We start from the raw sequence: 72,089 nt of genomic DNA, 5'->3' as shown, positions 1-72,089 counted from the left end.
ACCACATTTAAATATCATGTTAATTATATCTAATGGCCAGTTGCAGTGTCAGCACTAAATGAGTTAATATTGTCCTACTACTGTATACTGTGAAAGATTATTCAGTGTAATGCACTTCATAAAAAACGAATATCGAAGCCAGTTGACAGATGTAAACTTGGAAGCAGCCATTCGGCTCGCATTGGAAAAAAGGAATATAAGGAATAAGACCAGATAGTTAGAAATGTGTTTTATGATGGATTATGATTAAAAAACAAATTTAGTGCTAACAACGGGACTGGCGCGTTTTCAGTAGTTGGCCATTAGATATAATTAACATGATATTTAAATGTAATAATTAAAAAATAATTACCTAGTCATTAACATTTTACTTGCCATTATAATTTCATTGGATTTCGCAGCATTTTGATCAAGTAAATCCAATTGCATACTCTCCAAAACAAGGTTGAGAATCTTTTTTTCACGATTCTTAGTCCAATTTCGAACTTAATCACCTTTGAATCTTAAAATATCGTTAAAAATGTAAGGTGATATGAAATAAGTGAATGATTAATTTGAGGTTATCTCACTATTACCAGTTACATGCGGTATTACGTTTGTGTAAAAATTCTAGAATAATAAACAAAAAAACAGTAAGCCAGCGTTTTTAAGCAAAAAAACACAGCAAATCGATAGATGTGCTGTGTTTTTGCTTATGAATCATTGTTTACTGTTTTGTTGCTTCGAAAAGCCTAACATTTTTGCAAAAGTAACAAACACATTATGATGATTTGTATATTAAAATAAATGATTTTCTGTTTATTTTGTTATGTCATTATGTTCATAATTTTATCTAGTATATCACCTCATACTTACTTTAATTTTTCATTTTTTCCCATTAGCTGTGTTTTTGCTTATGGGGGCAGTATACCTAGCCCTGCAAATTTTCATGAAAAGAACCGCGCTTGAAAAACGCTAATAAATTATTCAAATTTACTCAGAAAAGCTGTTGTCGATTTACGCAACTTATAACTGCATTTTATCGCAAAATTGCGAAAAGCGATTTGACCAAGGCCTGAACAAAAACGATGCATGAGTGCGAGTGAGAAAGTATTCGGCACCCTTATAATCTCTGCGACACGCGCTAGAGTAAGATAAAATGTCTACCTATTTTTTAGTTAGTTTCTGCGATAATCTGCGAGTTCATGTTGCTAAATTTGCTATTTTTTGTGTTAAACATAAAGTCAGTGGTAAATATGTTTAGTTAATGAAATAGGAAAGGTGGTTCTGCGTGTTGTATTAAAATATGGTAGCCGTACTGATAAGCAAGAAGATGGTATTACGTTTCATAGGTAAGTTGATACATGTTCGTGAGAATTTATTTGTATATTATTATTTATTTTAATATTTTGACCGCTTAAAAATACTATATAACGTAAAAAAATAGAAAATTATATTTTAATTCTGAGCGTCTAGTGCGAGCACTTTGGAAGAGCACTAGCGAAATGGTCTATGGTCTCGAACATTTGTAGGCGAATGCGTTCGCTCGCCCACAAACCAAACGCACGGCACGTAGCTTCATTTAGCAATGCAACGGATGGCGTGTAGATGTATCTATAGTCTATGGATTCGACTCATTTTTGCTTAACGGGTTTGTTAATAAAGAAGATTGCCCACACGGAAAAAAGACCAATCCAGAAGACTCCCTAGAATTCATTACATCCACAAAATGCATCGTTTGGTGCGGTTTACACGCTGGTAGCATCGTCGCACATTTATTCAAAAAATGGGGCCGAAGCTCACGTTAAAGTGAATGCATATCCCTGTCGAACCATGATCAATAATTTATTTTAAATATGGAACCATTCAGAAAACGGTGATTTCAACAGGATGTACTATCCAGTGACCGCAACCATCGCTTATTTAAATCAAGATTTGGCGATAAATTGATTTTGAGAAATGGACTTTTTATTTGGCATACAAGGTTGTGCGATTTGACATCTCTGGATTATTTCCTGTGAGGTTTCGTGAAGTCACTGGTATATGCTGATAAACCAGCAACATTTATTGTATTGGAAGCAAACATTTTCCGTGATAAACAGCCAGCAGTGCTCGAATAAAAGTAGTCAAAATTGGGAGCCTAAAATTTGCTTCATTGAGAATAGCTGTGATGGCCACATGCCCGAAATCATTTACAAATGTTAATGCCATGAAGGTATCGATATTTTGAAAAAAAAAAAATTAAATTTAACTTTTACAATTATGTGAAGTTCCATTGGACTTTAAAAAAAAACATTTGTAATTAAACATACCTGGTTTGATGGCGTGTATTTTAGATTAGAGCAGCCAGGTTGAGTTAATTCAGCATTATCTTGGTAGATTGCATTCTCAACAAATTCTCCCTCATCATTATTCTCATACTTAATATTCATCAGACCGTTTTCACGCTTCTGAAAATAACATTATACATATTAAGTAACAGTATCATCATTAAGATAAGCCAGAAAGGGTCTCCCAGAGCTCTTTCTTCAATCAGCAATGTATGACTTAATTTTGCAGGTGAAAGTATAATCACCGAACGACATTCCAATATCATGGGACATCCGACAAAATAGTGCACACTCTTTCTGTCATACTAATTTGTCTTCGTTGAATTAAGAATATATCACAGATGGCTGGGTAAGTTTTTCAAAATGAATTAAGCCTTGCCTGTACCAAACCGTAATTAATAAAAAATATTAATAAAAATATAAATACAACTTGTTCATAAGAGAAAATACCCGCTCTACCGGTGCTTTTCTATCGATTTTTTTTATTTTTCGCGCCATGTTTTGAAATTTTTACCGTGGGTTGCTCTCTTTCTGAAAACGGGACATTTTGGCGTCCCAAAGCTGTGTTTGTGGACAACGGAATAGGCTACCTACCTAAAAACGGGACGGTCTCGTTCACAAGGGGACGTATGGTCACTTTATGAATACCCAGTGATTAATCTTAAAGAATTCTTATTAAACCATGATCTCCTTATTAAGCTTGTCTACGATTATTATAGGTATACGAACGCGACCTAATAATAAAGCGCATTATTAATTAATTATTAATGGTTGTGTGTTTATGAACAAATTTTCCTGTTAATATTACCTAGGATTAAGGGGGGACATTCTCGTCGAAGGTCAAAATTGAATTTTTATTGTATTTTCAAACCATGATCCTGGACACTCCTTAAACGTTGTAGATAATCTATTTATATAATTGTGAAGCGTTATTATCCTTTATGAGATTTTAAACATTTGCTTAAATAATAAAGTATTTTTGTTACATAAAATAGTATTCTTTTAAACCTCTCGCTCTAATGTTTTAGAATATAGTCATATTTCAGTACATAACTGTGCAGTGGTGTTAAGATTTTTTACATTTATTAATTTTTAAACGCATTTATAAAACCATTAGTATAATTTATTACGAGATAATTTTTGTAAAATATTCACGATAAAAAATTATATTGATAATCTCTGTGATCCCAAATTTGACAAGAATTAGGCATTTTATTATTCAAAAAATCGGCAAGATTAACACATTTGAAGATGATTCTAAAGATACTTATTATAAGCTATGTCTTAGACCATTCAAGTCTGATAAACATCTTCTGAATAATGATTGCTTTATAATAATTATTGACCTAAGAATAAGGTAGTGTTTTTTTGAAATACGCCATTTCTTTTGGCATTCCCCAGTGGTTAAGCTACAACATACGGCCGTAGCCATAAATTGACAAACTATAATTAAAGTAGGGAGTAAAATTATGTTAACGCGCGTGTTTGAACATTTACCTAACCGATTTTTTTTATTTTTTTTTTAAACGGTACATGTTCAAACACGCGCGTCAATATCATTTTACTCCCTACTTCAATTATAGTTTGTCAATTTATGGCTACGGCCGTATGTTGTAGCTTAACTACTGGGGAATGACAAAAGAAATGGCGTATTTCAAAAAAACACTACCTTATTCTTAGGTCAATAATTATTATAAAGCAATCATTATTCATAAGATGTTTATCACACTTGAATGGTCAAAAACATAGCTTATAATAAGTATCTTTAGAATCATCTTAAAATGTGTTAATCTTGCCGATTTTTTGAATAATAAAATGCCTAATTCTTGTCAAATGTGGGATCACAGAGATTATCAATATAATTTTTTATCGTGAATATTTTACAAAAAATATCTCGTAATAAATTATACTAATGGTTTTATAAATGCGTTTAAAAATTAATACATATAAAAAATCTTAACACCACTGCACAGTTATGTACCGAAATATGACTATATTCTAAAACATTAGAGCGAGCGGTTTAAAAGAATACTATTTTATGTAACAAAAATACTTTATGCAGTCATCAAATGTTTAAAATAACTATAAAGGATAATAAGGCTTCAAAATTATATAAATAGATTATCTACAACGTTTAAGGAGTGTCCAGGATCATGGTTTGAAAATACGATAAAAACTCAATTTTGACCTACGACGAGCACGTGGGCCGTTAAGAGTAGTAATATTGTCGCTATAATTTATATTTTTGGGTTATACCTTCTTCATGATATCGTGCCATATTGTTAATATTCCGTTTTTCTTTTTTCGCATTATTTGAATATCCCGCTTTGGTCTGCGAACCACTGTCATCTATCGGAAACCTCCCCGATGCTTCACTATCGCGTCCACCCGAGACGCATTTCTGTATATTATCGGGAATAAGATCGATTAATTATTCATTTTTAGATTTCTTTTCTGTTTATGTTTATTTCTCCATGCGATCCCTATAATTTAGTTGTAATAAATACGATAACTAATGATGTATAGCCCTGGGAGGGACTGCGTCTCTTCTACCGCCCGCACTGTGATAAGTTAATTGCTTAGATTATTGATAAGCTCTCCTGTATACGATAGCGTTTAAATATAGAAATATACTGGTCTCAGCTTGGCCCAGGTTGGTTTAGTAACCAATACAACCCTACACACCCTTTAGACGGCTTTCCGATCCTCGGTTTTCATTAATATAAATCTATTCGTAGATACTACTGCCATCTGTTGCTTACTTGGGCAACATAGCGCTTTCCTATGCCAAAAAGTTATCACAGAATACCAGAAAGCTTCACTTTCTCTGGTAAAGGATATACTCGAGGGTTGGCAAGTAGTCAAGACTCCAAAGGTCCAACCAGTGGTTGTCATACTGGTCATCTTTGGCCCCGTAGCCCCTAGCAGAGCTCTGTATAACCCGTGTCGATAGAATTAAATTATGTTATCAATTTTGTTAGACTAAGAGTTAGAAAATATATATTCAACATGCCTATGCCCTAATATAACTAACTTGTATTAATTTAATTTATATTATACCTTTTTTACTAATTAATTTTATACCTAATTTTTACCCTGTATTTCCGTCACCTTATTGTATAATAAACGCCCATCGCGGCAAGCAAACCGAGCGTTTGACCCTTCTACTCAATTTTCGCCCAGTACATGAGGCCAACAAAGTCAATACGACTTCAGAAACCACGACCCTGAAAGACACGCTAATCGTGTATGAAAACAAGGCGACAGAAATACCTGAGGGCAAGAGAACCTCAGTGACGCCTACGTAATAACCCTTTTACCCAGTTATAATTACAGATCCACAAGCAGAGATGACCAAGGACACAGAAACGACCAGAGGGTCACCCCCAAACGGCAGCTCAATGTTGCGTTTGCGATGTTTGAGCATTTTTATAGTATTTTATTATTATCGTACATAGTACACAGACGAAAATTATAATTATATGACGGTTGGCAGCACTGGTATGGGACCAAATTTATAGTACGCACAAAACGAAAGTCGTAACATGTACGTCAAGTTGGACTGCCCACTTTTGAAATTCAAAATTTTGAAATAGCCAGTCGTTAGTGCTGCGTTAGTGCTGGTTAGTGCTGCAATATCATCGTTAGTGCTGTTGTATTAAAAAAGTTATAGGCAATTCAATGTGGGCAGTCCAACTTGACGTCAAGTTGGACTGCCCACTTTGTAAAAACAAATAAAATTCAAAATTCAAAATAGCCAATCGTTAGTGCTACATTAGTAATGGTTAGTGCTGCAAAAATTATCGTTATTGCCATTAAATTGCAAAAGTTATGGGCAAATCAAATTATAAAAAACGTCAAGTTGGACTGCCCACTTTTTAAAAACGAATAAAATTCCAAATCCAAAATAGCCAATCGTTAGTGCTACGTTAGTGTTGATTAGTGCTGTAAAAATTATCGTAATTTCCATTAAATTAAAAAAGTTATGGGCAAATCAAATTATGACAAGCGTCTAGTTGGAGTACCCACTTTTGAAAAACAAAAAAAATTCAAAATCCAAAATAACCAATCGTTAGTGCTACATTAGTATTGTTAGTGCTGCAAAAATTACCGTTATTTCCATTAAATTACAAAAGTTATGAGCAAATCATTTAGGTACTAATTGTGCAGTTGAAGTTTTTATGTACTTACAGGTAAGTACCTAGCGCAATTGTTAGAGTGAAAGAAAAAAGAGATTAGAATGGATAGGTACACATTTTTTGCCTGATTTCCCAAGGTAAACTCAATGATTTTAGTTCATAATTGAAGCCTGAAAATAATACAAGATAATGTTTGATAAGTTTTATGAGCGAATACAAGTAGGTGTGCACGGGCAACAGTGGATTGTATGAGGCGAAGGGATGGTGTTTTGTTTGAAGCCAGCGAAGGCAGGTAGCAAAGTATTGTGTCCATGGCAGTGTTGCCAACCGTACTATAATTATAGTATTTGTACTATAATTTTGGCCCGCGTACTATGTACGATATAAAACAGGTATAGTACGTCCAAAATACTATAATTTTTAATATCGAAAAAAATATGTAAAAAGTACTAAAATTTCGATATTTTCATTCGATAAATTGGTGCAAAGTACTATAATTTCGCAATATAAGAAGATTTTGAGTACTTGGAAAAAAATTGCTCGAAAAACGTAAAAAAACCCTTGACTGGCTTAAAATGAAATTTCTTGAATTCTTCGGTAAGCATTTTTGGTCGTAAGCGGTACCTAAATAAAAAGGGGTCTCGGAGTTTCTCAAATTCTCCGTTATATTTTTCTGGGAAACTAAAAACCTATACATATTCAACACTATGACAACGCGTACTATATTAGTTCTCTGAACTATAATTCCACTTTGAAAAGATGGTAACACTGGACTAGGTATAAAATTTAACCCGGCCAAAGCTGAACTTCGTCATACAAAATTGAAACTATGCGGTGTTATTTTTCGGCATATTTTTTTGCCGTATATGAATGAATAGGCTAGGTAGTTAAAATATAAACTCTGTATTTATTGGAGGCCAAACTTATAAAGATTCCGTGAAAACATTAAAATATGCAGTTATATATCAAGTGCTGTCATAATATCCTAAGTGACAGTATTTAACCGCTTGTAGGTAGTTAAGTTAAGTTAAGTAAAAGTATCTATGTTATAATATTATGATTCGTTTTATTTAGGCACAAGTTTGCATACCTACCTACAACAGTTGTAGGTAGGTATATGAAGTACCATGTAATATGTTTGGTTAATGCAACGGGCGCTAAAAAATCTTAAACTCCTGTGAAAACATTATTTCAAATTACCTATTTTAGCATGTCATTACGGAGAAACTTGATTGTACCATTTAAACACACGAAAGTAGGTAAGTACACAAAATATAAATACTTACACTATTACCATTTAGTGCTGCCGATTATTAATTGTATAATCGGCAATATATTCTGTATCTGAACATGTCTATCTTTGGCAACAGTGTCTGCAGTCTGCAATAACGGAAAAGGCCATGGACCAGTGTTGCCATCTTTTCAAAGTGGAATTATAGTACAGAGCCTCCAAAATAATAGTATTTGGGGAAAAAATATAGTACGCATCTGTTGGAAATGTATAGGTTTTTTGTTTCTCAGAAAAAAAAATAACAGAGATATTGAGAAACTCGGAGACCCCTTTTTATTTTGGTACCTCTTCCGACCAAAAATGCTTGCCGAACTATTCAAGAAATTTCATTTTAAACCAAAGTTAAGGGATTTTTTTACGTTTTTCGAGCATTTTTTTTCCATGTGCTGCAAATCTGCTTATATTGCGAAATTATAGTACTTTGCACCAATTTATCCAACGAAAATATAGAAATTTTAGTACTTTTTATATATTTTTTCCGATATTCAAAAGTATAGTATTTTGGGCGTACTATACATGTTTTATATCGTACATAGTACGCGGGCCAAAATTATAGTACAAATACTATAATTATAGTACGGTTGGCAACACTGCCATGGACACAATACTTTGCTACCTGCCTTCGCAGGCTTCAAACAAAACACCATCCATTCGCCTCATACAATCCACTGTTGCCCGTGCACACCTACTTGTATTCGCTCATAAAACTTATCAAACATTATCTTGTATTATTTTCAGGCTTCAATTATGAACTAAAATCATTGAGTTTACCTTGGGAAATCAGGCAAAAAATGTGTACCTATCCATTCTAATCTCTTTTTTCTTTCACTATAACAATTGCGCTAGGTACTTACCTGTAAGTACATAAAAACTTCAACTGCACAATTAGTAAGTACCTAAATGATTTGCTCATAACTTTTGTAATTTAATGGAAATAACGGTAATTTAATGGAAATAACGGTAATTTTGCAGCACTAACCAATACTAATGTAGCACTAACGATTGGCTATTTTGGATTTTGATTTTTTTTGTTTTTCAAAAGTGGGCAGTCCAACTTGACTTTTTTTATAATTTGATTTGCCCATAACTTTTGTAATTTAATAGAAATAACAATAATTTTTGCAGCACTAACAATACTAATGTAGCACTAACGATTGGCTATTTTGGATTTTGATTTTTTTTTGTTTTTCAAAAGTGGGCACTCCAACTAGATGCTTGTCATAATTTGATTTGCCCATAACTTTTTTAATTTAATGGAAATAACGGTAATTTTTACAGCACTAACCAATACTAATGTAGCACTAACGATTGGCTATTTTGGATTTGGAATTTTATGCGTTTTTAAAAAGTGGGCAGTCCAACTTGACGTTTTTTAAAATTTGATTTGCCCATAACTTTTGCAATTTAATGGCAATAACGATAATTTTTGCAGCACTAACCAATACTAATGTAGCACTAACGATTGGTTATTTTGGATTTTGAATTTTATTTGTTTTTCAAAAGTGGGTACTCCAACTAGACGCTTGTCATAATTTGATTTGCCCATAACTTTTTTAATTTAATGCAAATTACGATAATTTTTACAGCACTAACCAACACTAACGTAGCACTAACGATTGGCTATTTTGGATTTGGAATTTTATTCGTTTTTAAAAAGTGGGCAGTCCAACTTGACGTTTTTTAAAATTTGATTTGCCCATAACTTTTGCAATTTAATGGCAATAACGATAATTTTTGCAGCACTAACCAATACTAATGTAGCACTAACGATTGGCTATTTTGGATTTTGAATTTTATTTGTTTTTCAAAAGTGGGTACTCCAACTAGACGCTTGTCATAATTTGATTTGCCCATAACTTTTTTAATTTAATGCAAATTACGATAATTTTTACAGCACTAATCAACACTAGCGTAGCACTAACGATTGGCTATTTTGGATTTGGAATTTTATTTGTTTTTAAAAAGTGGGCAGTCCAACTTGACGTTTTTTATAATTTGATTTGCCCATAACTTTTGCAATTTAATGGCAATAACGATAATTTTTGCAGCACTAACCATTACTAATGTAGCACTAACGATTGGCTATTTTGAATTTTGAATTTTATTTGTTTTTACAAAGTGGGCAGTCCAACTTGACGTCAAGTTGGACTGCCCACATTGAATTGCCTATAACTTTTTTAATACAACAGCACTAACGATGATATTGCAGCACTAACCAGCACTAACGCAGCACTAACGACTGGCTATTTCAAAATTTTGAATTTCAAAAGTGGGCAGTCCAACTTGACGTACATAGTCGTAACTCGCAAAGATTGTCGCCAATAAAATCTCTATTCACCACTTAATAAAAATAAAAGATACCTACAGACAGCGTTTGAAAAATCAGTCATTTGTCTTTGATTAAAAAAAATACCTAGTCCATGTTTATATATTATTTTTACAATACTTACTGATTTCGTAAAAGTTCAAGGAAAAACCATCGTATTTACCAGGGTTGGCGAATCTTTTCACGTACGCGTGCCAAAATTTCCCAAATATTTTTTACGGCTGTCGGAGGTACCGAGCAGTCTTTTGTGGAGGAAAAAATAGTGTTTCAAAATTCTATTAAAAATTATGATGTTGTACAAATCACTAACAGGACATAGCACACATATAGATTTTTTTTTATTACGTCATAGATTTCGGTCCACCAATTTTACCAGAATTGCTACTACAAGATGCACCAAGCTTTTGTTTCTTATTTTGAATAGTCATTTTTTGAGTAGAAATGAATTGTTGACAAAAGCAGCTTTTCTCTGCGATTAAAATAAGTAATTAAAATATTAATTTATCATAGTTCTGTACCTAAAATATTCAGATATAATAGTAAATAGTAGGTAGATATGTACCTTTATAAAACTGTGAACAAACGCATAAGCAATCAAAAAGAAATAATCAATTTGACGAAAGTCTTATTCTTATTATTTATTTATTTAATGATATATCTTTATAAATTCTTATATACCCAGATATATTACTTAAATGGTATTTTGTATGTCTTCAAAAATACATTCTATCCATATTCTGTTATATTCTATTTTATTGATATGTGGCTATTAAAACGACAATTTCTACAGTATACAATATAATATCTTTATTTGACAGATCTAAAATATCGTGTCGCTTTGTGAATTTCGTCGCTTAAGAAACAACACCGCGGACGTCAATTAATTAAAATTTTCAGGGGAAACAAAAAACGTCTCAAAAAATTGAAAATTGATACCTTTTAACTTATTTTTTTTGTGAAAAAAAATGTTTTTTTTAACTAAACACAAAAAAAAATAAATTAAAAGGTATCAATTTTCAATTTTTTGAGACGTTTTTTGTTTCCCCTTAAAATTTTAATTAATTGACTTCCACGGTGTTGTTTCTTAAGCGACGATTTGCTCCTTTTTAATGTGACGAGTTGTCAAAATTAAGTTCACTTATATTTTTAAAATGTGATAAGTACCTACTTACGTCACTTTTGCTTTGTATTATTTAGTTGATGTGAAAACTATGTACCTATAACAATTATGACTAACACGATGTGCGAATTCCCACCCTGATAAAACAATATCGTCCTACAAGAGAATACTGGCAATCATGGCTCCCACATCCTGAACCGGGCCCCCAGGCTAGGATCTTTGGCGGGCCTCCCTACCTATCGTTAAGGATAAAAGCAGTGAGACGCTCCACAGTAGCTTATGTTCACTGTAAAATTAATGTGTATATTTTTAGTGTTTTTTTTTTAATATTTTAATACATCCATTTGAAATATGGAATAGTCGAGTATACATAAATAAAAATTGTATCGTACAAACACATAATTTTAAATAATAACAGGATCGAAGGAAAATAGTACCGGTAGGCGACTTTTTTTACTATTAGAGAGGATTTGTGATGTGTATTTATATGAATTTATCTGGCCCTTCCTGAGTCCGGGCCCCCAGGCTAGAGCCTTGTCGCCCCCCCTTTGTGGGGCCATGCTGGCAATTGTTGTTAACCTTGAAGAATAGTCGTGCTTACTTTTAGAAATTGATTGTGCATTAAATTTGTTAACAAAATTATGGATACCCTCGCCTAAACAAATTAGAAATCTACTTACCTCTTTTAAGGGGACACTTTTGCTGTCGACATCGATATTTTCCTGTTTGACTGACACGTCAAATCGACCTTTGATCTTGAAGTGATTTGGGTCAATCCATTGGTATGCACCGTCGCTGATTACTTCCGCTGTTTCGTCAGATATTTCATCGATTGTTTCAGTTTTCACTTCCATTGTATACGGCATTTGATATCAAAATCCGTCAATAGATTCACGACCACGTGTGCGCTGGGTTGTAGGTTAATTAAGAATGTCATAGACTAAAATGACTACTACCAATCTACCATAGACATCATTACAGTGTTGCCACCTTTTTGTCTTCGAATTATTAAAGCACGCGGTCCAAGAAATTATAATACTTACCTAGTTCGCGGTATTTTGGAGGTCCATTTACCTGGATCACCCAATGTTAAAACTCCAACTTTTTTGTGTGCATTTGTTTGTGCATCGTTAGTTCACGTTTGTGCATGATTTTTTTTCGTTTGTGCACCATAATAACCAAAAAATTCCAATTTCAAATTGGGTGTTCCAGCTAAACGTTGGGTCACCCAATGTTGAAATTTCAACTTTTTTTGAGTGCATTCGTTTGTGCATGCGTTTTTTCGTTTATGCACGCATATTAAGGGGGTTATTCGCATTTCAATTTGGGTGACCCAGCTGAATGCTGGATGTTTGTGTCACTAAACTTGGATTTTCTTCAAAATTTAAATTGTAAAAACTAGTGCGTTGGTAGTGAACGTTAGTGCACGATTCTTTTTTGTCTTTTCACCTGTATTCAGCGCGCTATTTAATTTTAAAGTTTGTATGCAAAACCTGACTGGGTGGGTTTAAAAAAATATTTTGTAGTTAAATCTCTTGTTGCATAGCTAGTGCGCAATTCTTGATACTTTTTTATTTTTTTTCTCATATAGTGCGCGAGTTATTCTATATGAAATATTTAATTAACGTTAAGTAGAACCACCCAACAAACTTTTTTAACTTTTTATTAAGTCATCAATTTTTCTATTATTGGCTTACGTTTGTGCACGTGCTTTTTTTGTTTTATCGATTATATCGTGAGATATTATTTTTTAAAATTTAGTGACTTGATACTTGAACCATTAAATTTGCCTTAAAATTTTTTTGTTTAGGGCATCCGATTAAATTAATTTATGTAAACTTTTAGCAGGATTTTTAAAATTTTTATCTCTTATATTAAGCTAGTAATTAGATTTGAGTGGCCGTCAAGTTTTAAGACCAAACATTTTTTCCGACATTTTTTAAATGCACACCTTTGAGTAATTTAATTATATGATTTTTCATATATTTTTTATTGTTTTTTCATGTAAATTACGCAAAAAATTCGCATTTTTCCATTTTCACTAAGTACCCCGAACAAAAACAACCGCATCCGCGTGGATGGTCTGGTCAAAAGAGTTTCGCATAACAGCCAATACGGCCCCTATCTACCTGTTTTCCATTTATACTAATCCATGATAATCAACATCTTTGTGCTTCAATTTGAAAAGCACCTGTAGGTATATATTTTTATTGGTGCGTCGTCAAAATATACTTTGCAAAGCCATTCGCAACAGTCAAAGCTGTCACCTTTTACTACTCACCACTCCAATGTCACAATATAATAATATTATACCATTTATTGTTAATTTTATCTTACAAATTATTGACGGCATTCACTGTATCCTTAGACCTCGTGCGTTCATAAATGTTTCGTAATGCATTAATTTATGACGAGCAAGCCTTATATCCAACGCTAGTTACTTTAAAAATCCCAATTTTAAGTACGTTTAATAATAAGACAACCAATAAACAAAATTATAAGTAGTGTAGCGCGGGACCTCTCGCTTGCACCGAATACTTTCTCCCTCGCACCGCGGCGCCTCCCATCGAGGCGTTCCCTATCTGCGCGCGCCGGCGTCTCGGCTGGACGGCGAGGAGAGGGTCGCCCGGTTGGGAATATAAGGCGCCACACGGCCTTGAACAAATCAGTGAACCTTGGGCCAGCTTGGCCCTGACTTAGCATACTAGTCTTGCTTGGTTCTGAAAAAGATATACACGGCTTTCCGTAAACTCTATCAGACCACAGTGAGCTATACTTGCTGAACCCTGCTCAACGCAATAGTCTTGTTTACACTGAAAATGGTATAAGCGGCTTCCCGTAACCCTATCAGTGTACAGTGAGCTATTGTGGTGAGGTAGGTACGAGTTCAGGTTTTGCCATAGTTATACTTTCAAAGAATACAACGAACCCTTATAATATTTATTAAGGAAGTACCTACTTTTACCCTTATAAATTGGCGCCCAACGTGGGGCTGAAAGTGAAAATGGCGTCCGTAAATCTGACAAGCGATCAGTTTAAGGATTTGATAAAAGAGCTGACAAAAGACGCAAAACATGGAAGTTTTGCGCAGTGTACAGCAAGATACGATGGAACCAATAATAGCAGCCAAGTGGAAGCATTCATCGCAACTGCGACTGTGTTCAGGACGATCGAACACATCAACGAGTATAATTCACTGATTGGATTACAGCTTCTATTGGAGAAACATGCTGCTACATGGTGGATGGGAGTGAAAGATACCATCACTTCCTGGGAGGATGCAATGGCGGGGCTTAGGCACGCTTTTGCACCCAAAAGGCACGCGTACAAGGTATACACAGAGTTATGCACGATCAGTCAGAAAGCAAACGAACTGACTGATATATTCATCAACCAGAAAAGAGCTCTGTTAGCAGAACTCCCAGCCCCGGCACACGCGGAATCAGTGCAGATTGACATGATATTTGGTCAATTGCACATAAAGATTCGCGATGGAATGCCGCGAAACACTATCAAAAGTTTCGACGATCTCATCAAAAGGGCTCGAGAGATCGAGGACAAGCTGAGAGAAAAATCACACAAGATGCAACCAGATGAGAATCACCACACGCCAGCTCCATTCTGTTCGTTGTGCTACAGGAAGGGACATCAAGCTGATACATGCCGGACAAAGGTACAGCATAACAGTAACCCAACCGAACAGAACATTGAGACACGCATAGCCGACAAGTTTGCATATTACGGATGCGGCAAACCTGGCGTAATGAGATCCAACTGCCCGAGTTGCCAAAAACAGCAACCATCATCACCGACAAAGCTAAGTTTCTATGCAGTTAATGCACAAGGGCTATGTGACACCGAGGCCCGTTACCGACCAACAACTGCAGACACTCAGATGGCGATGGCCGACTTCTCAACAGAGAAACCAATACCGAGTGAAGAGTTTGGAGTATACGGACCGGACATTCTCCTGAGCCCGATAACCAGTACTCCACAACGCCAAGTGAACGAGACAACCTCATATCTGCTCAAAACTGATGCAAACAGTAATACATCAGGGGCTGTTTCACTCCAGGGGGAGGGTAAGGAAGAGCAACCGGTAGAATATGCTGGTTGTCCACTCACACACACAGAGAGAAACTACTCGATAACGGAGTCAGAGAATGTTATACCCGAGATAGCGTCGAATCTACTTCAACTCACCGACCTCTCAGCAGAGAAACCAATACCGAGTGAAGAGTTTGGAGTATACGGACCGGACATTCTCCTGAGCCCGATAACCGGTACTCCACAACGCCAAGTGAACGAGACAACCTCATATCTGCTCAAAACTGATGCAAACAGTAATACATCAGGGGCTGTTTCACTCCAGGGGGAGGGTAAGGAAGAGCAACCGGTAGAATATGCTGGTTGTCCACTCACACACACAGAGAGAAACTACTCGATAACGGAGTCAGAGAATGTTATACCCGAGATAATGCCGAATCTACTCCAACTCATCGGAAGTCTCAGACGCACTAGGGTAGTACATGACAATAAGCATGATAACAGGAAGCATTATGCCGACCACAAACGTAGGCCAGACCCTGACCCAGACCCGGGAGACACCGTACTGAATGCGTCACATGCACCCAGCAACGCATCGGAAGGCTTCAATTCCAAGCTTTCCCCTAGACGCAGACGTGGAAAACCGAAGAAAAGATCAACTAAGAACCAACATCAAGAGACAGATTCTGGATCTTCAGCGGGGCGCTTATCAGATCCAGAGGGGGAGATTGTAGCGCGGGACCTCTCGCTTGCACCGAATACTTTCTCCCTCGCACCGCGGCGCCTCCCATCGAGGCGTTCCCTATCTGCGCGCGCCGGCGTCTCGGCTGGACGGCGAGGAGAGGGTCGCCCGGTTGGGAATATAAGGCGCCACACGGCCTTGAACAAATCAGTGAACCTTGGGCCAGCTTGGCCCTGACTTAGCATACTAGTCTTGCTTGGTTCTGAAAAAGATATACACGGCTTTCCGTAAACTCTATCAGACCACAGTGAGCTATACTTGCTGAACCCTGCTCAACGCAATAGTCTTGTTTACACTGAAAATGGTATAAGCGGCTTCCCGTAACCCTATCAGTGTACAGTGAGCTATTGTGGTGAGGTAGGTACGAGTTCAGGTTTTGCCATAGTTATACTTTCAAAGAATACAACGAACCCTTATAATATTTATTAAGGAGTACCTACACCTACCCTTATAGTAGTTATTATCCTTATCGTCTCGAATGACAGCGTATGAATCATGTATAAATAATAATTATTTTATAATAATAATAATAAATAGTATTTTGTCATATTTTGTCTATGAATATAGGTATATTAAGTTTGTTGTCGTTGCCTATCATACGTCATAATCATCTGTCACATGCGGTGCGCCTTTCATTTTCATGTTTAGGGTACTGGAAATACTATTTAATACAAATTTATCCGTTTATTTACCACATCCCTGCTTAAGCAATTATAGTGGATAATTATTGTTCTCCCTAGAATTTTCCCAGCACCTAGTAACTACATTGAAGTATTCTATGGTAACAATGTCACGATAACGTCGATATTTTTTTCATTTCTTAATACCTATCATTTTCACACCCAGTGCCGTGGTCAATATTGATGGATGAGCCATAATGCACCAGCACCTATGTCACATACGCTCCACGAAAATAACTAGGATGCCATCGGAACTGAGAGAATCATACTCTGTTTAACACTGTCATGAGAGTTGTAGCTCTATAGCACACCGGTCCGCCGCTAGACGTTGGTAGGTGTGTCGCAGTGCATTGCTTGCAAAAAAAAACAAATAATTTTGTATATTATACGATAATTACTTAATAACCAAATTTGCGTACATATATAATTATATGTACGTTAATATATTTTAGCACCTGCATGAACTTAATAAAACAATGCAGTCAGAATGAAAATAATATATTGACGTGCTCTGATAAACTAGAAGGAGTTAAGACAAGGATCTCTACAAATGTATCAAAGGACCTACCAGACCACCATTAAAAACAAGCAATTAATTTTGGATCCATCTCAAAAACAATTAACTTTGCTGCAAAAGAAATTTCATCATTACATTCATACAATCAATCCGACTGGATTCGAAACCCTTTCGCAACCGATGCCGAAAATTCTATAGAAGCGCTTTCTCTATAAATTTGAGAGGAATTAGTTGAATTGAGAAACGATGGGACATAATCTAAGGATGGGACTCTAAAAACTGAGACTAGACTAAACTAGACTCTACTGTACTTACCTTTTTCAAGTTTCAAGGTGACAATTTATATTACTGCGTTAAACATGACTGACAGCTAAGCTTAATTTTTGGGATTGCCTTCTTGCTGTGCTCGGTCGATAAACTTGGATTACAGGAATTAAATTAAAGCTGACAGTAATGTATGTGCTCTAATAACTTCCAGGTAGACCTCAGTCTCTTCAACTGTTTAGGCATTTACGTTTTAATTTATCAACTTGAACGTGTCTGCTTTTACTGCCTTACCTGTTGGTATTGCATTTTAGCAAATAACAATATTTAATCAATATATATTATTTAAAGTGTGTTTTAGGTGCACGGATGGTAGTACCTAATATATAATAAAATATCTTGAAAAATTATAATAGATTTCCTGAAAAGTAAACACAAAACCTAGAAATAAAAATAGTAAGATGAAAAAAAAGTGGTTTAAAATACTTAAAGATTAACAAAAAGACGAGGAAACAGTAAAAACACTATTGAAACACAATTGAAATTAATAATAAAATACAAAGCAATGTAGGTACGATTAATTCCCACCCAAAGATTAATCATTGTTCTAATGTTTTTGAAAAACTTGTGTTAAAATGATATAGTATACAATATAATAGTCTCAATAGAGAACTACATGATATGGTACTATAATAAAAGCGCCGTAATTTTGGATTTAAATATGATAAAACAAAATTACTTAGGTCGCTTGTAATAAGTTATTTGGTTATTAACTCAAACGGATAGAATTATTTGGTTGACCACAACTGTATTTTTAAGAAACCTATCAATATATATGTATTTAATTAGAAAGTCAATTTATAATAATATTACCCTTGATTAAATATAATTTATTATTTTTATAATCAAATAAATTCCATCTACAAATCACTAGCCGGTGCAAAAATATTTGAAATTGAATGGTCGGTAGGTTCAGTTTCGCAGCTGTCAGTTTCGTTTTCAATATAGTGCACTATTGAATGAGGTTGATATTCAATCTGAATATCAACCTCATTCGACAGTGTACTATCCGTTACGCACGGTGATGGTAAGGATGAAGAGGAATACATTCCTGCTCGTATCATTTCCTCTTCCTCTTCAGTTACCTCTAACATCGCCAGCGTTATTTTTCTTTTCATCTTTTTTCTTAAATATTCAGATTTCGTCGTTCTAATTTGTGATGCAGTAAAATGCCGAAAATGGCATTGTCATCATCATCCTGAGAGAGTATGTGTGTGGATTTTTGCATTAATAAGGCATCACGATCGTCCAGTGTCCTCTTTCCTGGTTTTTTGTTGGCCTTTCTTGTATTATCCGCCCTTTCATATTCTGGTTTCGTAACTGAGGACGATCCTTCAGCTTGTTCTCCAGTTGTTATGTATAATGTATCGTTTAATTCGTTTCTATTTGTGGAAGCATCGTCCTAAAAATAGAAATTATAATAAATAGGTTGTAGCAGTAATTGAACCGTTACAAATAATTATTTTGATGTTTTTGTAGGCACCATCAACACCAGAAGCATGTAAGGCTGTCAGCAAAAATTTTCAATTAAAATGGAACTTTCCCCATTGCTTGGGTGCTATTGACAGCAAACATGTTGTTATTCAAGCCCTCAAGAAAAGTGGAAGTGATTATTTCAATTATAAAGGACAGCATAGTGTTGTTTTAATGGCGATTGTTGATGTACACTATAAATTTATCATAGCTTCCGTTGGTGGAAATGGCAGAATTTCTGATGGTGGAGTTTTTTGAGCTAGTCGAATTTCAAGTTACATTCAAGAGCAAGCAAACAGTTTACAAGAAACACCTCTTGTTGGTAGAAATATTAAAGTTCCTTATGTCTTTGTCGCTGATGATGCGTTTCCTCTTCAACCACATATAATGAAACCATAATATGCACATAAATGTCAAGGTTCAATGAGAATTTTCAACTACAGGCTTTCTAGAGAAAGAAATGTTGTCGAAAATGCTTTTGGTGTAGGTCTTAGACTATAGATACATCTAGACACCACCCGTTGCATTGCTAAATGAAGCCGCGTGGCTTGCGTTTGGTTTATGAGCGAGCAAACGCATTCGTCTACAAATGTTCGAGACCATAGACCATTTTGCTAGTGCTCGCCCAAAGTGCTCGCACTAGACGAATTAAAATATAATTTTTAATTTTTTTACGTTATATAGTATTTTTAAGCGGTCAAAATGCAACCATTAGATAAAGATATCCATAATTTAAGTTATTTTAAAGAAACACTAGGTCACTGATATTAAAATATATAATAAAATACAAATAAATTATCACGAACATGTATCAACTTACTTATGAAACGTAATACCATCTTCTTGCTTATCAGTACGGCTACCACATTTTAAGACAACACACAGAACCATATTTTCTACTTAATTAACCAAAAATATTTACCACAAGTTATCGACGCTATGTGAAGCGTTTCGCCCCGATTTGATGGCGATACCTTACTCTAGCGCGTGTCGCAGAGATTGTAAGGGTGCCGAATACTTTCTCACTCGCACTCATGCATCGTTTGTGTTCAGGCCTTGGTGTAGGTACTTTTTCGTGAAAAACTAGCTCAACGTCAGTTAGGTTAATTTAGTTCGAAAATATTTTTAAGATTGAATTTAGGCTTGGAATGATCTAAGCTGATAATTTTTTTTATATTGATAATTCAGATAAGCCTGTTCTGACTCCAAATAGAGAATCAAAAAATGGAATTTTTCAGTCAAATAAAAAAAAATCACAAATAATCAGTTAGGCTAGTTCTGCAATAAGGGGACGAAATATCTATAGTTGTGTATGATTATTGCATAAATTAAAATTTAAAAAAAATATTTTTAGATATTTTATAGATAGACAAGTATTTTTTTACTATTATTTATTATGGCTTGGTTTCGCAGGGTTTAATTAAATTTTAAAAATTAACCTACACTATCTGTAAATTAGTATAGTCTTATTTCAATGAAAACAAATACGTATGACTGGCAATGTTTAATATGCACTATTTATGGCGGATCTTAAGAGCCTACCTCCACCCTTTGCCACTGCTGCTTAGTTTCTTAACCGTTGACGTCACCAGGTTCTAGTATTGGTCGCCATAATGACGTTGGATGCCACAATGACGTTTCCAGATTGGCGGCTTAGCTCGCTTATGGAAGCCAGAAGTATGTAAGTAGGTGGAGCGTAGTAGTACCGCCACTAATAGTTCTGAATGAAAACTCCAATTTGTATTTTCTAACTTTATTAGCTTCGTCAAAAGTTCACATAATATGTTCACAATTTTATTACCATAATTTATTATATTATTATAGTTATATAAACTTAGGGAAACTATAAATGGTTTTTCCGCTAAACGTCACATACTATAACGTATTGTTAGTATAGCCAATAATAACTACATCCAGTTTAATAAAAGTTTATTTTATAGGACCATGAGGTCATAGAAAATAGCTTGAAAGGGATAGAAAATCTATCTGTGTTTCATGCTTTATGAAAAGTTAAAGAATCGCGTAGTATTACCATATGGAGCAATTTTCTTTGCACGATTTCCCAATGAACATTGGCGTACTGGGGTTTTTTTCTTATAGGTCCCAATACATAGACTAACAAATTCTTTAACAACTAATTTCCGTACGGGTGAAATTTTAGAAGCGGACAGGTGTGGACTAAACGCAAGCTGATTATAGCTTTAAAATGGCGTACAATGGTAACAATAATTCGGCTTACGGGAAGTAGGAAAATTTATGAGTTTAATATCCCGATACCATCCCTTTGCAGGCCTCTAGCTGTCACAACTTCCCCTACCCTGAATTATGAAAATGGTCCAATCAAATTTAACCACGTTTTTGAGGAAGAAATTATAAACTAATTTTTACTATCTGACGAAGCTATCTAACGTACGGCTTTCCAATCCGAGATTTAGTTAAATGGTTTAAGTCAGGGATTGGCAGTTTGTCAAGTGAGAAGAGCCAAATTTTCAAGGAGAGCCATATATATTGATACCAGATGAAGGTCTCCCACAGGAGACCACCTCAAAGGGCGGACCGAACCATCAACTTTTGCAAAACACCATAGCCTACGTCCACTCTTCACAGCTCTCGCACCCCTCAAGAAGCGGAACCTACCTCCACTGAAATTTTTGAATTTCAAATTCGTCCGCGCTCCCGCCAAAAAACAGAGACGCGGTCTGTCTAAAACGGCCGCTAAAGACAGCGCCACCGTTAGAGGGAGAGCCAGACAGATCAACAAAGAAGTCCGTCTATCGCAGCCCGACGACGAACAGCACCTGCGCCCGCCGGCAAATTCTTCTGGCCTCTGACGTCCTACATTGAAGTTAAAGTCCCTCCACCAAACCCGCCCCGTACCACCCTTGGTCTTAATCGAGAGTATCACGGGACCCATCAATTGGTGGTGTGAAGCATCTAAGAATTGGCCTGGGAGTGTCCTGGGAGAAGATGCCCAAGACTTAGATTGCTACGCTCAAAGGAAGCTCTGACTGAGTTTACTGAGTTTACTCTAAAGCAAAGTGCCAGGGAGAGAAAAAGCACATGGAAATTACTAAAAAGAAAATGAACCTACTTGTTTTTTAAATTAAAGAACGAAGCTAATCATACAGGCAGCAAAATTTATGTGAAGAGATCTTCACGCCCGTAGTAAGACGCCGCAAATTTTTTGAAAGCAAGATAATTGGCCTTAGTAGCAACCAGGTCGGATGGGCCGATGGGTCCAACAGCTGGTTGGACCGACCTGAGCATTTCCTCCCGTTCGGAGCACATACTCAGACACTCCCATAAGATGTGGTTGGCATCTTGTATTTCCCCTCCGCATGGACATGTCGGACGGCTTGCAAGTCCAAGCTCGAAGAGCTTGCCAGCGAATCCACCATGACCAGTCACAAATTGACTGGTGTAATGGTCTGGAGTCAGATATTTGGTTATCTCCATTCACCACTGTATGTCTGGAAAAAACGTATATGTGTGCCGGCCCTTGGTCGATTCGTCCCACTTTCGCTGCCAGGTCTTAATGGCCGCATTGAGCGACATGAGTCTAATTCTGCGCCTCAATAATGCTACTCCTTCGCCAGCTAGCCGAGGGGGGGGGACGAGGTGAAAATCACCAACGTCGGCCTCCTCGCCCCTGAGGAGCAATATTGAAGCGCCGCTGACCTGAATATGCAGGTCAACAATGTTGTCACTGTGCAACACTGTTACCACAGCACAACACCGCGACCGCCATTTTTTGACTATTCGCGCATCACCCTCGAGCCAGCGGCGTACCTACGATCCAGCCAAGCCGTACACCTACTGCTGTGGCCATCAACATCATTGACTTCCGTTCTTGACATATCATTAATTGCTTGACTTACAACATATCTTCTGTGAATAATAAACCAGGATCAACAGCATACACCGTTCTTTTCTGTCTCCCACACCCGTCTTTCGCCATGACATTATCACGGTCTGCCATCTTCGTTTAAGCGCGAAGTAGGCCGGTGATAATATGTAATATACATACTTATATATAATTTAAATTATTGTTTAGAATAAAAAACCCTGTGACGATAAAATGCTCTAGTCTTTACATTGTTTTACAAGTTTACAGTACACGAAATGGAACATTTTACAAGCCGGAGCGCTCGTTAATTTGCAGAAACTATTAACAATATAGTTAGGTAGGTACATAATATTCAATTATTTGTGTAAAGAGAATTATTATTTCCGGACTCTAAATTAAATTAAATATATAGATAGGTACGTCTTTCTACCGATAACATAAACAATATTTAACTTATAATTCATATTAAAATACCTTAATTAACAGTCACCTGTAACGCCCGTCTACATCCCTCGCTTTAATATTTATCAAATCCATTATATTACGTTACAATAATTTTAACCCTGTTTATTACTAATCTATACCTGCTAAACATTTTTACATATTAAAGTAGAACTTTAAATTAAGTATTTATTTATTATTATTGTAGTTTTTACCTAGATTGTTTTGTCACCTATATGTGCATGGTCTGTGACCGACTTATTCCTTCTACAGCTCACCTTGAGGGGTCGTTAGATCCGTCAAGCTGAGCTGTTGGACTTTTGTACATATTTAATTATGTTTAGCTTTGTCAAGGGTCATCGTCTTTTACCTAGTGACAGATTTGACTATGAGGGTCAGATCAAAATGGTTGCGTCGCCAACTACTCCACCTGGGGGTTACCCACGGAGGGCTGACAATTTATGTTCGTATCATTAGGTATAGTGGGAAGAGCTTACTCGGTATAACGTTACTTGCTCGTATCGATAGTCTCACTAGTATAATACTTCACTCTTTCATTTCGTTACATTAAACCATAAAGTTTGTAACAATAATAGTATAATAACTTATTCATTTTTCGACAAACATGGCACCAAAATGAGGAAAGAGCGACTTTAATCAAGAAATAATATGTTATCCTCTATCCCATATCCACTTTTCCAATATCCAGGCGCACCAGCCTTCCTTCATAATTCCCATCCTATCCATATCATAAATCCTACCCACCTTCACATCCTATTCTATAATGTCATGTTATTTACATGGCCACTTTTTTATGCTGGCAACTCGACGCAAAAAGACTACATAAGGACGCATGCGCGCGTCGAAAAGTTTGTACAAAGTTCGTTGAACTATTTCTGGCGCCAAGCGGGAACGCTTTTTAACGTGAGGCAGGAGCAACAATCGGTCTCACAGTTTCTGGCGTCCGAACGTCAACATCTCTCTCGGTATCTGGCCTCCGGCCGAAGGACGTCCCTCTCAGGCAAGGAATCCGATGGAAGAACATGGCTCTAAAACCCTGAAAATAATAATTTAAAAAAAAATGTTAATGAATGCATCCTAAAACGTGGATATATTTTATAAAAAAAAGTAGTTGGAGTGTGAGTAGGATTGTATGAAAGAAGGATAGGATGGGAATTATGAACGAAGGCAGGTGCGCCTGGGTATGTGGAAAGTAGATATGGGATAGAGGATGGGATGGGATAGGAATGCGGTAGAGCAATGAGATGCCGGATAGGGTCGTGGGGGTTGACATGCCTCCAAAGCCTCAGTTACCTGTCGGCTGCTTTTGTCATTCGGTTAATACTGTAATAGTATAATAATTAAAATACAATAAGAATATATTAGTTTGAGCGCCACTCTATGAATTGCATAGAGACAATAAAAAGGTTATTAAATAAAAACGCGGGTATTAAATTTTAACAAAGGTATAATTGAGGTAAATAAATATAACAAGCAGGCGAAAATGAAAGTATAAAAGTGTATGATTAATTAATTGTTAACGAGCGCCTGCCATAAAATAATTTAGTTAATTTATATCACAGATAAATAATGTGCTAGTTCGGTGGACCGTTACGTAAATGATTAAAATAAATACCAAGTTAAAATAACCTCAGTTCCTTTCGTCCTCGATTCCTTCCAAAGCGGATTCGAAGGGAGATCCTCCATCGCGTGTCGTCAGGGTTATAGGGCCATGTTCTTCCGTCGGATGCCATAGACCGAGAGAGACGTCCTTCGGCCGGAGGCCAGATACCGAGAGAGATGTTGATCGTTCGTACGCCAGAAACTGAGAGCGATGTTGATCGTTCGTACGCCAGAAACTGAGAGACCGATTGTTGCTCCTGCTTCACGTTAAAAAGCGTGCCCGCTTGGCGCCGGAAATAGTTCAACGAACTTTGTTCAAACTTTTCGACGCGCGCATGCCTTTCAAAATCACCTTTTATTCTTAATCGTTATGATCTTAAATATTTTTTTTTGCCTCAAAATATCAATCTTTCTGATGGGAGCCCGTTGTGTCTAAAAAGTAGAATTTCAAAAAAATATTGTCACAATTATAATATAAGTACATAATTTTAAAAATACTACTACTTGGGCCTCCACAGAATACTACTATAGGCCTCTACAGAATAGAGGTCGTATTAACAGATTTTGTTTTTACGAGAAATGGATTTTAGCTACTTGCTCAACCTATTAAGTCCATACTACAAACACAAATTGACAAACGATATGTGTACTTTGTAACGTGATAAACTCGTTACCAAAAGTCTAACTTGTGACTTTTGACTAGCAACACTCATTCATGTCACTGGCTGGAAGGAATCAACGGCCGCACCGGATGAAGGTGGGAGGGGCGCGGGGAATGGCAAGCTGCCGGACAAAGGACAGACATCTTTCTCTTTCTGCTGGCAACCGTTCTCCTGGGCGCATCGCCCGCACGGCGCTCCGCCGTGTGGCGTATTCACGTTTTGGTTACAAGATGTCGGACCGCCATGGACAACAACATAGGAGACGTTATAATCCCGTACCCTACAGTGTTAAGTGCGTGTGTGTAGCAAATTACCCATGGACAGATGAAGGGAACACCAAAGAGGAGGACTCTATCATATCCGACATGCATCCGCATGTCGCTTTCATGTAAATATGTATCCATAATCATCATCATTATCATTTGTCGTGTAGGCTAATATTATCTGCTGGTGACGGGGATGTTCGTGTGAGGGTCTCCGTCCACGTAATTTCTTTATATTCTTTTGTACCTTATCGCTGGACCAATTTCACCTATTAAATGTTGCCGCGTCACAGCGATATAACTTAATCATTCTTTTCATTTTCAACCTAATGTCCCACCAACCACATGGTCTTTTGCAGCTGTTTCCCTTCCAAAGAAAAGCTTGCTGGCGTCCACCCTGGTGGACGGAGGTACCTTTTAGATTAGATGAAACACATAAACCTTACTCCAGACTCTGTATGAGTCTGGGAATCCACGCCATGGGAGATGCTTCCCGGCGTGGGTTTAGCTGCTCTGGATAGTGGCCGTATCCATGCCCTTTGAGTGAAAGAATCTCATGTTCTACACCGAAAGGTGGCAAAGGCAGGTGGAGGTGAGAACGAGGTCGGCACGAGCAGCATCATAAAGTTATAAGTCCGATATAGGTATAGTCATTATCCTCATTTAAGTACATTTATTACATATGAGAACCACTCTTGTATGTAGGTAAGTATTTATAATAACAATTGAAGAACTTGCAGTTTCTTAAACGTTACAACTTGCTAGACCCAGGATTCAAACCTGGGACTCACGACATCATAGGCCGACGCTTAAGCCGCTCAGCCATCGTGGGTGACAAAAACAAGAACAATGATAGAAAAAAAAATAGTATTTCATAACCACTTACCCAATTGAATAAATAGGTCACAGAAGCTTGAAATAAATGCAGGTTAATAATCGAAAAAAGACAATAGTTGGACAAATTAAGTCATCCAGTGATATCCAAAACGTCCGCAAGGTAGACCGAGAGGCCGCTGAATCGATGAAATGATAAAGATCTGCAGAAGTACGTGGCAACGCAACACACAGGACCAAGATAGGTGGAACCAGCTTGGAGAGGCCTTCATACAGCAGTGGCTAGATTCAGGCTGATAATTATGAATTAAGTCATAATTTTATATGTACGTAACATTAATTTTATTTTTTTTCTGACCATATTTGACCCTAATAGGATCATATGGGCCTCCACAGAGTAGAGGTTTGTATTAACAGATTTGGTTTTTTATGAGAAATGGATGTCAGCCACTTGCTCAACCTATTAGGTTCATACCCTGACTCACACACAAATTGAGAAACAATATGTGTACTTGCCAGACCCAGGATTCGAACCTGGGACCCATGGCGTGATATTCCAACGCTAAAGCCGCGCAATTAATTAATTTGTTTTTCGACCATGTCCGATCCTGATAGGATCATATGGGCCTCCACAGAGTGGAGGTTTGTATTGACAGATTTTTTTTTTTACGAAAATCGGATGTCAGCCACTTGCTCAACCTATTAGGTCCATACCCTGAGACACACAAATTGAAAAACAATATGTGTACTTGCCAGACCCAGGATTCGAACCTGGGACCCACGGCTTTATAGTCCAACGCTTATGCCTCGTGGCCACCGTGGGTTAGTGTAATATTAATTATTAATAAACTAGCAGTGCCAGTTTTAGCGCTAGGTCTTGCAGACAGCGTGGCGTCCTAAAGACAATAATGTATTTGAGGTGTTGGATTTTAATAAAACGATGGTAAAGTAAATAAATAAAAAATAATTATATCCATTATCGGCGGTGAAGTTTTCTATTAACAATAATTATTGTTTTTATTAGAAATACAAAATTATATCACTACGCAATTAATTATGAATAGCAAATAAAAGACATAAGAAATTTTCGAAAAACTATTTATTGAAACTACTTTCTTTTGAAGTTAACATAATACCTATCACGTACGTAGACATCACGCAAGATTCTATTTAAATGTACAAAACTTTTATTCGATAATTTAAGATTACATTGTGACTACTTCCCGATCGTACCTTCTTCGCGGCAGCACCGTTAGTCAAACACGTTCGAACATCAAAGCAAACAGAAACGAGAGAAAATTAATTCATTTCCGACACGTCAACAAGGAATATGAGTAAGTTATAATTATAGTTTCCAGAGCGCGTGTTGCATGCTATAAAAATTTGCAAATACAAGAAACTATTTTTTAGTAGAAACGTACTCAGGTACTCAGATGTAACCTGTTTCAAGCAATTGCAGCCACCGTTTTGCAATAAGACGGTCCCCAAGGTCCAAATATCTCGAAACCCAGAGGACAAACGACATCATTCTCTTAGCTCATCATCGCTCTTAAAACCAAACATATTTTAAATAAAATCATTATATTGTTTTCACATAGGCACGTATTAAAAATTTAAAATTAAAACTGTTAATAACTAAAATAATTGTACATCAAAAGACTGAGAAGTTTAAAATAAATTTTAATTTTGACACTACAATGTATATAATGGAAATATGTCAAAAGAATGATTCTTTTTGTGTCTTTTCATGTGACCAGACTGTCAATGTGTTATCACATCGGTCACAGTTAAATGGCTTTTCACAAGAATGGATCATTTGGTTATATTAGTATGTATTATACAAGAGTAATCACATTGTAAACACTTTAATGGGGTTTCCCCACTGTGCGTCATTTTGTGTAATTTCATAGTATGTTATAGATGGTTACATGTCGTGTAGTAAAATTTGATCCCATTTTAATAGATTTCAACAGAGTGTGCCATTTTGCGTATTTTCATCGCACTAGATTGTATACATGCGTAATTACATTGGACACACTAAATGCCTTTCACCACAATAAATAATTGTTGTGAAATTATTGTGTGTTTTCAAATTATTGGATGCTATGGTTGAGTAATTGCATTGGTCACATTTAAATGATTTTTTACAAGAATGAGTCATTTTGTGTTTTTTCATTGCACTTGATGTTATACACATGTACACACATTGGCCAAATTTAAATGGCTTCTCACCAGAATGTATCATGTTGTGTCTACTTGTCCCGCTAGACACTATACACGAGTAATCGCATAGATCACATTTAAATGGCTTTACCAGAATGCATCATTGTGTTTTTTCATTCCGCTAGATGTTGTACACGAGAAATCGCATCGACCACACACACAATCAATTTGTGTTTTCATGTTGCTGGATGTTATACACGAGTACTTACACTGACCACATTTAAATGGCTTTCTACTTGAATGTATCATTTTGTGTATTTTTATTCCGCTAGATGTTGTACACGAGAAATCGCATTGACCACATTTAAATGGCTTTTCACCAGAATGAGTCATTTTGTGTGTTGTCATGTTGGTGGATGTTATAGACGAGCACTTACACTGCCCACATTTAAATGGCTTTTCAGCCCGAATGTATCTGATTTTCCATGTTGTTGGATGTTATACACGAGAAAACGCATTGACCACATTTAAATGGCTTTTCACCAGAATAAGTCATTTTGTGTGTTTTCATGTTGGTGGATGTTATACACGAGTACGTAAACTGACCTCATTTACATGGCTTTTTACCACAATGAGTCATTTTGTGTGTTTTCATGTTGCTCTATGTTAATACTTACACTGGCCACATTTAAATGGCTTTCACCAGAATGGTCACATTTAAATGGTTTTTCACCAGAATGAGTCATTTTGTGATTACTCATAGCACTAGATTGTATACAAGAGTAATCACATTGGTAACATTTAAATGGCTTTTCACCAGAATGAGTCATTTTGTGATTTTTCATGTTTCCAGATGTTTTACTACAGTAATTACATTGGTCACATTTAAATGGCTTTTCACCAGAATGAGTCATATTGTGTTTTTTCATAGCACCAGATTGTATACAAGAGTAATCACATTGGTCACATTTAAATGGCTTTTCACCAGAATGAGTCATTTTGTGATTTTTCATGTTTTCAGATGTTTTACTACAGTAATTACATTGGTCACATTTAAATGGCTTTTCACCAGAATGAGTCATATTGTGTTTTTTCATAGCACCAGATTGTATACAAGAGTAATCACATTGGTCACATTTAAATGGCTTTTCACCAGAATGAGTCATTTTGTGATTTTTCATGTTTTCAGATGTTTTACTACAGTAATTACATTGGTCACATTTAAATGGCTTTTCACCAGAATGAGTCATATTGTGTTTTTTCATAGCACCAGATTGTATACAAGAGTAATCACAATGGTCACATTTAAATGGTTTTTCACCAGAATGAGACATTTTGTGTGATTTCATATTATTAGATTGTATACATGAGTAATTACACTGGTCACATTGAAATGGCCTTTCACCAGAATGAGTCATTTTGTGTATTTTCATCGCACTAGCTTGTATACAAGAGTAATCACATTGGTTACATTTAAATGGTTTTTCACCAGAATGAGTCATTTTGTGATTACTCATAGCACTAGATTGTAAACAAGAGTAATCACATTGGTCACATTTAAATGGCTTTTCACCAGAATGAGTAATTTTGTGATTTTTCATGTTTTCAGATGTTTTACTACAATAATTACATTGGTCACATTTAAATGGCTTTTCACCAGAATGAGTCATATTGTGTTTTTTCATAGCACCAGATTGTATACAAGAGTAATCACAATGGTCACATGTAAATGGTTTTTTACCAGAATGTGTCATTTTGTGAATTTTCATATCATAAGATCGAATACAAGAGTAACCACATTGGGCACATGTAAATGGTTTTTCAGCAGAATGTGTCATTTTGTGTACTTTCATGTGACTAGATCGTTTACATGAGTAGACACATTGATCGCATTTAAAAGGCTTTTCTTCAGAATGATTTATTATATTTAGATTCTTGACATCATATCGAATGCTTTCAAAATTTTTCATTTTATCCGCTATTGATTTTTTATGACACGTTTTGTGAAGTTCCAATAGAGATAACGATGCAAAAAAATCAAAACAAAAACTGCACGCAAAATTTTCGTTATTGAACGATTTTTTTTCTAACTTTATTACGGCTACTAATAATTTGGGGTCTGTGACTTTAGATTGTGTGTGCTTACGTTTAGCAGTGCGACTGCCTATATTCGTGATAGTTTCATATACTCCCAATTCTTTTTTAATGTCTTGATAGTCAATCTGTATTTCATCGTATGGCTCCTGTTCTTCTAAGATCCTCTCTGGCAATCCGAGACTAGCGGAACATATCATGGCAGTGGTTGCAGGAATCAACTAAAAGAACATGGAGTATTTGAAAATAAAGAAAAAATTAAAGTATATCAGAGTTAAAAAAGGAGATTTTATGCTATTTTTTAAGCATGATCCTGAATATTCCGTAAACGTTGTAGATAAACTATATATATATAATTTTGAAGCTTTATTATCATTTATATTTATTTTAAATATTTGATGACTGCATAAAGTATTTTTATTACATGAAATAGTATTCTTTTAAACCTCTCGCTCTAATGTTTTAGAATATAGTCATATTTCGGAACATTTATGTCCAGTGGTGTTAATAATTTTTAGATTTATTAATTTTTAAACGCATACTGATTATAAGCTATGTCTTTGAACATTCAAATATGATAAACAAACTGCGCATGTGGGCCGTTAAAGATATGTAAGATTTTCAAAATACAGAGAAGGTAGAATTTAGAGGAAGAATGGGTGTGTTGAAAAGTTATATCAGTATATTTATTTGAAGTATATACGCATGGATCCTAAATATATAATTTCAGACGATTGCTTATGTCTTTAACACTACATATATTATTATCCGATGCCCATTTCTAAGGTATGCGTAAGAATTAAAGATATCACTTATACGTAATCTGGCTACATGTATTCACTTGACCTTATAGGGATTCATAATAAAACACCAGTCTCCCATCTATTTGTATCAAATAATAGTAATCGGGGCCCAGTGGCGAATGGTAGAGGTAGGCTATTAACATACGACATAAAAATAGTTCATTAAACTTTGTCAGTCATAATTATGTTCATGAAATAAGACTACAGTTTACAGTTGGTGAAATAATTACATACATTTTAACGTTTGCGGAAGTTACCATAACGTACTTCGTGCGAAAAGGATAAAAAATATCTTGTATATACATTCACCGACTCCGTAGTTCAGCCAATTAATAAAACAGTAGATACCTAATAATAACAAAGTGCACGTGACATATTGACAATTATTACTTCAACTTTCACTTTGTGGAAGAACCCATATCATCTACAAATTTCCGAATATCTCTTGTGAAAAAAAAGGCTTTTATTACATTGCCCCGATGTGTGCTTTCAAAGTCGCAACAAACCCTCTGACATAAACTCCTCCATATAGTACGTACATACACTGTTCAAATTTCTAAGAATATTGTGTACCTACCTGACTTACTGGTGTGCATTCCGAATAAGAGTAACCGGGTTTTGGAACCTCATGAATGCTTTGGATTATTGTGTCTTCAACATACTCCTCTTTAAAATCAACTCCCTGAAAATTAATATCAGATTGTTTAGTGACCTTCTGAAACTATAATAATTTATTTCAAATACATTTTAAAATAAAACAAATCGGTATTGTGATAAGGTTGCAGCCTACTATCGGTATTGGGAAATCTGGTAGGAGATTGTTCTATAACAGACATCACGTGCGGGTTTTTATTCCGCCTGCAGCCACCGCATGAAGAAGCATGAGTAAGGTGTAAGTACAGCATGTTGTAAGGAAAGAGTGACAACTGAGGGGTAAGTACGTCGTGTACATGGGATTCGGAATGGCCAAAACGATGGCAGATAAAAACCATAGCAAACAAAATGTTTGTAGGACTGAGACATTGAACGGTGATCAAGCAGTTCGTTTTATTATTATTAATAAAACATTCCTTTACATTTATTCACGTTGTAAAATCAAGACAGATGGTAAATCAATGGGATATACGACGGTTAGACTTGAGCAGTTATAGTTTGTTATCTGATCACTTAAGCAAGTGGTGATGAATTGTCTTTCTCCGCGTTATCACTCCTCCACTGCAATCCGACTACTTTACGCAGTGTGCTTAGAAGTACACCTAATAAATATTGATCTAGTAGTTTTTAAATTGTTGCAGAACACGAGAAAACTATAAAAACCATTAAGTATATAAAAAGCAAAAATTTATATCGAAATCATGAAAACTTAATTATTGTATTAGGTATTAGTATTGGGCCCACGATGGCCAAGCGGCTTAAGCAGCGGCCTATAATATCGTGGGTCCAGGTACAGTGGCGCACCCAAGGGGCCCTGGCACCCCCCAAAAATGAAAATTATCAGAATGATATTAAACATTGAAATTGAAAGCCAATAAACTATACCTTTGGGCTTAGACAAATAAAAACACGGCAAAAAAAATATTTGTAATAATTCTTTAGCACCCTTTTTAGAAAAATTTATTAGATTTTAATTTCTAACACAAAAATTTCGAAACACTAATGTCAGGTTTTTTTAGAAACCCAATCCCTAATCGAACTGTCAAAAAATTCTCGGTGTCCACCCGAATTCCGGAGTGGTGTAGGTCATGGCTGGGGAGGGCTGACAGGGCTCTAGTCTGGAGGCCTGGGCTGTGGGGGGCCCGGCGCGTCGGGTTGACCAGATAAGTGAGATAAACCCTCATCATAAATTAGCTTTAATAGTAACAAAGTTGCCTGCGGCGCTATTATAATTTATGGTCATAAACATTTTCAATAACTTATATAATCGTGCAATATACTTTTTGATTATTATGTGTCAATGCTCGACAGCTTTATTCTTAAAGTAGATGTATTAAAAATCACCAATAATTCACTGTATAAGTACCCTTAATTTGAACTAAAACACAATTTAAAAAACGTTAATGTAGTGTTTCACACTGCCTTTAATCTTAGCGGTAGGTAGATCCCAAATATCCTAGCCTGAGGGCGCGCTTCAGGATGTGGGGACCATGATGTAGGTACACCGAATGCAATAGACAAAAGACCGATATATGAGAAATTAGGCTGTGAAGAAAATAAAGAGCCTATAGGACTAATTGAGTCGCTTAGAATCATAACTCACATATTCCAAAAATCAAGTTTTGAGATAATCGCTAAAAACCAACAGAGCACTATTTTTTGTAATTAGAAGAACAGTATTGAACTCCCTAGAATATTAATGAGTGAGAGAGTCGAATAACTTTTTTTTTTAAATATATATACCTAATACTCCTTACGTTGCAGACATACAGCATACTATGAGAAATAGAGCTCCCCGATTGGTTAGGAAGACGTTGGTGACAAAACTCTATTCTTTGAAATATACGACATATTACACCAACAATGAACTTTGTCAACGATTTTCACATGGTTTAAATTGACTTTTAATACTCAACTATTTTTCTGTATATAGATTAATTCATTTAGAATCACTTGGCATATTTAACTAAAAAACGACAAAATTGGAATATGTGAGTTATGATTCTAAGCGACTCAATTGGACGGTGTTATGCAGTAACCAGTTATCCACCAAAATGAAGTTTTGAGTTATAAGCATTTGAAGTTAAAACGTACACCATTTAGTCAAGATAATGAATAGAGCTATATTTTTTTTTTGTAAATTATTACTTGAAAACAAACCTTGTGATTGTATAAAGACTTTTTTAATAATATGATCTGTTGTTTATAATATATAAGGTAAATGGTTATTCAAAATTGTAATCGTTCCAAAAAAAAAAAATGGTTTTGCAGTAACCCACTAAGAGAATCAAGTTCGAAACGCTGAGCGAGTAGGACGTACATTGTGTTGTACCGCGCCTCGTTAGTGAACCATTATCATTACCAATTAATAGTGCCAATATAACTGTTAACAACTAATGACAATTGAATAAATTTAAAGCTAAAATTTATATCGCAGTGCAAACATCAAGCAAAACTACTTACGTGATAGTGTAATTAAGTAATCAGTGTTAATCTGCAATTAAGTGCTAGTGCTGTTGTGAATGTTGGTTCATTAAATGTCAATAATTTAATACTTAATGAGCAGTAGCAGTCGAACAACAGGGGTTATCAACTTCACTGAGAAAGGTCTCACACTCGAATACGCATAAAAACCGAACTGAAGAAGCGGCGTTCTCCACGACGCCGACTCATAAATAGCGACACCCAGGATGACTCTTCTTCATCGAGGGAAGACTCACCATTCACCCCCAGTACGCTTCTTAAGAGAACACCAACTTATTCAGAACCAAACAGTACCAAGATATGCTCAAAAATAAATTCCACTGAACTGCTGAATCAAGCAAATGGGCTGTTTATTTCCATCAAGGAAGCACTGGCTGCTCTGTCGGCTAAAAACCTAAAGGAACAAAAAAACAATAATCCTAGACAAGATGGATACACTGATGCATTTGTTCGCCGCAACAGTTGCCGAATCAGCAGAAAATTCAGCATCTGCTAGAATTCTAGCACAACAAATTTCCACGAATGAAGGAACTGTTCGACAAGCAATGGAACTCATAAAAATGAAAGCCTTTAAAAGTTCCACTTCATCATATGCAGGTGCTGTAAAACAAACATTTCCACCACCTATATCCCGTCTAGGCGCTGCAGTACGTCCGACCAAGCCTGCAGTACTGGTTTTCCCGACAAATGACAAAATAAAAGATTCCGCATCAACAAAGGCCATCATACAAGAAGCGATAAATCCCAAAGAGTTAGGAGTGAAAATTACCGGCGTACGATTGGTAAAGAATCGTGGGGTCGTAATAAATACTGCCACAGAGTCCGACTCAGAACGCCTAGCAGCCGCACCAGGCTTCAAATCAAACAAACTGGAAGCAAAAATCCCACCCAAAAGACTGCCACGTATAATCATTTATGACGTACCACGGGAAGTTGAGGACGAAGACTTCCTACAAGGCATTCATCAATCAATCCGCGAAATACAATTACCTGCCGAAGTGTTCACAAAAACAACCATCCGCAGTCATCTTGCAGGACCTCGAGAAGGCCCTACATGTCACCGAGTATTTTATGTCCAACCAGCAGTAAGGCACCTATTAATAGAACAAGGTCGGTGCTATTTTGAATGGTCGTCACACAGAGTGCGTGACTTTACTGGTATAACATTGTGCACACAATGTTGCATGTATGGACATCCGAGCAAATTTTGTAAAGAGCCTCAAGTCTGTTCCCACTGTGCATCACAGGGTCACATATCTACCGAGTGTCCACAGTCTAATAAAACACCAATATGTGCAACTTTTACACGCTACGGGAAGCCCGCTAGTCACAAAACAGGGGAAAAACTATGCCCTGCACAAGAAGCATATTTAAAAAAGTCTCTCAACTCAATTGATTATGGCTGCTAAAATAAAATTAGTACACGCCAATATCGGTCATAGCCAGATAGCAAGAGTCGACCAATGGACATCAGACCAAAAGAAAAATCAAACTTCTAGGAATAAGGCAGTCAAAAATATTATTTTTCTTCAACAAAATCTTCAGCGATGCCGCTCAGCAATGGATCACATAATAGCTCAGGCCAAATACTATGATATACTACTTCTTTAAGAGCCTTACGTCGGAAATACGGGCAGAGTAACATCTCCCCATAATCTAACAATATATCAGGCCGACGGAACATCGGAAAACCCCTGCAAAGCCGTAATAATCGTCTCCAATCCTAACCTCCGCCTTCTTTGGAGAAGCGACATATCTGACCAGTGCAATGCATTTGCAACCTTGAAATCTGGAACCTTGCAGCTAACGATTGGATCAATTTATATACCACCACCATCCTCAACATTGGTAACACTCCAAAAAATTGAAAAATTAGGAAAAGATAAAGGCGAATATATAATAGGAGGAGATTTCAATGCAAAAAGCAGCTGGTGGGGGAGCCCGAAAAATGACAAAAGAGGCGATGAGGTCATCAGTTGCCTAGCCAGCATTGGGTGGCACGTATGTAATGAAGGATCAGTTCCAACTTACAGCACCTGGCGGAACGGGAAACATTTAAAATCTCATATCGATATCACTATCTCTTCACCAAACACAACACACAAAATTGCTAACTGGACAGTAGAAGACCAACACAACCCCATCTCAGACCACAACCCAATCACCTTTACTTGGAACAATACAATTAGCGTACTCTCACCCATGACCGACTCAACACGCATTTTTATAACAAATGAAAAAACCGACTGGAGAAAAATAAATGAATTGACAAGGGAAAACATGGCCGAGCTTAACATAGATAAACAGTTCCTTGAAAACATACATACAACTCCTGCACTCGACACTGCAGTGGAAACGGTCACCTCGGCAATCTCTATCGCATGCCATAAAATACTCCCACAAAAAACGCAACATGATATCAGGAAAAATCCAATCTGGTGGAACGCTGAATTAACAAAAATGAAAAGAATAACTCTCAGATCAAAACGGAAATTACAGAACTCAAGTGACATCATGCGACCACAAAAGCTCACTGACTATATCGACAAAAGAGAAGCATACAAAACAGCCATTGAGGAAGCAAAAATTAAAAGCGCTAAATTATTTTATGAATCTCAGACGCCAAAGACAGCATGGTCTTCGCTATACAAAATAACAAAAAAAACTAATGCCAGCAATATTCAATCGACACTTACTACAGAGGGAGTAAAGCACTCATCCGCAAAAGACTCTGCAAAAGCCCTAATGGAAAAATTTTTTCCATACGATGATCCAACAACAGATACACCGATTCAACACTACATCAGACACACATCAGACAACCATATTCCGGACGGAGAGGATGATATCCAATTCACACTTACTGAGATCCTATCCGCCTTACAGAATATGACTCCAAAAAAGGCACCTGGACACGACAACCTCACATTAGATATCTGCCAAAATTTTGCAAAAAACTTCCCTGAAGAAATTCTACTACTATACAATAAATGTCTGACACTCGTTCACTTCCCGAAATCCTGGAAAATAGCGATCATTAAGGCCGTTCCTAAGCCTGGGAAAGATGCTATGGACACAAAATCGTACAGGCCTATCGGCCTCCTTCCCGTTTTCGGAAAAGTGCTAGAAAAACTAGCAATTCAGAGAGTGCACTGGCATCTTACAAAAAACAACAAATTGAGCACTAAACAGTTTGGCTTTACCCCTCAAACATCAACAGAACACGCACTAAACAAAGCCGTACACATAATCTCAACGCATCTCGAATTGAAAGAATCACTCATAGCAATTTCCCTAGACATTCAAGGTGCATTTGATAACGCATGGTGGCCACACATAAAAAACGCCCTTGCAATCAAGTCAACACCGCCTAACTTGTACAAACTGTTTTGCAGTTATCTACAAGATAGGGAAGTAAAACTAAAGTATGCAGACGAAGAAATAAAACAAGACCAAACCCAAGGTTGCATCCAAGGCTCAACTTGTGGCCCAACACTATGGAATATCGCCTTAGACAGTCTATTAACAATACTCTTACCCCACAATACACACATACAAGCCTTTGCTGACGATGTGTTAATATTGATAGCAGCAAAAGACACCGACGAACTGGAATTAAAAACCAATAGCGTGCTTCAAAAAGTAAACTCATGGGGTGAAGACGTAAAACTAACCTTCTCAGATATTAAGACAAATATAATGTTTATCAACAAAAGGAAAATACGAACACCAGAAATCCAGTGGAAAGGAAAACCGAAAGAGTTGGTCGATTCCTTTAAAATTCTTGGCATAATACTAGACAGGAACATCAATTGGGCGAAACACGTCGACTACATATGTAAGAAAGCAGCTCAAATGGGAAAATTCTTTTTAAAAACAGCAAGAGCCACTTGGGGGGCGTCTCCTGAAGTTTTAAAAATTATATATCATGGAGCTGTGGAGCCAACCTTAACTTACGCGGCATCGGTCTGGAATAAAGCAACTCACAGAAAGTCGATCCAAAAAAGACTGAATTCCGCGCAAAGACCTTTCGCAATATCAATTTGCAAGGGATATCGCACAATATCGCTAACGTCAGCACAAGCCCTGGCAGGAATAGCGCCAATAGATATAAAAATACAAGAACTTACAGGAATATACCAAGTTAAAACAAGCCACATACTTCCCCGACACTTACCTACAGACAGAACATACGAAAACAAAATACACTACACACAACTTCCACATCCTGGTAACAGACATCTAGAAAATATAGAACACATAGGAACAGTTGACGAAGACACTAAAACAAAATACCACATCACAGGATTGGAGATCTACACAGATGGCAGTCTAATCGATAACAAAGTAGGGGCAGCTTTTGTAGCCTACGAAAATGGAACATTAATAACACCCCGAAAATTTAAGCTCGAAAGCTACTGCACTGTTTTCCAAGCAGAAATATTTGCTATCAGAGAATCTCTCGAGTGGACACTCAAAAGATTAAAGTTCCACAGACACGACTATGTAAACATATTCTCAGATAGCCAATCCAGTCTGGTAGCTCTCCAAAACCCATCATCGACACACCCACTTGTAAGAGACATTTTAACACTGTCAACACAGCTTCGAATGATAGGAACAAACCCCAGATTCTTCTGGATAAGAAGTCACACAGGGATAGCCGAAAACGAGGAAGCTGACAAATACGCCAAACAAGCCACAACAGACAAAAGACCTGTACCCTATACACACTTCCCTCTGAGTTACGCAAAACAAAAACTAAACGAAGATACCATAGAGCTATGGAACCACAGATACACAACATCCGCCACAGGATCAATAACGCAGAAATTTATTCCAAACATAAACTGTGCCATCACTCTTGCCAGGAACTTAAAAATATCACACGAACTCACACAGATACTAACAGGCCACGGATCGGTGCGAGCTTATCTAAAAAGATTTAAATTGAGGGATGACGACTGTTGTCCATGTGACGGCAACACATCTCAAACTGTGTGGCATGTCATCAATGACTGCCCTATACTAGAAAGGGAGCGATGGACTCTCAGGACTCGATGTAGACAACATAATCACGAAATTGACCTCCAAAAGCCTCACGAAGCACTAAGCAATAGAACAACACAAGAACACTACACAAAATATTTAATCCTGGCCATAAAGAAAATTAAAGATATAAATGGAGGCACCTAATTAGCCCCACATCAATGCAACTAACCCACCCAACCACCTTGTACGAAAAAGCAAGGGTATGGTTATTATTAAAAAAAAAAAAAAAAAAAAAACCCACTAAGCACCAAAAGTGTGACTTAACTGCTTTTCCATTAACATATCAATTATTTACGAATTTGGTTGTGCTTATTAAAAAAACAATATGAATATGGAATATTTATTACAAAATTATGTATTTTTTTACAATATAGAAAAAATATATTAGCATCAATAATCCCCATTTACATATAAATAAAATTATATTTATATAAAAATTCCTTATTATACACTAATAAATTATTAAAGACAGTTGTTTTATTGCTACGGCAATATTTATGTATCAACCAAATATTTCGATAAATCATTTTGCAACTACCAGTTAAACACCAAATAAAATGAAAAACGTGAATCACATTTCGCAATAATCAGTTAAGCAACTGATTATGCACCATAAAAGTGTGAAAATAATTTTTGCAATAATCAGTTTAGTGAAGGCTGAAAGTGACACATCCTAAAAAACCCTTTTTTATTGATCAATTCAGCTTACCTTAGCCTTGTATTTCCACTGTAGCTTAAAAAAACAATAACTATAATGAATTTAAGTGAGTGGGGCGATGACAACTGGGCAGATATTGTTAAAAACTGCAAAAAACGACAACGCGTGACATCACAGTTTGACAATAGCGGCCATGTTGTTTGGTGGATAACTGTTTACTGCAAAACGGAATTGTCCATTAATTAATTAACACATTTTTTAAAAGTCTCATAGATGGCAATATAGACCGAATTTGACCACGATCTTTTTTGCAAAACGTAGAAAACGTATTCATATTATCGTTAAACCGAAAAACGCAAAAACACAAAAGTGTCGCTTAACTGGTTACTGCATAACATCGTCCAATTGACATTCTCCTCCTTGGGCCCCGCCCCCAATATTAAATCCTGGGTGCGCCACTGTCCAGGTACGAATCCTGGGTCTGGCAAATAATATTATTTTCTGTTCCTGTTTGTAGTCTTAGAGTATGGACCTCATAGGTTGAGCACGTGGCAACATCCATTTCTCGTAAAAAAATCTGTTATTACAAACCTCTACTTTTTGGCGGCACAATATTATCATCCTATTAAGATCGGACATGGTCGAAAGAAATAAATAAGTATTCGAAGATTTTGTCGTCACTGGCATTACTGATTTTTCATGTATTCGAGTGTTGTCAGTTCATTCCATCCCTTAGACCAGTGCTCCGCAACCTTTTCTCACCCACGGCACACTAAAGTTCTTCCCCGAATTCCACGGCACACCACGCGTAAAACAATTTATATACGAAAACATGGAACCCAGGCTAGAATCTTCGGCGCCTCCACCCCTACCTATCGCTAATGTTGAAGACAGTGTGATACTTTAAAATAGCGTTTTTCAAATGGTGTTCGAGGTAATATTAATTGTATTTATTCTATGTTTAGCGATTTTTTGTATTTATTAATATATCCACTTGAATTATGGCTAGTTGTCAGTAAGGAATAATTATTTGTCGAGTATTGACAAAATAATAATAAATTATTGTATCCCACAATTGTATGTTTTAAAAATAATAATATCAGCGAAGTGAAACAGCGCTTATCTCACTTATCTGCTTGACCTGCCACGCCGCCCCCCTGAGCCTGGGCCCTCAGGCTAGAGCCCCCCACCTTGTGGGGGACGTGCACCAAAATTACATTACATACTTATGTTATGTTTTTTATTTGATAAATAATTAAATATACATAACTCAAAATGAAGAACCAAATGTACATATTCCCATGTATTTGTATTATCAATAAAATAACTAATTAATGTGATCTTGTTCCAATGAACGTAAAAGTTTAATATATTTTGACTAGATATTTGAAAGAGCAACCCGAAGTTCTTGGTCAAGACCCTTCAAGCAAGACTGTATATTATTTTTAATTATAACTTGAGTTGAAAAACTTTGCTCACCTAGATATGTCGTAGAAAATAGCAGCTGAACTGTGATAGCCTTGTCAAAAATACGAGGATTTTCTTTATAAACCGAAATCCAGAAAATAGCCAATGGAACATCGGCGAAGTTCAGTTTTGTTTCTCAATTAAAAAAATTACTCTCGAATTTATAGGGAAAGCGCTTCCATAGAATATTCGTCATTGGTTGCAAAAGGGTTTCGGATTCAGTCGTATTGATTGTATGAAAGTAACCATGAAATTTCTTTTGAAGCAAAGTTACTTAAATTTTTTTGAGACGGATCCAAAATTAATTGCTAGTTTTCATTGGTGGTCTGGTAGGTCCATTGGTACATTTGTAGAGATACTTGTCTTAACTCCTTCTAATTTATCAGATCCCGTTCATATATTTTCATTCTGACCTTGCATTATTTTATTAAGTTCATGCAGGTGCTCAAATGTATTACCAGCCATGTACGCAAATTTGGCTATTAAGTAAATATTGTATAATATACAAAATTATTTGTGTTTTTTTTGGAACCATTGCTCCGCGGTACACCTTGCATCGTCTTACGGCACACCGGTTGCGGAGCACTGCCTTAGACGATCAGTATTTCTGTCAATATCAGTGTTGCCAACCGTACTATAATTATAGTACAATACTATAATTTTGAAGGATTCGAGACGAAAAATGTTTCTGTAATATATTTTTTTTCTGAAATACTATAATTTTTACCCTTTTGTACTATAGTCAACATAGAAAAAGATGGCAACACTGGTCAGTATTTAAAATAAAAGTACCTACCCGATGAACTCGCTCCGAATAAGACCCATCCTGTTGCTGATCTTCATAATTTATTGGGGATTTTACGTCTTCAATAAACTCAGTCTTGATGTCAATTAGCGGAGTGTCTGACTGCAATGTTATTAGTTTCGGGTCTGAAACAATATTCTGAAAAACAAAATATTGTGTTATAAGTCATACGTGTGTAGCTCGACCACATACTTGAAGGATATCAGCTCGTACACTCTGCAATGTGGACATGGTGTCTGTCGTTATCTACCTACTAAACAAAATAAACTAGCAAACAATAGGTACTAATCTACGATAACAATTTAATTGTTAATGTCAATTATTCATAACTAGTACCTATAAATTAATTTGAAATAAAACAAAATATTATTAATATAATTATTGGAGGAAACTTGTCGATAGGTACTCAATTATGTCGACCAATCAATGGCTATTAACCTTTTGAATAAGAATACTCAATGTCCATTCAAAAATAAATGATCTGACGATTCAATTCGTCGCTGTGTTATTAGTGTTTGTGAAAACCGGCCCTAGAAAAACAAATGAATCCAGTTTCAAAATCGTCGCCGCCAATAATAAAACTTTTATTATCATTTGTTGCACTGTCGAGAACAGTGGGTCTATTCTATACTTATCGACCGCTAAAGTGATAAAGTGATAAATATTATCAAACTTAGGGTAGGTTTGTATCAAAATATTAGCACTTATTGTAACAATTACACGAAGCTGGTTTTTATTGTTACAATAAGTGCTATATTTTAACAGCACCTATCTTGCTGCTGTTAAAATATCGCACTTATTGCAATAATAAAAACCAGCTTCGTGTAATTGTTACAATAAGTGCTAATATTTTGATACAAACCTACCCTAAGTTTGATACTATTTATTACTTTAGTGTTCGATAAGTATAGAATAGACCCAATGGAATGTATTATGTATTAGTTTCGTTTATGAAAATAAAAGCCTTGTTTGTGGGCAATCAATAACAATGACAATGTTAGGTGTGGTATCAATTGTTACCAGTGTTGCCAACCGTACTATGTACGATATAAAATAGGTATAGTACGCCCAAAATACTATAATTTTGAAAATCGTACTATAATTTTCACAACAACAAGCCGACCACGAAAAATCGGGAACCTGCGGCCCGCGACGAAATATTTTTCCTAAAAAACAAGCCGACCATGAAAAATCGGGAACCTGCGGCCCGCGACGAAATATTTTTCCTAAAAAACAAGCCGACCATGAAAAATTGGGAACCTGCGGCCCGCGACGAAATATTTTTCCTAAAAAAAACAAGCCGACTATGAAAAATCGGGAACCTGCGGCCCGCGGCGAAATATTTTTCCTAATAAAAACGAGCCGACTATGAAAAATTGGGAAAATTTTCATTTTCAACAGATGACAACGCGTACTATATTTTATCTCCAAATACTATAATTTTGGAGGCTCTGTACTATAATTCCACTTTCAAAATATGGCAACACTGATTGCTACGAAAACTCATAGTTAAAAGTACAGGGACAGTGTTGGCAGCAAAATTAACTGGGGTTATACGGGTGACGTAGGCCGCTCGGAACTGTGTCGCATTTGCACGCGGTTTTTATTACACAAAATACATAGGTACACTGATTATTACGTCTGACGACACACATCTTAAAACAAACAATACTACGACATACAACAATCCGTTATGAAAAACTAACCTCAAAAGTGTATCTAGCCTCGTCGGTGTCCTTTTGCTTTATGTAGGTAAGCAGTTGGCTGTTTGGATCATGATCCACAGGTACCTCAAACCTTTGTTTCCCTTCTGCAAAAGGTTCGGAGTCTTCTCGTTCGCGTTTAATATCCATTTTATGCATGCAATTGTTCATCAAGTTGACCGTGGCACACAGAACGCAACCATAGATAAGAACGTAACAGACGTGACGTGGCGTAGGCATTTCGCCATAGACAAAAATAGTTAACCGTGTTGCCACTTTCGCAATATTATAAAAATTAAATACAAAACTAAACTTCCTTTGGTACAACTCCACAGCCGCCTTCCCATTCTAATCTTCTTTCTAGTCCACTTATGTCCAAAATGACGGGATTGGATCTAGAATGTAAAATTTTTGATAATTGACCCATTTTTGTTGAGCATCAAGTGTCGAGTCAGTGAAATTTGTTCGGATTTACACATGTTAAACGAGTTTTTTGCTCGTTGATAGATTTATGTACCTAATGAAAAGTATTCTGTTCACCTGAGCAGCCGAAAGCAATCCTATACTTTTGATCATTTTGACTAACAATACATTAAGTAGGTACCTAGGTACTATGTAAGTAGGTGAGCGATTTCGAAAAATAATATCTCGAAAGATAATAATATTATTATAACGTCGTCATTATAATATATTGACCTTATGTGAGTAGCGGTGTGGGCAGACACTTATTTGTAGATCCATCATTGTAACAACACTTTTACCAACTTTAAAAGTAAAATAATTATTCGTAAACTTAAGGTTGGTAATATACCTATTAAAGTAAACCTATTTGTGGTTGCTTGAACCGTCAAACTTTTTCAGTTGAAAATCTTTTTATATTTTAATTCGACATCATTTATGAGTGGAGTGTAACATGTCACAATATAACAAACGCCTGAAATATCTGTTAACAACATCGCCATAAGCCGACTTATTTGTTTAAATAATTTATGGGACGCATAAAATGGTATGATCTATTTTCTACTAACGTAAGTACCTGATACCATAAAAAATTATCTATGATGTAGCTGTTGTCGGTAATGATTTTTTTTCAGATTCTACAACAGCATTCAGATCTACAAACTTATAAGAATGGGATGGGAGAGCCATTGTCGAAAACAACCCGATCAAGACTCGTAGCTGGATAAAATCTGACATTCGAATTAAATTTTTAAAGGCGTCGTATTGATCGTACCTAGTTCCATTTTTGGCCATTCTATAGATAAGTCTCGTCTGTAAAGTTGTAGCAGTGACAATGCAGACATTTTGTCTATGGCCGAGAGATGAATCAAGTTTAATCAATTATCTATTGTCACGTCAGCTGTCAAACTACTTACCGAGTCTTGTGACATTTTTGCTTCACTTAAACTTCGTAAAATGGATATAAAACGTGAACTAGATGCTTATGAAGATGATGGGGAAGTGCAGAAATGGTTTGATGTGCCAATAATCCATCCAAACAATCCGCTTACAAACATTTCTATAAAGCATTAAAGCAGGAGAATGCGTACGATGTCAACAGCACTATTGAGGTTAGGTTTTCCAAACTTGTTAATCATTGTAAAAAAATGTTTATTCTAAGTTGAAGTGGTTTCTTACTGATGCAAATAAAACAGTTGCGTGACATATTGGACTTTACTAACTGAAACATCCAATAATACTTATACACCGTTGTGTTGACACTTAAGTAATAACGATTGTTTGACCATGTAGGTACATACCTACCTATAGGTCCTGCGTCCCTATGGCTGTAGGCTAACTACTTTCATTCATCTGAAGACAGCTGTTGCACGTTTATTATTAATAGATAAACAGTATCAAACCGTGATAAACCATGTGTTTGTACTCGACACATAATAATATAGGTGTAAACACGTATTATAAAATACCTTATGTCTTGTGTTTCAGAGCCCTGTAACCAGCCTTGTCAATGTTAAAACTGAGATTGATCCTCTGCGAGTTGATTTCAAAGAAGAATTTGTTGAAGACAGTGATCCGCAACCTGGCTGCTCATATTCAAAATGCGAGCCAATAAATCAGGTGCTTACATACTTATACAATATTGTGTAATATGCATACATCGTGCTTGTAAGTGATCATGTCTTTTTGGCTCGGTTATTATGAAGTTCGTTTCTTTCAACATGAACGAAACAAATCAAATTAAACCATAGACAATATACATACAAATTGTAGTTGACCGGAAATGGTTTGAGATTTGACGTTTGGTTCAGTGTATCATTGAAAATCAAACCGTTCTCGGACCATCAGAAATGGTTTGACATGAAACGTCAAACCAATTTGGACGATCCATAGACTAATGGCAATCTGTCAAAGTGTTTTGGCATTTCGGCATTTATATATCGTGAGGTGTTCATATTAATATGTTAGATATTTACACCATAGGAGTTCACTTGAATTATAATTTATTTTCATTTTATTTATATTTTGTAACGGAGATTCTAAACTACAAACTGTGTTAAATCAACCCGGAATGATCTTTATATTACCCAGGGAATTTAATATGTTCGATTGTCGTCTAAGTCACAATATCATACTGTCGACATGAACAAGTGGTCAATTATGAAAAGCTCTAATCAAAAGTAATTTTTAAAAACTCGTCATACCTATAAATCTTATAAATTAACTAAATGGCTACCTATTTATGAAGCATTCTTTATATTTTGTATATTTAAAATGAATGAATACGACAGTTTGTTAAATTTGTATTATTGTAGACCACGATAGGAGGTTAGAATTTCATAACAAGTTCACGTTTCAAATATGTTTCTGTTTTAGAGACTAATTTAATATGAATTAATTTTAAGTACTGGCAACACTAATTAGTTGTCAGAAAAGCGTTTCCGTGGACATTCTACCAAACGGTTCCAAATCAAATAAATCCAACGGTGCCATTTGATTCGTTCAGTTCAGGTTCAATGATACGAACTTATGATAACATTGAATACAGCGTATTTTGTAAGAATATGTTGTATATAAATTTATCGTAACGAACAAAACGGTACATAATATATCAATGTTTAGATTTTAGCTTCATCGGTGCTTTGTTTTAGGATAGGTACTAGATTTGCGAAAAGGACTCCTGTTATTTAGTATATTTGGTATTTTGTTAATGACATTCATTAACTGTGTCTCATAAATGTGTTACATATTATCAATCCCGGTGCTGTGCGTATCTACAGGGATGTTTTGTTCTGCATATTTATTATTTAGGAGCAATGTTTCATGTCAGGTATTTGGTATTATTGTTTAATGTGTGGAAAGCACCGAATTACTGGTCTTGTGTTCAATATGAAGGTACCTACCGAAGCATTTTATATTTTTATTTAAAGCTCCTTTTCCTATGCCACGAAGCGCATAAAAAGTAAACAAACAAACATGATACACAAATAAACAACTAAAGTCGTAAAAACATCATATATTTGAATAAAGTATATAGTGATTTCCATGGCCCCCACATCCTTAAGCGGGCCCCAAGTCCAAGATCTTTGGTGGCCCCCCTACATATCACTAAGATTAAAGGTAGTGTGGCGTTCTATAGTAGCGTTTTTCAAATGGTGTTGGAGGTAAAATTAAGGGTATTCAGTGTATTAACAAACATGCAATTTCACAACCACATATTTTATTTGTGGTTTAACGTTAATACGCCTGAAGGAATTTAGCCCCGCAAGCGATTTCTTTTTATGATTAGAGCAAATTTGTGATGTGCGTTTTTCTCACGTATCTTGTCAATTCCTCAGGCTACAGCCCTGTCAGTCCGCCCTTTGTGGGGGCCATGGTGATTTCCAAAGGTCAGTCCAATTTTCGTCTGGCAAATCGTCTTAATTCCTTTTCTTAGTTGTAGTTTATGGCCAAATGTCTTCCACTGAGTAACCACCGATAAATGTATTTTGGAGGACCAAAAAGTGTCAAAGGTGGTCCGACGAGTTTGATGAACATAAGACACGAGACTGTTTTGGTCTTCAACGAAACTCTTATTGGTGTAATAATTAAATTCATTTGCGAAAATTTGCGTTCACATTCACTTGAAGAAATGGTAATAGAATTCAATGCACACATCAAACGCGATAGTTTTCCAGATATATTTGTCTTTTCATATGAGATGATTCAGGAAAATTAACTTGTACTATGTGAGCGCGAACATTGTTTTGTCTAATTGCTTTTGAAACTTTAAAAATACTATGAAAAAAGGAGCCAGAACGCCGTTCCACCGCGTTACATTACAAAAAAGCCCTGCTATTACTGTATACCGGGTATCATTGTCACCAATTAAATTTTTTGTAGATGCGCTCGAAACTTTCAATGTGTAATACGCAGACAGGTGTTTGTGTGCTATGCTGTTGCCATGCGTTACAGACAGATGACACATGACATAATATAAGTATAATATATTATTAAGTATTTGAAAATGTCAGTGATTAATTTATTCATGCTCTTAAAGTGTTGTGAGTTATATTGTGGAGTACAAACTAAAATAAGCACAAGTAATGGTACGCAGGGTAGCGAAAATTCGCTTAGTCGATATACCTAGTTAATATAACTGTGTAAGGATTATGACAATATATTTCTGTACTAACGAAATGACTATGCGATCACAGATTTTTCTGGCTTGGTGCATTTCTTTCTTGACTATCTTTATGGTAGGTATGTTTTTGTTGATTTTTGTTTAACAAAAGTATTAATTGGTCGAAAACAATCGATTTTTTTGACATCTCTATTGAGGTGTAACTTTTTAATAGAAGGCAAAAATATTTTGATACACTATGTCACTATTTTACATACACAATTTTTCGATACACTATTATTATATTTTCAGAAGAAGACACTGATATGCTTTTATATTTATAAAATTAATGTATTTTTTTAGATCGCTTCAAAATACCCTTCCAATTTAAAATCGGAGACTGATTTCGAGCTAATTGACTCAGAGAATGAGATTTTTCAAGAGGATGTAAGGCAATGCAATGATGCTTACCCTCAACCTAGTTGCTCTTATTCCGAATGCAACCCAGGAAATGAGGTATATAACAATCTATTAATTTAAAATAATCTACTAATACTGATATCACTTATCAACTTATATCAAATTGTACACCTTTTCCTTTTAAATTCGATCCTCCCAGATGGTCAAAATTCCTACATAATATATTTAATAAGCTTCTCTGATCAAAATTCGGGACTTGTAGAAGTTTAAAGTAGAAAACTTGTGATGTATATTAAATGATAACTTAATACTTATCCAGCGAGTGAAAAATGTCAATGAATTTGTCTGTTGTATCTGAATATGCAAGAAAAAATCATTTTTTTAAATTTGATATTTAAAAAAAAAAATCAATAGATTTTGGTCACCGTGTTTGACAATTCGTATAACCATTACTGACGAAATGGGTTTTTGATACGATTCGCAAAAAAATACTTTATTGGACTTAAATTTACTAAAAGTAATACGTATGCTTTTAATATGTTGTATAGTCATATATTAATTACCCATATATTATGTAAATAGTTCAGAACACAGGTAACATAACCGTAAATGGTACTTCAATTCTCGGAGCGGTTTCTTTTTAATTATCCTGCGACTTATCCTGCGACTCATTGCAATTTCGTTCGCACGCAAACTATTAATTGGCTGTAATAAGATGACGTCTGGTATTAATTTGAGTATAGGTTACTTATGTTAAAGGGGCGTACCTTTGGGTAGAAAATATAAACATGCTATTCCACTAGTTTTGATCACTGTACACAATGTTTAACACATGATATTTACAATGTACTTAATTAGTGATGTTTATTTTAAATGTTATAACAATAAAAATGGTTTGCGATTTAAACATTAAACCAATGTAACGTGCACTGATCAGAATGGTTTTTCAAAGCATCCGCTCACATGAAGTGCCGGTTTGTTAACCCAACTGAAAATAGTCTATGGGCTCCAAACAATTTGTTGCTATATTCGGCCCAACTACTCTATTTTTTGAGGTGAAATGGTAGTAGACAATGAGAACCTACCATGTTTTCGTTGAGTTACATGATGTGGTAAGATTAATGGGTGTTGAAGGTCTTATATCTTCTTCATCACTATCATCGCTGAGATATCCACTTCTCCTTATTTTGGGCGGGATGATAACGTGTTTTCTTAACTTTCACTATCTGTATCATTATGATAATCAACGGCCCACCCGATCAAACTATCTTCTTCACTTTCTTCGCTCAAAATCAATACTATCAAATGCATACAAATCTTCCTCGTCACCTGTATCGAAACGATCACTATCGATATTTTCTTTGACATTTTTGGTGTTTTCCATGGTGATTGTTATTTAATTATTTTCTAATCACGTTAATTACTGTCGATATTTTTAATTATTAATAGGTACTGCTATGGAACGGCGAGATGAACTTCATTAAACATAAATTTATATTAATTTAACTGGCTTTATTAGAATGTAATATAATTATAATAGATTATATTATGTTGGACATTTGAATTTATTTTTGGAATGGACAAATGCAAACAAATTTATAATAAACTGATATATTATATACTGCACTGCTCGCAGAACCCAGTTGGGTGAAGCATAATATTATGTTATATCAATTATAATATACAACTACCTGTTCCATGGCCCCCACATCCTGAAGCGGCCCCCCTTCCACTAAGGTTAAAGGCAGTGTGACGCTCTATAGTAGCGTTTTTGGTGTTCGAGGTAAAATTAAGGGTATTCAGTGTATCAACAAACATTAACCAAAAAATGCAATTAATTACACTACCACATTTATGAAAATGTTAATACGCCCGAAGGAAATTGCAGGCGATTTTTTTTACGATTAGGGCAAATTTGTGATGTGCGTTTATCTCACCTATCTGGTCAATTCCCCAGGCTAGAGCCCTGTCAGTGCCTCCTTTGTGGAGGCCATGGTGATTTCCAAAATTCAGTCCAATTTTGGATTACTTATCGTGTAACCCACGATAAGTAATACCACTCTCTGGTATTACAATTAGTAGTATAATATTTGTTAGACAAATTAATTATTTTTTGTCAATTTTGAAATGAGTTTCTGTGAATTAGAATTAGTTATTTTTACCTGTATACCGATTTTTTTTAAATTTTTCCCCTCCTTTTTAATAGGCAAAAAGTGGTATTTTCACAAAATCTAGCGTTTTTTCTGCCAAATAGCTTGTTTTCATACCCCGTTTAGCATCTTTTTGTCAATGACAGTTGGCAACACTGTATACCACCAACATAAAAAAATATCTCATGTAATCTCAATGTAACATGCCTCATTTCAAGACTTTAATACGTCACAAACCTCCGCTACTTTTATTTTGTAGTTATAGTGCTGTAAAATTAAAATTTTATCATTGGAGGCTTTAATTCAATGATGAGATGCTTTCCGTGCCAATGTAATATTGGCACCATGCTAAATTGATATATGACGGCTTATTTTGTAATTTGCTGGGATTAGGAGAAAGTCAGACCTTCATCCAACAGTGGATCGGTAATAGTTGATAAAGATTTTATTTTTGTCTATAAAGAGTTATCAGTGAATAAGAGTATTAGCCATACTGATGTCCACACAAATAGAAGTATCTTTTTCTGATATAATAAAAATATGAGAGTTACCATGCTGGATCATCGATAATGCGAGAATCCGATTCAATGAGGGGCTTCCTGCTGAGAAGACGGACGATTCTAGCTCCGGACACCTTGGGTCCAATGACGTTCGGCGCAAAAGCAAGCACTCGGACCAACATCCAACTTCCAAAACCTCTGAAACCCTGAAAGAGATGACAGAAATAAATTTTGCAATCCTAAGTAAAATAATATAGTTTTTATATTACGACATAAAGTTCTTAAGTTAATACATTGACTGCTGACCAGATAATCACTTTTTAATTAGCACATTTAAATAGCGTGTTAATTATAACGAATGGCCAAGTGAATGAGAATCTGCATACTAGCAAACTGCACTTTTGACCAAAAATGAAATTTTGATGGCATTTTGTTAAAAAGCATGTTTTATCGGGGTCTCAAATTTCAGATTTAACCTGTTGCACCCCGGAGACAGTTTTACGGTTTTTGCGGAAAAAAAGTCGCCGCGTACAAGGTCTTGAAACGCGGAAGTTAATGGTGCAACCCCCGTTTTTTATCTAAAATGTTGCTGGAATGTGTACATTTAAAAAATATTGGCGTTTATTTCAGCTTGATCGGAGATCAAATGGCAAAGTTAGATGTAAATAATTGTGTCATTCAAATTAATCACCGGCAGGTTGGCGCGGGCGACGTGTTACGCATAGATCGGAATGCTTCACTCACGGACAATAATTGTATCAAGTGGGATCAGAGCCAGGGTGCGTGGTCGGGGTCCCGAATTTCATTTTTAACTCGTTGCACCCCGGGGACGCATCAAAGCCGGAGTGCGTGGAAGGGGTCTCGAATTTCAGTTTTAACCCGTTGCACCCTGGGGACAGATTTATAATAATTAACTGAATTTGTACTACTTTTTAAGATATTTAAATGCAAAAAATGTACAAAAAAATAAAAATTTAAAATATTATATTTTTTTACTTATTTAAATTCAATCCTTTGCATTTTACGTAACTCCCGGAAAGCGCCGAGTGATATAGCTAGTTATACATAAATAATTATTACAAAAATGTTTGATTTATTCTTCTGAATGAACCCAAAATTGTGGCTCCATCGCCATATATCTATTCAAAATGGATTTTCAATTAAACCTACGGTGAGTCTTAAAGATGTTCATATTTCTTTTGAAGAAAAAGAAATTCAAAGACACCTTTTGGAAGACCACATACAGGAAGCAGCTGCAATTAAATAAGATCGATAAAACTCTTGCAAAAGAAAAATTTACCAGTATGAAAGTAATAATAGTTGACTTGGAGAAATGTTTACCTACTTCATATAGTTTCTATCTGAGAATATTGTAGACTCCGAATTTTACAATTTACGATGATGTAAGTGGTGAGTGAGACACAACACCATATATGTATTAAAAGTAGAGATAGGCAACGATTTGGCTTCCTCATAAAACTGAATGAAGCATGCCGATAACAGCCGATAACTCACGAGAAATGGCGACGTGATAAAAAAAAATGCAGGGCATCACGGAGGGTTTACTTTGGTCATTACAACGTACCCATATAATATAATGTTAAGGCGAATTCTTTGCCTCAATTTACGATCAAATGTGACTTCAACGCCATCTAAAGGCATCTACAGGCATCTACCATGAATTTCTAAAAATGTGTTACTAAAAACTTTGGTCAATTCTAACCAGATGGCAGTAAGTTACCATAATATGTTGCAAGTATTATTAATTTGCCAGATGAAAAAAATCGCTAGACAAAAATTCATTTACATATTATAAGAATATATTCTACTATAATATTATTATATATATATACCTATTCAAATAATTATATTTTTTTTTAAATAAGTACAATATTTTATTATATCGTATTGACATTTTTATGATTTAAAAGAAAAGTTTTAAATCAATTTATACTTGCCAACTTCTTTTTTCATTTTGAATAGAAATTTAGAATACAAAAGGCCAATATAGGGCCAAAGGAATGAAAATATGGAAGAGAAGTATTAGTCTATTGACAAATTTTTTATTTTTATTTTATAAAGTAAAATATACTATATGCACATACCAGGTCACACTGCAGATGAATATTACCTACTCTATAAACTTAGGGAAGGTAAAGAAAACAACTTGTTCATAGGAGTGGTCAATTTTAATAGAACATTACACAATAAAAATAATACAAAAACCTTATAAATAGGATAATTAAATATATTTACACTTAAAATTAGTTAAAATTATGAAATAAAACCCTAAATATGTACTTTAAAATTGCTTTGAGCTGCATCCTATACTGTGTGATACAGCTCAAAGCAAAATTGTGTGCACACGTATATATTGCATTTTATGCAAATATACCTGGTGCGGCACTTGCATCCAGGGTATCTGCACACGGATGCTGAATGGTGGCCAACGCTGTCCAAACATACCTCAGCGATCGGTTGGGGGACAACCGTTCTCCTGCGAGCTGGTGGCTCTGTGTCTACCTGCGATGTCGACATGTTTCTTGGCCGACCTCGTGCTGGCAGTGTTAAAATGTTGGCTACCCGATCTTCATACCGAATAATAGCTTTCGCTAATCTGATTCAGTACGACAACAGTCCCATAATATCCTTTCGGGGTACATTTTCTAGTTTACAATTCCGCATATACATTAGCCAACAGTTTACCACCGCCAAGTCCACAAAGTGGTTAAAAACCCTCACAGGCCATTTGCATGTCTTCATCGCAGTCCTGTAATAAGTAATTATCCGATCGCAAAGATCAATGCCACCCATCGACATATTGTAGTGCTTTACAATGGCCGGCTGAGTGGCACTGATCTGTGTGGCCCTCTGCATTGCCTTATCGTTTTTTTAATTTCTTAATCACATCGCCGAGTCTATTACTTCTGACAGTTCCAGTTAAGAACATTTTGTCGTGAAGTAACGAATCGGCGAGCTTCAAACTAGTGAAAAAACGATCAGTATAGACAATGCAGGAGGATTGGGGGGAGTCCGGCAGAGTAACTTGACCACACTTGCGCCCAGACCAAACTGCTTCATATCTCCATCTGATACCGTTCCCTTCCCTACATATATGTGAAAATCTATCACTAATCCATCTCTGGCCGCGAGAACAAAATTTTTAAGGCCTACAGGATTTGGCTTGTTAAGCACAAATTGCCTGTGTCTACAGCGGCCAGTGAACGGCATCATTTGCTCATCGATGGAGTTATGAGCAGGTCTGGGCAAAGTATGGCATTTTTCTCAATTTATGGCTTTTTTATGGCAATCTTCCAATGTTTATCTGTGCAGCCCGTGCGGTCAGCAGTGTTATCTGCAAAATGAAAGTGATTCCGCAGTTCGAAGTACCCGTCTCTGGGCATTGCTTGATTAATGATTGGAATGCTTAGATCATAACACCAGTACATTCGAGTCTGCGGAAACCTTAATGTACCCATCATAATTTGGATGACGGTGAATACGAATTTCGAATTCGTATTCACCGACCACAAGTCCCTTTTTTGTGCTGAATATAAATTTGTCTGCTCAGCAATTTTTTCGAAGAGAGCGAGGCTGAAGTATTCGAAAAAGGAGCTGAGTACATTGTCAGCAACATGCCCTCTCGCCAACAAATCTTCCTCCAATTCCGGACCAGCATTCGGCATACTGAAACAATAGGAAAAAATATTATTACATAATCCATATTTCCTCATTAATTCAAGTATTTAGCAGTAAAAATACAAATAATGATGGGCAATAATATGTTTTGATTGAAGTTTACTATTCAAACCATCAACTCCTCATTCGAGACAATCGCTACATCATGTGTACAAGATGTAATGAATTCTTGTTTTTATGCCAAAGCATGAATGAATCTAATGTATGACTGGATGGTATATAAAACCAATAAATATATTATTAAGAAAATTGTAAACCTACCATTTTGTGAGCCAGGGAAGAACCCTGGATTGTGATGTCGAAGGTTGTAAATGTCGAATGTAAATGTCGTCGCTGTTGTCGGACTCGTAACCGTCGCCGACTTCGCAGTCACTGTCGTCCAATATTTCGTCGAGTTCATCAGTATTAAAAGATTTATCTATATGTAAACAAAAAAACATATCCTCATTATATTCATATACTCGTGTTAAACTTATCACTGTAGATAACGTTTTCAATTTACGATTATGTTGTATTAAAAACACGGACACGTGTTTGAAAGCACATAAAATATTTGATTTTCTACAATCATATTATGCGAATGAAAGAAATTCACTATCTATTAGATAATTTACAAAACGTACAAGATATGCTCGATGACATTTGTCATAAACATAACCTCAAACTGACGTAAAGTATTTATAATTTTACGAAAACGATGAGTATACGCCTAAAATAATATATATTGATGATAAATGCATGATGGTGATTGAAAATACAGTATATGTAACTCTTTTAAATAATTTTTGAATGTTTGTTTGACAATCAAAACTGCGTGACATAGTTTGTCATTTTGATGTACGATAATAATATTATTTATTATACACTGAAAAGTTTACTTACTTGACAAAAATGTTACTGATGAGAAGTATCTTATCTATGCTGATGAGTCGATTCCTTCCTGTTTTCAAACAATATAATAATGGCAAAAAAATAAAGAAGAATTGTTATAAACCCGATATTCGATGTCTGTGTATTCGATCGAGAGCACGAATGCTACCATATGTTAAAATGCGAGATTTGTTTATTTTGTTGATTATTTTTATCATAAATAATGATAAAAAACAGTTTTAATTTAAGCAAATACTAATTGCAAATAATTCGCAGTTTCAAATTTTGAATATAGGCAGGTTCCTACGTATATTAAGTAAATATTGTAATTTTAATTATAAAGTTATTTTTATTCATATGGCAATTTCGCGTCGAAGTTTTACCACAAACTGATCCTAGCGAAAATGAAGCAGAAAAATGTTATTTTGTCTTGTCTATGTGTGAGTTTCATTTTCAATGTCATGTTGTTGCATGTGTGTGTATTTTGTATATGTGTATTGTTTCGAAATAGTTCCACGGTGGCAGCACCGGACAGCTAAACATCGGTTGAATTTGGGCAATTATTATTGTTTCGATTTCTATCGATTCGTTAATATACAAAAATACAAGATTAAATTCAAATTACTGCCGTAAAAATTAATAAATAATATTTTTAATAGAAACGCTAAGCTTTTTTCGCGATAAATTGCGTCTAAGCCGAGGTTTTTCGATTTTAATTGCGTGCTTTCTAACCTCTAAATCGATGTTTTTTAAATTTGAAAAACAAGATATAAGGATATAATAAATTCCAATTTTCGTTTAGCGTTTCCCTGGGTAATAGATTTACGTACATTTTTATCGTAATTTTGATAATAAATCTTATGTCATTCATTCTTACCACCCGATAGAAATGTACCGAATTTGACACGTATTTTTGGTATATAGAACTCCATGATACTTCTTAATTTTTTATTTTATTTTTCTCATTACTTTTGAATATATATTTACCGATTAATAAACTTTTCTAGCTATTTTTCGATAACAACTTTACCTAGAGACATCACCTTAACGTAGAGATTTTGCCGCAAATTGATTACCAACCTGTTTCACCATACTTTATCGCCATAGCACAACACTGATGTGGATGAAATAAAATGTGGAAGGGGTGGCAATAAAATCGGCTGCTGCTTGATGAAATGGGCATCTAGCAATGTTTTAGCAAATATTGAAGAGCTGACGATTTGGTATGATAATTAATTGCCCTGGCCAAAATAGGAATATCATGATTGTTTTTTCATATACCTGGTTTCTGAAAACCATTCCTACGCTGAAAATCATAAGTCACAAATTCCTATTACGAGGCCATACACACATGGAGATCGACACTGACCACTCTATAACAGAACATCAAAAAAGATGCTGAACGGTATGCAGATAGTTTTTACTCCGTGGGATTGGGTTCAGTTTGTAGATGTAAAAGAAACAAGCCTTTTAAAGTTATTAACATGGAGTTAAATGATATAAACAATTATTGCTCTTTGTATGCATCATTTTCAGCTCCTTTTGTGGCTCGAAAAAAGAATATTGATGGCACACCTTTTTTTATTTATATCTTAAGATGGCGCTGGTTATCTACGTTATAAGGCGAAATTCTCCGATGAAGATTTCCAAACTGTGGACCTCCGACCTTCTCGCTTGCCGTAAAACGCCGCAAACTTTTTAAAAGCTGACAAATTTTCCCCCACAGATACCAAGTCGCAATGGCCGGCCGGTCCAACTGAGGGTCGAACCGACTTGAGAAGCTCTTCCCTTTCAACCGACATATGGGAACACTCCCAAAGGATGCGATCGGTATCCTACAATTCGGCACATAAGCAAGTCAGAGATTCTATTAGGCCAAGCTGACAGAGCTTCGAAGCAAAACAACTATTTCAACGAATATTTCAATTTACTCAACAGTGCTGCACATATTATCATTAGCATTATTTTATAGTTTCAAATTACATTATCATCTTCCATTAGTACAGTCATAATGAATTGATTTTTGAAGTGATAGTATTACAAGGAAGATTATTTTAGGTACCTATATTTATCTTTGTTTACTATTGATTATGTTTGTGTTATTGCAGTTACTGAATTGGCTACTAATTATAATATACTGAATGCTTCTCGGACCAGTATTCTTACTGAAGAACAGCCGAAAGTAGCCCAAGAAATAGAAGCTACGATGACATTTTCTGATTCAGGAGATAATAATTTAGCATTATTATATTGTTTTAAATTACATTCTTATATTCCATTAGTAGTAAACGACATGCAATGGGTGAAAGGAATTGATTTTTTAAGCACTTGTGTAACAGTATTTCGGGGAAGATTGCTTTATATATTTTTATTTACTATTGATTGTGTATGTGTTATTGCAGGTACTGAATTGGCTACTAATTATGATATTATAATGAATGCTTCTCGGAGAGAAGAACAGTGGAAAGTAGCCCAAGAAATAGAAGCCATGATGCCATTTTCTGATTCAGAAGATAATATTGAAGGTAAAGTTAATGGTATTCAACAATTATGCTACTTTAGAGAAATATCAAGACTACTCGAGGATTATTCAATTGTTTAAGTTGCGAAGATTTGTATTCACTATCAATAGAAAAATGATATCTTAGTGTGTTTATTAAAACAAAACCTTTTTATGATTGCAGTTATTCAAGCTGCGAACATATTGACCCCGACACGAGCCCTTGTACATGATTGTATTAACAATCAAGGTATTAATTTTAGATAAATGTATCTACACAACGTTTATTCAGTTCTTTAATATGCGAGGCGTTGTATTAGCAATTGATAGACAAAAGATTTCGTAGTATATTTTTAATAACTAAACCGTTTTTTGATTACAGACATGCTGCGAGTACATCGACCAATACACAAGCACTTCTACTTAATAAAAGTTCGAGAGACTGGTACAATCTAGTTAGAAATTGCGAAAAAAGGTAATAATATTGTAGTCAAAGTAATGTACAACGACATGTTTTTAGATTTTGCCAGTCTCTTGAAGGGTCCATTCAGCAGGTGAAGTGGTTTCAATTTTTAAAAAAAAGTGTCTAGGCTAATAACATCCTCTTTGAAAATAGCCCGGATGCTTTGCAACAATTCCAGTCAATATCTTTTAGTCGCCGAGGTAAGGCAAATAATGTTATCCTTGAACCTCCTAAATGTTACAGTGGTCCAGTGCAAATTAATAAGGAGAAGAAAAAAGATCTCGGTATTCTACATGTTTAATCGATAAAGACTGTCATGACTTTTGCTTGTCAATCCCAGATAAATGTACCGTATATGAATCCGGATAATTTTCATGAAAGACTTGACAAGTAGTATTTTTATGTATGTACTTAAGTATTATTTCTAACTGTGTCAAATATGTTACAATTATTTACTACTAGCTGACCCAGCGAACTTCGTACCGCCTCAGAATCAATAATCTTGTGTTAACTTATTAGCTGAATTAAAATACTGAAAATGAATTAAGTTCAATAAATGTGCAAAAATCAAATCAAAATGAAATAGATTACATAGTTTTGGTTGGTTCAGATTTCGAAGCATGATAACTACCAAGTTTATCTTCAGTTGTAAATTGTGCGGTGGCAAGCCAGGCAGTACAATAAGTTTAAAAATTCAGTTGGATAGTTGGTTGCTTCTTCTTCGTTTATTATACAGTCGATAGATTTGAAGGAATGCATTGGACCAACGATTTGATTTTGAATTGTGGAGTTTAATGATCCACATCTTTGTTCTTTGCCGCAAAAATTGCTCGTTCACTCAACCAATTGTGATTTTTGTGGTTAGCAATGACGTTCGGGAACACTTTGTTGATGAGGTCGTACTTCGCTGAGACGAAATTTCAAAAATTCGGCGGAAAAGAAATCAATCCGTTCGATTCGTCGACAGGAACACGGCAGTTACCAATAGTCAGCAATTGTTTAGAGAAATCGTCGGCAGATGGATCGTTTAGCAATGCAACTCGCATGTTCGTCGTCAGCCGAAGTTTCTTCACATAACGCCACAGAGTCTATGATTTGAGGCAAGCGTTCATTTCATTGGCAATGGTCGATCTTGGAATGACTGGTAGTGTTTGGCAGAAATTGCCAGATAGTAGAATCATTGCGCCACCAAAAACATCTTGAGTAATTGCGCAGATCTTTCATAGTTCGATTGAGTGCTGCCAATGCGCATTTGTGCGCCATTGTGCATTCATCCCAGGTGATGATTTTACTTGCTACTAAATTTTTGCCCATTGCTGAGTGTTTCGCAATACTGCTTGTCGGTGTTTCAGTCATTTGAAGGTTTAACGGCAATTTCAACACTGAATGAGCCATTCGGCATCCTTCTAACAACGTGGCCGCTATTCCAGAAGAAGCAACTGCTACAGAAATTTCGGATCTCGCACGAACAGTGGCCAAAATCAATGTCATGAGAAATGTCTTCCCAGTTCCACCAGGCGCATCGAGGAAAAATAAACCACCATTTCCATCATCAATTGCCTTCATTAACGTATCGTACACTTCTTTCTGTTTGGGGTTCAACATTGGTACATTTGATCGAACCGATAGGTTCAATGCATCTTGATCATATTCACGTTCACGTTCCAATTCTCGATTAAAAGCGTCATTCATTCCACGATCAGGCGTTGACATTCCTAACTTGACTAACAAACTGCCGCACATGAGATAACACATGTCTTCGATCAAAAGCAAAGCCTGGTTATATATTTCCTCATTCACTTCGAGATTGGGATTCTCTGAACTGACACGAATTCAATGTAAAATGTCTTCTGACATGTCATCCTTGTACTTGTTCCACAGCTCAGGTGGATTTGATGGGAAGCATGTTGAAATAATGATAGCAAATAATGTGCGTATCTGAATTGGAGATGCAGAAACAAATGCTTTAGCGATTGTCATGTCCCAATGAGTATCATTTTCAAGCAAATTGAGCTTTTGACATGCAGCACGAAATGTTGGGCACACTACACCATTGACAGTTCGAAGTGATTCAAATGATGTCGGCCCACGAACAATTACCAGCAACAACCGCAAGTAGAATCATTCGCTATTCTTCGGATGAACTGTGTAAATGCGACCAAGAGCATCAGTAGAATGCACATCCGGATGATCAGGAACCGCATCGCCTTGCTTCCGACGTTGAAATTTCTTCGATGAAGCGTTCCAAGTGGCATCTTAGAGTAGAAAAACGTTCGTGCAAACGGATCGCTTTGGGAAATCGAAAAGAAACTGGTCAATGTTGGTGCTGGAGATATTTCAGCACGTTGAGCAACATTCGATGCGTTGAAATAAACTTGTTGACCATTCTCCATATGCACCGCCAAATGTACAGCAGTGGGATGACGTTCATGAATGGGGAATGAGAGAATACGCCAAATTGCTTCATTGCAGCTCACATATCGACCAACTTGATAGTGCGTGATTTCATCGTTGGTATTGGGAGTTTGAACGCCAAAAACTACAATATCGCTGCCTTTGGTGACATATTTGCAGATGTATTTGATGGACTTCACTGAATTGCAAAACTCCACGTTGCAATGCACCTTGAATATTTTGGAAAAAAAGTGGCGAATACGGAACAATCCAAGTATTGTCGACCACGATATCGTTTCACTTTATTTTCGTTGTGATAGCTCTACCGTTATCATTGGGTGATCGACGCCGATACAGTGGAAAACCATCATTGGCAGTGATAGTCTCCGCCGCTAAACTTCATGGATAACGCTTGGAACACTTGCCGTCGACCATGCATGGTGATTGGGGGTTGATGGCGCCACACTGTCCATGAATCATGTAAGTAATTACAACATCATGCAGTTCTGGATCGGTTTCGGGATCAGGAATCTCGGCACATATGATGTCATCTTTTTGGTCTGGTCAAATTCTTTCGACTCACCAAATAAGAATGTGTGCATGCGGCAAGCTTCGTTTTTGTCATTCAATCGAATACATCCAGCATCGAGTATCCCCAAAGACGCGATGATTAACAATGTAGTTCATCAGCGACAAGATTTTTTGTTTAAACACACGTGCGGTGATGTCGTGCCGATCACTTGATGTTTGTCCGGGGAGTAGCAGTTGAACAATTTCTATTCATTTCGGATTTCATGTAAAGGTGATGAATAGATCTGGACGACCGTAATGACGAACATATGTCATTGCATCTTGCGCATATTCATGCATATGACGTGGGCTGCCAATGTACATCGCCGATAGAATAGTCAATCGACCAACATTAGCTGCATCTCCTACGGTCCTGATTGCATCGCGTAAATGAATATACTCCTCCGATCGCAGTTTGGCTTGGTTCAACCGAATGAAAGTGAGGCGCTCCGTCTCGATTTTAAGCAATCGACGAAATTGCAGCAAATAGTTGTCAGCATTATGACGAATCAACAAATGATAAACACTGAAAAATTAATCACATAATTTAAAATTACGAAGCAGTTATCGATGCACACACAATCACAAATTTGATAACCTCACAAAATGAACATCTTCGAAGGCAACTTACCGTTTGAAAATCACGGCAAGTAATCGGCTCTACTATTCACGTAGATCGATTGTCGAATGAAGTTCGAATGATGGTTTTTGAAATTGGTAGGTAAATAATGAGCAATACCAGCAATGGGATCATGTAATTTTATCCTTGGCTTTATTTTTGGACGCTGTCGAAAAAGTAAAAAAGATTCAGGCAGGACAACTTCCTCCAAAATTCGCCGGAGTCTTTCGGGATTATCTGAAGCTAAACTGAATCAACTGTCAAAGGATAGATAATGCACACAACGCCTTTCATTTGTTTGTTTGTTTCTTGTTTACTCTTTCTGTCATGTATCGTTGTATATGGATTTAAATTTTTTGTGATTTTCTTTTATTTTCGAATGCGCGTAATAAAAACTTATTATAAGTCAGATATCTATATCTATATATATAAAACAAAGTCGGGTTAGTTACACCATTTATAACTCGAGAACGGCTGGACCGATTTTTATGATCTTTGATTTGTTAGATTTGTCTCCGCTCCGAATAGCATAATAACTATTAAAATATCGGATAAATCACGGAAAAAATACATTATGAAGACAATTCATTTTCTCATACATTTTGACATTTTGAAAAATGACCTCGCGCATTCGGAAATAAAAGAAAATCACAAAAAATCCATATACAACGATACATGACAGAAAGAATAAACAAGAAACAAATGAAAGGCGTTGTGTGCATTATCTATCCTTTGACATTTGATTCAGTTCAGCTTCAGATAATCCCGAAAGACTTTGTTGTATTGACTGTTGTTGTGAATTTTGGAGGAAGTTGTCCTGCCTGAATCTTTTTTACTTCTTCGACAGCATCCAAAAATAAAGCCAAGGATAAAATTACATGATATCATTGCTGGTATTGCTCATAATTTACCTACCAATTTCAAAGTCCATCCTTCGAACTTCATTCGACAATCGATCTACGTGAATAATCGAGCTGATTACCAGCTAGGTGCGCAAATAGCTATTTCGATCGTGATTTTCAAACGGTAAGTTGCCTTCGAAGATGTTCACTTTGTGAGGTTATCAAATTTGTGATTGTGTGTGCATCGATAACTGCTTCATTATGTAATTTTGAATTATGTGATTAATTTTCCAGTGTTAATCATTTGATGATTCGTCAAAATGCTGACAACTATTTGCTGCGATTTCGTCGATTGCTTAAAATTGAGACGGAGCGCCTCACTTTCATTCGGTTGAACCAAGCCAAACTGCGATCGGAGGAGTATATTCATTTACGCGATGCAATCAGCACCGTAGGAGATGCAGCTAATGTTGGTCGATTGACTATTCTATCGGCGATGTACATTGGCAGCCCACGTCATATGCATGAATATGCGCAAGATGCAATGAAATATGTTCGTCATTACGGTCGTCCAGATCTATTCATCACCTTTACATGAAATCCGAAATGAATAGAAATTGTTCAACTGCTACTCCCCGGACAAACGTCAAGTGATCGGCACGTGTCTTCAAACAAAAAATCCTGTCGCTGATGAACTACATTGTTAAGCATCGCGTCTTTGGGAAACTCGATGCTGGATGTATTCGATTGAATGACAAAAACGAAGCTTGCCGCATGCACACATTCTTATTTGGTTAGTCGAAAGAATTCTACCAGACCAAAAAGATGACATCATATGTGCCGAGATTCCTGATCCCGAAACCGATCCAGACCTGCATGATGTTGTAATTACTTAAATGATTCATGGACAGTGTGGCGCCATCAACCCCCCCCCCAATCAGCGTGCATGGTCGACGGCAAGTGTTCCAAGCGTTATCCATGAAGTTTAACGGCGGAGACTATCACTGCCAATGATGGTTATCCACTGTATCGGCGTCGATCACCCAATGATAACGGTAGAACTATCACAACGAAAATGAAGTGAAACGATATCGTGGTCGACAACACTTGGATTGTTTCGTATTCGCCACTTTTTTCCAAAGCATTCAAGGCGCATTGCAACGTAGAGTTTTGCAATTCAGTGAAATCCATCAAATACATCTGCAAATATGTCAGCAAATGCGTTTATTGATATTGTATTGTCGATATCGATATTGTAGTTTTTGGCGTTCAAGCTCCCAATACCAACGATGAAATCACGCACTATCAAGTTGGTCGATATGTGAGCTGCAATGAAGCAATTTGGCGTATTCTCTGCGGTTTCTGATCATCCGGATGTGCATTCTACTGATGCTCTTGGTCGCATTTACACAGTTCATCCGAAGAATGGCGAATGATTCTACTTGCGGTTGTTGCTGGTAAATGTTCGTGGGCCGACATCATTTGAATCACTTCGAACTGTCGATGGTGTAGTGTGCCCAACATTTCGTGCTGCGTGTCAAAAGCTCAATTTGTTTGAAAATAATACTCATTGGGACATGACAATCGCTAAAGCATTTGTTTCTGCATCTCCAAGTCAGATACGCACATTATTTGCTATCATTATTTCGACATGCTTACCATCAAATCCACCTGAACTGTAGAAAAACTACAAGGATGACATGTCAGAAGACATTTTACATTGAATTCGTGTCATTTCAGGGAATCCTGATCTCGAGGTGAATAAGGAGATACATAACCAGGTTTTCCTTTTGATCGAAGACATGTGTTACCTCACGTGCGGCAGTTTGTTAGTCAAGTTAGGAATGCCAATGCCACATCGTGGAATGAATTACGCTTTCAATCTAGAATTGGAACGTGAACGTGAAAATGATCGAGATGCATTGAACTAATTAGTTCGAACGAATGTACTAATGTTGAACCCCCAACAGAAGGTAGTGCACGATACGTTAATGAAGGTAATTGATGATGGAAATGGTGGCTTATTTTTCCTCGATGCGCCCAGTGGAACTGGGAAGACATTCCTCATGTCATTGATTTTGGCCACTGTTCGTGCAAGATCCGAAATTGCTGTAGCAGTTGCTTCTTCCGGGATAGCGGCCCCGTTGCTAAAAGAATGCCGAACGGTTCATTCAGCGTTGAAATTGCCGTTAAACCTTCAAACGACTGAAAAACCGATATTCATCAAACATTCAGCAATGGCCACAGTTTTGGTAGCAAGTAAAATCATCACCTGGGATGAATTTAGAATGGCGCACAAACGCGCATTGTGAGAGATGTTTTGGAGGCGCAATGATTCTACTATCTGGCGATTTCTGCCAAACACTACCATTCATTCCAAGATCGACCGCTGCCGATGAAATAAATGCTTGCCTCAAATCATTGACTCTGTGGCGCTATGTGAAGAACCTTCAGCTGACGACAAACATGCGAGTTACATTGCTAAACGATCCGTCTGCCGAAGATTTCTGACGTGAAATTTTGCAATTCAGTGAAATCCATCAAATACATCTGCAAATATGTCAGCAAAGGCAGCGATATTGTAGTTTTTGGCGTTCAAACTCCCAATAACAACGATGAAATCACGCATTATCAAGTTGGTCGATATGTGAGCTGCAATGAAGCAATTTGGCGAATTCTCTCATTCCCCATTCATGAACGTCATCCCACTGCTGTACATTTGGCGGTGCATCTGTAGAATGGTCAACAAGTTTATTTCAACGCATCGAATGTTGCTCGACGTGCTGAAATATCTCCAGCGCCAACATTGACCAGTTTCTTTTCGATTTGCCAAAGCGATCCGTTTGCACGAACGTTGTTCTACTCTAAGATGCCACGTTATTACACTTGGAACGCTTCATCGAAGAAATTTCAACGTCGGAAGCAAGGCGATGCGGTTCCTGATCATCCGGATGTGCATTCTACTGATGCTCTTGGTCGCATTTACACAGTTCATCCGAAGAATGGCGAATGATTCTACTTGCGGTTGTTGCTGGTAAATGTTCGTGGGCCGACATCATTTGAGTCACTTCGAACTGTCAATGGTGTAGTGTGCCCAACATTTCGTGCTGCATGTCAAAAGCTCAATTTGCTTGAAAATGATACTCATTGGGACATCACAATCGCTAAAGCATTTGTTTCTGCATCTCCAAGTCAGATACGCACATTATTTGCTATCATTATTTCGACATGCTTCCCATCGAATCCACCTGAACTGTAGAAAAACTACAAGGATGACATGTCAGAAGACATTTTACATCGAATTTGTGTCATTTCAGGGAATCCTGATCTCGAGGTGAATAAGGAGATACATACCCAGGTTTTCCTTTTGATCGAAGACATGTGTTACCTCATGTGCGGCAGTTTGTTAGTCAAGTTAGGAATGCCAATGCCACATCGTGGAGTGAATTACGCTTTCAATCTAGAATTGGAACGTGAACATGAAAATGATCGAGATGCATTGAACTAATTAGTTCGAACGAATGTACTAATGTTGAACCCCCAACAGAAGGTAGTGCACGATACGTTAATGAAGGCAATTGATGATGGAAATGGTGGCTTATTTTTCCTCGATGCGCCCAGTGGAACTGCGAAGACATTCCTCATGTCATTGATTTTGGCCACTGTTCGTGCGAGATCCGAAATTTCTGTAGCAGTTGCTTCTTCCGGGATAGCGGCCACGTTGCTAAAAGGATGCCGAACGGCTCATTCAGCGTTGAAATTGCCGTTAAACCTTTAAACGACTGAAAAACCGATATGCAATATTGCGAAACATTCAGCAATGGCCACAGTTTTGGTAGCAAGTAAAATCATCACCTGGAATGAATTTAGAATGGCGCACAAACGCGCATTGTGAGAGATGTTTTGGAGGCGCAATGATTCTACTATCTGGCGATTTCTGCCAAAAACTACCAGTCATTCCAAGATCGACCGCTGCCGATAAAATAAATGCTTGCCTCAAATCATTGACTCTGTGGCGCTATGTGAAGAACCTTCAGCTGACGACAAACATGCGAGTTACATTGCTAAACGATCCATATGCCGAAGATTTCTCTAAGCAATTTCTGACTATCGGTAACGGCCGTGTTCCTGTCGACGAATCAAACGGATTGATTTCGTTTCCGCTGAATTTTTGCAATTTCGTGTCAACAATTGGTTGAGTGAACGAGCATTCTTGCGGCAAAGAACAAAGATGTGGATCACTTGAACTTCACAATTCAAAATCAAATCGTTGGTCCACTGCATTCCTTCAAATCTATCGACTGTGTAACAAATGAAAACGAAGCAACCAACTAACTAACTGAATTTTTAACTCATTGGATCTGCCTGGCTTGCCACCGCACAATTTACAACTGAGGGTTGGCTCGGTAGTCATCATGTTTTGAAATCTGAACCAACCAAAACTATGTAACGGAACGCGTTTGGTGGTGAGAAAACTCATGGGCAATTTGATTCACGCGACGATAATCAAAGGAATAATCAAAGGTGAGGAAGTTCTCATTCCGAGAATTTCGATGATCCCAACCGATATGCCATTTGAGTTTAAACGAATTCAATTTCCAATTTGTCTTGCATTCGGCAAGACGATCAACAAATTACAAGGCCAATCCTTGAGTGTTTGTGGCCTGAATCTATAAAATGAATGTTTCTCTCACGGACAATTGTACGTAAAATACTCATGTGTCGGAAAACTATCTGCTTTATTTGTTTTCGCTCCTGACAACAAAACGAAAAATGTCGTATATCACAAGGTGCTTCAATGAAGGGAATCGACCTGAGTGCAACCCATCCAGCAAATAGTTTAACAGAAAGTAGTGCAACAATGCTAAGCGAATCATTTCGATTCGCTTCAACAAAGCCTTGCTGCCACGTGAATTACATTCTTTTTTTTTCTTTTGACCATGTCCAATCCTAATAGGATCATATGGGACTCCACGAAGTGGAGGTTTGTATTAACAGATTTTATTTTTACGAAAAATGGATGTCAGCCACTTGCTCAACGTATTAGGACAATACTCTGACTAATCCACAAATTGAAAAACAATATGTGAACTTGCCAGACCCAGGATTCGAACCTGGGACCCTCGACACTATAGACAGGCGCTTAATCTACGCAGTCATCGTGGGTGTACAGTGTGTACAGTTAAATGTAATTAAAATACTTTTCATTTTGATTTGATTTTTGCACATTTATTGAACTTATTCATTTTGAGTATTCATTTTAACTTAATAAAAAACTGAATATAATTCAGCTAATAAGTTAACACAAGTATATTGATTCTGAGGCGGTACGAAGTTCGCCGGGTCAGCTAGTTTTCAATAAAAAAACATTTAAATAAATGTTTTTAATTTTTATAAAATGCGCTTAAATTTATAAAAGGAAAATGGTTGTTTGAACATCAGTTCACAAAGCTTTGAGAAATGTCATCACCCAACATTATCAGTCAAAAAAATGTTGCCATTATCATAACAGTTAACTGTGACGTAATTTTTCAAAGATAAGCATTACTTACATCAATTAATTTAACAAAAATTCAGCATTACATAATTATTTATTCTATGGGAAAAGAGTATCTGTGTCTATAGATGGTTCCTTTTAACTAAATTTGACAATTCAACTGGATAAGAGGAAAAAACTGAAGTGATGGGAAGAAAATTATTTTCTGCCTGCCCACTACTATTTTTGGGTTCATCACTAATCTGTATCGTATCTAAATCAGCAATGGATCCCTTGAATACTTTGACGTGATTACCTGCATCAGATTTATTGATTGAGATGGTCAGCGTAAGACGACTAAGAGAAAAACATGAAAGAAAATAATTTAATAAATTAAAAAACATTTTGTAAAAATTCAATTTATTAACTAAAGGTGGTGACTCTAGATCAGTGGTCTCCAAACTCAATAAGGATATGAGCTACTTTTAGAAATTGAAATTATCTGGTGAGCTACTGATTCATATTCCTTCATAATTTTTTATCATCGTCCTTTATCGTACCATACATAATAGTCATAATACTATCATATTACTTAAAATAAATTAGGACATCGGACTTCCAATAAAACATAAAATGCAAAATTTAATTAAGTATTTAGTTATAAACAAAATAATAATTGAAAAATATCTTGAAATACGTGTGAGTAAAAGTAAAAATAATTAGTGAAAAGAATTGTGTTGACTTTCCTCCAAATTTTTTTCAATTCTCGGTGAGTACCTTGTCACTCCCATGCGAATGCAATTATCAAGATGTACATCTGTGACTCTGTTTCTATATTTACTTTTAACCACCTTCATAGTGGAAAACGTTGATTCACTCAAGTAGGTAGAACAAAACAATGCCTTCATTTTGGATACTTTTCTGTTGGAACGAAAGGCCATACAGATTCTACAGTTGAGGTAACACTCTTAAGCCAAAGTGTATGGTGCAGTTCCCATCGTAATACATCGCTGACTGCTCTCTTATTTACTTTGTCTGTACGCAAAATTTTGGTTTTCTTTGATTCATTTTCAAATTGTAGTGAAACGAATTGTTATGCAGCCCGTTAATCGTGTATTCTAGGTTGCATAGCTTCACCATGGGGGATACAGCTATGTCTCAGGTGGATTGACTTTCATAGCATGAAATCCAAAAGGAGTATTTTAGTGATCAAAAACCAAATTATACTAGTTTTATGATTTCAAGAAGAATATTTTTTGCTTCATTTGTTCGTAATCATCATAATTTTTTTGTAAATATTTAAATTCATATTATGCTCCATTTGAGACATTATTTTAATAAAATTCAAGCACAATATTCAATTTCAAGTAGTCGAACTCGGTTATTACGATCTCGGACATAGCGAGATCTCAGATGTAATGAGGAAACATTCGTTGACATTTGGTTTATGATTTTCTCCCTATGTTTATTCACTGTTATAACGAGCAACTTATCAGATATACCGAGCCAAAATATTGTTAATGTGTCGATCGTTTATAAACATTTCGACCCTAAGCAATAAAATCCGATCGGACAGGATGCCGCCGGGGACGGATCACATTTATGACACTAGTTAAGTGCCTAATTGTTGTTTTCGCCGACAATAATAAAAAAATATCCACGCACATGGTTGAAAAATCCAAGGTTTGTGAAGTCCGTAGGTACCTACCAGCGTTCATTAAGCCCAGTACTCACGCACGTTCTTGCTCGACGGCTTTGCTCAATCGAGCATGTTGACTTGGAAGCATGCTCATCGTTGCTTCCACACGTTCGATCAGCTCGACAAGACGCAAAGCGCTTCGAGCATCTTGACACAAGCCACTTAATCGTCTCGAGCCATGGACGACGAATTGTTGTGTTTAGCGGGTGTCACGTGTTACATTTATTTAAATAAGTTTAAAAAACGAAAACGTCAAAGAATCTGGGTGAAACCATCATTACAACAGAGGGCAATTTACAGCCATGTGAATTTTATAAACGAACTGGAAGCAGAGCCAGAGGATTATCGGAATTAATTATGCATGAATAAAGTATTAAAAATTGTTGAAAATGGTAACACCGAGTACGACACTGTAATGAGAAGAGCAATAAGTGCAGATGAAAGGTTAAAAGTAACATTACGATATCTAGCCTACCTACAATATTCCTCGGTTATTTCAAAGCAAGCACTGTCTAAAATTATACCTGAAACATGTGCTGCTATCTATGAATCCCTGAAAGCAAAATACCTTAAGGTAAATAATCATTTACTTATTAATATTCAGCTATTAAATCAATTTTTATTATGTTTTGATTTTACATGATGGCCACCAATAGTTTTATTCATCAACGTTGCAATACTTACATGACGGTGTTATATCTATGCCAGCATATTTTAGAAGGTATAGGTACTTTTTAAAATGTCTGTTAAACAATAAAACACATTTTTACATTGAAATGTTTATTGTCATTTACAGGAAAGTAAT

General features: G+C 36.2%; 2 protein-coding genes and 3 long non-coding RNA genes across 6 annotated transcripts in view; 2 read left to right on the top strand and 3 right to left on the bottom strand.

The window, feature by feature from the left end:
• The window catches only part of LOC147080075 (uncharacterized), a 19,053-nt gene extending 2,052 nt beyond the window's left edge, over window positions 1–17,001 (bottom strand). The window contains exons 1-3 of the mRNA XM_085948032.1: window positions 16,667–17,001; window positions 11,866–12,093; window positions 2,292–2,429 (exon numbers count right to left, since the gene is read on the bottom strand). Coding sequence (XP_085804158.1) covers window positions 2,292–2,429; window positions 11,866–12,051 — 324 coding nt within the window. The 5' untranslated portion in view covers window positions 12,052–12,093; window positions 16,667–17,001. The remainder of the gene's footprint in view (window positions 1–2,291; window positions 2,430–11,865; window positions 12,094–16,666) is intronic.
• A 6,176-nt stretch (window positions 17,002–23,177) lies between these two features.
• Window positions 23,178–44,744, bottom strand: LOC147080074 (uncharacterized). Its single transcript, XM_085948043.1, has 5 exons — window positions 44,525–44,744; window positions 42,810–42,956; window positions 32,276–32,380; window positions 30,948–31,116; window positions 23,178–24,313 (listed from the first exon to the last, which is right to left on the bottom strand). Exons 1-5 carry the CDS (start codon window positions 44,690–44,692, stop codon window positions 24,306–24,308), a joined length of 597 nt encoding a protein of 198 aa, XP_085804169.1. The 5' UTR covers window positions 44,693–44,744; the 3' UTR covers window positions 23,178–24,305.
• Window positions 44,745–45,864: 1,120 nt separating this feature from the next.
• On the top strand, window positions 45,865–53,112 carry LOC147080073 (uncharacterized). 2 transcript variants are annotated; one of them, XR_015070769.1, is made up of 4 exons: window positions 45,872–46,092; window positions 46,469–46,600; window positions 49,446–49,598; window positions 52,850–53,112. It is a non-coding gene; the product is annotated as an uncharacterized LOC147080073 (long non-coding RNA). The 2 variants fall into 2 exon arrangements; XR_015070768.1 differs by lacking the exon at window positions 52,850–53,112 and having other exon boundaries at window positions 45,865–46,092; window positions 49,446–49,984.
• Window positions 53,113–55,748: 2,636 nt separating this feature from the next.
• On the bottom strand, window positions 55,749–57,337 carry LOC147080072 (uncharacterized). Its single transcript, XR_015071949.1, has 3 exons — window positions 56,734–57,337; window positions 56,113–56,269; window positions 55,749–55,839 (listed from the first exon to the last, which is right to left on the bottom strand). It is a non-coding gene; the product is annotated as an uncharacterized LOC147080072 (long non-coding RNA).
• An 814-nt stretch (window positions 57,338–58,151) lies between these two features.
• On the top strand, window positions 58,152–59,735 carry LOC147080071 (uncharacterized). Its single transcript, XR_015070772.1, has 3 exons — window positions 58,152–59,246; window positions 59,406–59,471; window positions 59,604–59,735. It is a non-coding gene; the product is annotated as an uncharacterized LOC147080071 (long non-coding RNA).
• Window positions 59,736–72,089: the final 12,354 nt, after the last annotated feature.

The sequence above is a fragment of the Rhyacophila brunnea genome, unplaced genomic scaffold (genome assembly GCF_057557595.1).
Source record: "Rhyacophila brunnea isolate RB1 unplaced genomic scaffold, BYU_Rbru_1.0 scaffold_1, whole genome shotgun sequence".
NCBI classification, from domain to species: Eukaryota; Metazoa; Arthropoda; class Insecta; order Trichoptera; family Rhyacophilidae; genus Rhyacophila; species Rhyacophila brunnea.
This window is presented reverse-complemented; position numbering and strand designations above follow the sequence as displayed.

Coding starts and splice junctions, on each gene's coding strand:
- LOC147080074 (XM_085948043.1), bottom strand. CDS start 44,692: ATGAACAATTGCATGCATAAAATGGATATTAAACGCGAACGAGAAGAC. Junction 42,957..44,524: donor AGGCTAGATACACTTTTGAG/GTTAGTTTTTCA, acceptor TTTGTTTTTCAG/AATATTGTTTCAGACCCGAA. Junction 31,117..32,275: donor AATGCACACCAGTAAGTCAG/GTAGGTACACAA, acceptor ATGTTCTTTTAG/TTGATTCCTGCAACCACTGC.